Source organism: Panthera onca (genome assembly GCF_046562875.1).
Source record: "Panthera onca isolate mPanOnc1 chromosome E1 unlocalized genomic scaffold, mPanOnc1 haplotype 2 h2.Chr16_ul_11, whole genome shotgun sequence".
Classification (NCBI taxonomy): Eukaryota; Metazoa; Chordata; class Mammalia; order Carnivora; family Felidae; genus Panthera; species Panthera onca.
The window spans coordinates 93,408-165,496 of NW_027675810.1; positions in this window are offsets into that span (position 1 = coordinate 93,408).

The window sequence follows — 72,089 nt, forward strand, 5'->3', positions numbered from 1 at the left end:
GCAGCCACGTGACCGGTTCTCCACAAAGGGATGGCTAAGGAAATAACGTGTGCACTCTCTCTCCTTCATGCTCTCCTTTCCATTCCATTATTCGATAGAAACGATGACAAGGCCTTAAAAAGGAATCCAACAGGCAAGGAACCTGGATCCCTGTATCGCTGAATGGAGAAGAGCCACTGTCCGTTACCCAAAGATACTCTCGCCTTGGACTTTCACGGGGGAAAGAATTTAACTTCTGCTGCATTTAACCGGGACATAATTTCAGGTTTGTTTTTAAATAAAAATGTAGTTTACCCTAAATAATACGTGATCTGTTCTTAAATGAAGACTGTTCATCCCTATCTTTGCAAATGCTTCTAATTTCTTTTGGTATACCAAATATCACTAGTTAATATACATTCTCTTACACAAGCCCATAAATGTAAACTCCTAAGGCTCATTATTATCTACAATGCTTACCACTAAGTGGCAGATTTTCTGCCAGAGCTTCACGTTCCTTTTCAGTGAGTTCAATTCCCAGATTTTCCAGAACATTGTCTAGGTTATTGGCTTTAACCATTCCTAAGAAACAAACAGGAAGTAATCATAAAAAAAAATATTACGTGATTTCCAAAGATTATATATAATTTTTTTTCTCACATGCATTTTAGTATGATAAAAAAAACAAAGGAAAAGGTACAATTTATTTGTATTAGTGAACAGGCATATAAGGTTGACTCAGTAAATCACCTAAAATGATGTCAAGAACAACTTAGATAAAATGTTCTGAGGTTGGGGGTGCCTGGCTGGCTTAGTCAGTAGAATGTGTGACTCTTGATCTTGGCGTCGTGAGTTCAGGCCCCACATTGGGCATTTAGCCTACTTAAAAAATATTCTGAGGTTGAAGCATTACTGGGTGACAGGCTGTGATTATGTGTTTAAAGTTACTATTTGTAGTATTAAGTAATACTCATCTGTTAAAAGAGGGGCCAAAAGAATAGCAATGATAGGACTGTCCCCATGGGGAATACAGAGAGAATACTGTGCAGGTCTGTCCCCAAAACAAAGCCAAGGTATCAGCTGAGAGGGATAGTTCAAGATTCAGATCATCAATGTTCTGCTATTGCAATATACAAAAAGTATATTAAAGATGAAAAGACTATAAAAATGGACTCAATGCTCTCAAAGAGAAGTGTCACGAATAACACATTCACCACAAAATTCTCCAAGGAATGTTGCTGACTGGAATTATTCCAAGTATCTGGCATGTCAGGAGGCCAACTGCCACCTGCAAGAGGCTTCTCTCATTAAATAGCAGCAAACCTTCTACCCTTTTCCTCTTTCCCTTCCTACTTCCCCTTCTGGTCTCTTTTTCTAAGGACCTACAGGAAGAGGAAGTAAAAAAGCATTTTGGCCACAATACCATGCTTCTTTTCCACATTTGCTGTTGCTGCTATTGTTGTTAACTGGTCTTTAGGAAAGAATGTTTTATAGAAAATAACTTGAGGGGCGCCTGGGTGGCTCAGTTGGTTGGGCGTCCGACTTCGGCTCAGGTCATGATCTCACAGTTTGTGAGTTCGAGCCCCGCGTCGGGCTCTGTGCTCACAGCTCAGAGCCTGGAGCCTGCTTCCAGTTCTGTGTCTCCCTCTCTCTCTCTGCCCCATCCCCACTCATGCTCTGTCTCTCTTTGCCTTAAAAATAAATAAAATAAAAAAATAAATTAAAAAAATAAAAAATAAAATAACTTGATTTGTGCCATAAAATTATTAAAGATCACTCCAAAATCCTTTGTATTGTTGTTGGGCAAACACTCAGAAAAACTGCCTATGATATTCTGTATATTATGTGTTGTATAAATTAGATTTCAAATGATTCTTTGGGGGTGCTATTTAGAAATATTCTCCAAGAGTGAATGGATCCCTTGCAATACTATACCATGGGTGATTATGCAAAAGTACTTAACATAATGAAATAAAAAAAATCTAAATACAGGAATGTAGACATGACTCAAAACCTGGGGGTAAGATGTTTGTGTTGATATTTGTGTTGACATTTAGCAGACTTTTCTGCTAATCATGGTTCTTAAATACCTTTTACAGACTTCACACCATCCAACAATCTGTTCTTATACACCTTTCCAGTAGCTATTAAAAAAGAAAAACCATAATTTATATCCAAAGGAAAAGAACATGGACACACAGTTTTTGGGCAACTGGGTAATTCTAGGAGCAATCTTTTTTACTCTTTCCCTAGGAAATCTGTTCTATCTCCTCATCAAATAAAAATTATTTTAGGAAAAAAATTGTGACAAAAATGTACCCAGTGTTCAGCAACAAAGAAGACTGCTGGGAAGACTATACTGTGCAGGAAAAAAAAAAAAAATCACTACTTCTTTATGTCCCCTCCCCCTTTTTTTTTTAACCTGTGTCTCACTTCCCTCAGTTTCCTTCCTATCATGCAGGCCTCTCAGGGGCGTGACTGGGTAGTGTTATTACAACCTGCATCAACTCTGATGGCAATATGGTTATGGTTAAAGAGCTGGGTTGACAGGTTGAATCTGTACGTCAGCAAACTTAATTTGTTTTAAAAATTATTTTCAGTACTTTTTAGGAGAAACAAAGAGACAACAATTTAGAACTGCTGACAATGACCCCCAAAACCAATGTCCCCGGAAAGGCTGTTCTGAGACTTATATGGCTCACCGTCGATAGGCACCGTCTGTCTCAGCCTCACTAGTTCCTTTTCAGGGAGCTCGATCCCCAGGGCTCCCAGGACCTTTAGCAGATCGTTGGCATCAATCTTTTTTCCTTTCAAAAGACAGGAACATCAGTGCGTGACAATTTGGAATCTAATGATTCCAGATAATGAAAAAATGATCACCTTCAGCTCGGAAGTAGCGAGCGAGTAAAAGGAAACACATACAACTACACAGAATCACAGGGAGGCCACAAATAGAACACAGGTCCTTAATCTCCTAAAAGGCATACTCTCTTAGTGATGGATCTGTGTGCATCTAATGCAGCAGAGGGTAGATTTGCTTTTAAGATTGGCCAGCAAATTAGAATGATGGAAATCATGGAAATTTATAATTTTGGCAGGGGAACTTAGAATTCTGGGGAGATCCTAAATTATGTGATTTTTCTCTTCATATATGCCTATCAAGGTATGGGATTATTTGAATATTAGTGAGGTAAGTGATATTATTGCTTTATTAAGAACATTTGGGCCAGATTTCTTACCAAGACACAGAATTTTCATTGTATTTTTAAAATTTAAGTTGTACAAATAAATACAGCATAAGATTCTGAAAACAAGTATTCAATGAGACATAATATAAAGACATATAAACAGTTTGGGGAAGTCGAGGAGATATTTTAAAAATAGTACAATTTTATAGTAACTTGCCACTCACCAGAAAACATTTTCAATGCATCCATTAACTTTTTCACTTTAACCTTCCCATTATCTGTTAAGAGAGCCATGTAAATCAAATACAAATATAACACCGGCACTCATTAGCAATATGGAATTTAAAAAAGAAAGCAATATATGTATACTCTAATATTTTATCCTATATTCATCTTGAGCCAGAAGTTCTAAAATATTACTAGAGCTTTGATTCATTGAACTACAGAAAATTAAACCTCTGGTAGTTAAGGATGAGATATAAAATTAAGTCACCGTTTCCCACAGAGTCTGCTTCATGACTCCTATACGTTGGGAAACTCTCCACTGTTTACATCATGCACAAGGAACAGAATTTACAATTTTTGTGTGCTACATATTAATGTTTGTATCTGGCTCTTACAATTGATCTCCTTATGTAATAGGCTGGTACTTAGTAGTTCCTGACTTTTTTGTTTTTTTTTTTTTTGACACAGAGTTTCTTACTCCTTTATTCCCTATGAGTAAATTAATGATCACTTCAGTGATTGGCTTGAGATAATTTTAAAAGGAGAGATTCTGTATATTTTTAAATCAATATTTAAAGACATTAACATGAAAGCATATTACAAAGATAGAAATTTGGGATTCTATAGGATCTCAGATTCATTTTTCCTTACTAGACCAAAAACAACTAAGACATTGCATTTGCACAAATTATTATTTTTTGTCTAATTTGTAGATGACAAATATGTAAATAGAAGCTTCATGTCATTTTTGTTCTTTATTATCTTCTGGCTCTAAAAGTACAGAGCAGGCCAATACTCATTTTTAAACAATTTATTGAGATATAATTTGCATACCAAACAAATTCATCCATTTCAAGTATACAAGTGAACAGTTTTAGGATATAGACTGAATTCTGCAACTATCACTGTAATCTAATTTTGGAACATTTTCATATTCCACAAAAGAAACCTCATTATCAAAAAAGAAACCTCATACCATTAATTTGCAGTTCCCATCTATAGCCCCAACCGCAGTCCTAGACAATCACTAATCTATCTGTGTCAGGGAAAGTGTCAGGACTAAGTGTCAGTATATTATATGAGGAAAAGATTTCTAAAAATCCAAATGGAAACATTAATATGTAGTACATACAGATCTGCTTATTCTGGACATTTCCTATAAATGGAATCATACAATACGCGCTCTTTTGTGACTGGCTTCTTTCACTTAGCATAATATTTTCATTGAACCACTGCATTTCAGCCCTAATTCAGCTTCAATTGTATTTCAGTGTTTCTAGTTCTCCAAGGGAGCTGCCTGAGAATGTGGCCTTTATTTAGATCATGGAATTTGAAATAGGAGTGGGATATTATGTAGCTTCAGAAAAAGGCAAAATTCCGTATGTTATAGCCTGAGTGTTTGCAGACCGCTCTGAGAAAATGAATGAGTGCTATCATACGGCTTTGGAATGTGCCTCTCATGTTTAATCTCCCACATTTTCTCTTTTATTTTCCTATTTTTTTCTGTATCTCCTCTAGACCGTTTTTCATGTTATTTTCACCCCTAATTATTTATCTATTCCCTCACTTTTTGTAGTCCTAATCAAACAACTATGTTTTTAGCATTCCTTTGGATCCAGAATTAAAAAGATTGATGAAATATGTTAATAAAATGACAAGAAAGAATATTACTTTATTTTCTTTCTGAGCTCATTTTTAAGTTTTTACAAATATCTTCTTACTGGCAAACAAACTTCTTCAGAGATGATTTTATAGAAGCTCACAACTCAAGTTATATTCAGTGATGCAAAAATTTATATGCTTACTCACCATCAACAGGTAGGTTCTTTATCAAATCGCTATTTTCCATTCCTGTGAGATTCATTCCCATGTTTTGCAAAGCAGTGTCTAGGTTAGCAACATCAACAATCCCTCCTTGGAAGAAAGAGAAGAATGTAAGCAACATTGAATAACCTTAGAATGTGACAATAGCTATGAATTACTGTGTGTTATAGATATTGGTTTCACCTTAAAGAAAAAGGTCGAATGTATATTCGGTTGTATCTAAGAGTGTCAGTAATAAAGGTGGAATTAGAATTTCCTCCAATGAGTAATTGTGGGAATCCATTCATATAATTAGCTTTTAAAGACTGTGGCAGAACTTCAAGATGATTTACAGAAATACAGAAAACAAAATTCATATGCTTCTGCCAGTAGGAAAGTATTATTTTTGTTTGCTGAACAGTTTACATGGTTCTTTCCTCTGAATAAATTTTCCCAAAAATGTCTAATAATTTCTCTCATTTTGTGAGACTGAAATATATATATAGTAGAATATGCATGACATACATTTACCATTTTAACCATTTTTCAGGATAGAGTTCAGTGGCATGGAATATACTCACCTTGTTTTAGAACCATCACCCACTATCCATCCCAGAACCTTTTACCTTCCCAAATTAAAAGTCCGTACTCCTCAAACAATACTCCTCATTCCTCCCTACACCCAGCCTCTGTCTCTACGAATCTGACTGCTCCAGGTTATCTTACATTAATAGAATCATACAGTATCTGTCTTTTTGTGATTGGCTTATTTCACTTAGCAAAATGTCTTCAATGTTCACCATGTTGTAGCCTGTGTCACAATTTCTTTCCATTTTAAGGTTGATGAACACACAGACTGAGCCCATCTCTTGGCTCTTTGAATAGTGCTGGATATACAAATTTGGATACGCACTACAAAAGTCTGAATGTCTGTGTGCCCCCCTACCCCCTGCCATTCATATATTGAAAGCCTAATTCTCAAATTGATGGTATTAAGAGATGGGTCCTAGGGGCGCCTGGGTGGCTCAGTCGGTTAAGCGGCCGACTTCGGCTCAGGTCATGATCTCCCGGTCTGTGGGTTCGAGCCCCGCGTCGGGCTCTGTGCTGACAGCTCAGAGCCTGGAGCCTGCTTCCGATTCTGTGTCTCCCCCTCTCTCTGACCCTCCCCCGTTCATGCTCTGTCTCTCTCTGTCTCAAAAATAAATAAATGTTAAAAAAAAAAAAATTAAAAAAAAAAAAAAAGAGATGGGTCCTTTGGGAGGTTATTAGGTCATGAGGGCAGAGCCCTTATGAATGAGATTAGTGTCTTTATAAAGGATAACCTGCAGAGATCCCTTGCCCCTCCCACCTTGAAATGATACAATGCGAAGTCACTGTACAAATACAACCCAAAGGAGGGCCCATGCTGGCATCCTGATCTTGGACTCTAGTCCCCAGAACTGTGAGAAATGAACTTCTGTTGTTTATAAGCCATCCAGTCCCTGGAAATTTATTATAGCAGCCTGAATGAACTAAGACACATGCCCAGAAATGGAATTGCTGAATCATGTAGTAATTTTAAGTTTTTGAGGAACTGCCATACTGGTTTTCATAGTGGCTGCACCATTTCACGCTTCCACCACCAGCGCACAAGTGTTCCAACTTCTCCACATTCTCACCAACACTTGTTATTTTCTGTTCCTTTTTGAAAAATTTTATTTTTTTAAATGTTTATTTTTGAGTGGGGGGAGTGGAGAAAGCATGAGCGGGGTGTAGTGGGGGGGGGGGGGCAGAGCAAGGATAGAGGATCCAAAGCACAGCGTGATGTGGGTCTCAAACTCACGAACTGTGAGATCATGACCTGAGCTGAAGTTGGATGCTTAACTGACTGACTGAGCCATGCAGGCGCTTCTGTCCCTTTTTATAAAATCGCCATCCTATGGGGTGTAAGGTGGCATCTCATTGTAGTCCACTATAAGTCTAATTGTTCATTTGTAGGTAGTCAGAATGCACTGTGGTTGCCCGTAGGGTTTTTTGTTTTGTTCTGTTTTGGTGTTCTGTGACTTCCTTACGATATGATTAACCAGAGACCTCTTAAGCAACATTTTAGGACTCATTACGTGCCCTGTGTTTTAGGACCCATGTCTTTGAACAATCACAAAAAATTACCAACTGTTAGGTCTTCAAATTAGCATTTTCTTTCTTTGTCTCTGTTAGCTCTTTTGTATGCTGTTGGATAAATTGGCAGATTTTTCACTCTGACCCTCAGGCCTCTTACTCCTCCTTCCTGTTTGTAACGTTTTTGTCTCTATGCTGGAATCTTGGTAATTTTTTCAGAGTTCTATTCCAGTAATCCAATTAATTCTTCATTTACATCTGCTAATAAAACCATTATGTTTTTAAATTTTTCAGGCTAGACGTTTCATTTCTAGAAATTTTGACTCCTTTCAAATCCATTTTTTCCTGTGCTAGTTTTTAAGAGTATTTCCATTTTCCTTTTGTGAATTTAGTCATTTAAAGCATACTTATTTTATGGACTATCTAAAATATTTGTATCATATGAAGTCTTTGGGGGTTCCATTTTTTATCGTATATATTGGCAAATTTTTTTTAAATATACTTTATTGTCAAATTTGTTTCCATACAACACCCGGTGCTCATCCCAACAAGTGCCCTCCTCAATGCCCATCACCCACTTTCCCCTCTCCCCCAACGCCCATCAACCCTCAGTTTGTTCTCAGTTTTTAAGAGTCTCTTCTGGTTTGCCTCCTTCCCTCTCTAACTTTTTTTTTTTCCTCTTCCTCTCCCCCATGGTCTTCTGTTAAGTTTCTCAGGATCCACATAAGAGTGAAAGCATATGGTATCTGTCTTTCTCTGCCTGACTTATTTCACTTAGCATAATACCCTCCAGTTCCACCCACGTTGCTACAAAAGGCCAGATTTCATTCTTTCTCATTGCCAATGTAGTATTCCATTGCATATATAAACCACATCTTCTTTATCCATTCATCAGTTGATGGACAGTTAGGCTCTTTCCATAATTTGGCTATTGTTGAAAGCACTGCTATCAACATTGGGGTACATGTGCCCCAATGCATCAGCACTCCTGTATCCCTTGGGTAAATTCCTAACAGTGCTATTGCTGGGTCATAGGGTAGATCTATTTTTAATTTTTTGAGGAACCTCCACACTGTTTTCCAGAGCAGCTCTACCAGTTTGCATTCCCACCAACAGTGCAAGAGGGTTCCCATTTCTTCACATCCTGGCCAGCATCTATAATCACCTGATTTGTTCATTTTAGCCACTCTGACCACTCAGCGTGAGGTGGTATCTCAGTGTGGCTTTGATTTGTATTTCCCTGATGATGAGGGATGTTGAGCATCGTTTCATGTGTCTGTTGGCCATCTGGATGTCTTCTTTGGAAAAGTGCCTGTTCGTGTCTTCTGCCCATTTCTTCACGGGGTTATTTGTTTTTCAGGTGTGGAGTTTGCGAGTTCTTTATAGGTTTCGGATACTAGCCCTTTATCCAATATGTCGTTTGCAAATATCTTCTCCCATTCCGACGGTTGCCTTTTAGTTTTGTTGATTGTTTCCTTTGTAGTGCAGAAGCCTTTTATCTTGATGAGGTCCCAATAGTTCATTTTTGCTTTTAATTCCCTTTTGGCAAAATTTTTTCATCTTTTGTAATTTTCTGTTTCAAGTTCATTTTAAGAAAAGTTTTATAGGGAAAATTCTTCTGACCATGATGTGAGGATGAATTTCTTGAATACTAGAGTTACTACAATGCTGGTGCAAACTTTAAAAAAATTTTCTTTTAATATTTATTTCTGTTGAGAGAGAGAGAGAACGCACGTGCATGTGAGTGGGGGAGGTGCGGAGAGAGACTGAGACAGAGAACCCAAAGCAGGCTCTGCACTCTCAGCACAGAGCGTATCATGGGGCTCAAACCCACAAACCATGAGATCATGACCTGAGCCAAAGTCACACACTCAACTGACAGAGCCACCCAGGTGCCTCACTTTTTGTTAAATTTTTGTGAGTTCCTGGGCCATGCAGGGAGTGCAGATATGAATTGGAACCAACATGAACATAGGTCCATAGTCATGAATTTTCAAAGAAGACATTTCTTCATGATCTTAGAATCCATGACTATACACATAAACTTCCTTTTACCTACTTGTGCTGATTAGACATTTTTCTAGTTTACCATTTCCTTAAGGGTGAAGTTATTCAAGAGTTCTACTTTTATGTGGATTTTTGCTTCCATCTTAAGGTAAAAGAATGGTACAGGAGGCCATTTCGTAAAATAAATACAGAAAAGATCTTTGGAAAAAACATGAATGTAGTTTTACACACACATACACACACAGTGGTAAAGGCTTCTCATCTGCTTTTCAGATTCAGATTCATCTGCTTTTTTGCTATACCTGTCACTCACCTTTAAGGGTTTTTACACCATCCATCAACCTATTTTGGTACACCTTTCCAACAGCTGTAAGAAAGAAAGAAATCAGACCACACCCATGAGAGATTAAGTTAGGCATTTAGGAAAGACAGACATCATAATTTACCCCCAGAAAAGGCCTAATTTAATTGTAAATAACCAAGAAAACAATTAACAAGTAGAAAAAATTTTCAATATGGCTCCCTGGCTTCTGAGGGAGTTATTATGGGCACTCTACTATGCTGAAACACACACATCTTAATTCCCTAGGCCTCCCTTTAATTTCCCCATTTTCCCTTTCTGGTATTTTCTCACTCTTTTTACTTTCCTGTATGTCCCTGTTTATTCTTGAGGATGCCTTCTGACTAGAATCAAAAGTTAGAATAGACACTTCCTTGACTTAATACCAGGTTAGTGACCGAAGGGGCCAATGATTCTATAAATAAAGTGGCACTGCTGGGGTTACTTCTTAAACTGGAACTGCATAATTCCTTCTAAATCCTGTTCTTATCAAATGGAAATAATTCTAGAACTTCTCAAAAAATAAACACAAGTCTAAGTTCCTTAAAGGCTACATTGTTTTTTTTAAATACTCACCATTGACTGGCAGATATTTCTTTAGTTTTGAGCACTCCTTATCTGTGAGCTCTATCCCCATTTTTTCCAGAATACTTTGAATATCACTGACATTAACTTCTCCTCCTTCAAAGAAAGAAATGTAAGTAGATGAAAAGTTTGGATATGACCTAAAATCTCCAAAATATGAAAAAAAGAAGTCATTTATCTATTTAGCAGATCATGCAACAGCTATGAACAAAGTAGCATGAGACCTTTGCGCCATCAGACATCATGGAAACAGAATTGTTCCCTTTACTCAAAAAATTCAATATCTATAATTATGGAGTAAAGCAATTTTTTTTGAGTAAAGCAATTTAAGCAAGATATAAGTGGCTTGGGGGATTCCAAGTTATTTAAAATATCACAGATATTTAAAATTCAGTGTCTCTGTTATTACCTTAATTATGAGTGTTGTGTCTGGTTTTACTTCACTACTTAATATGTTAATTCAGCATAATGTGCATTTGCCTTTGAGAACATTTAATTCTATTACACAAGTGAAGTAAGTACATTAGTTCAAGTTTGTAGTTTACAAAACACGGGCTACATCTTTTAAGATGTTTTGCAGTACAGACAAGTAGTTAAGTAAAGGGTATGTAAGTGAGATAGAAGGGAATGAAAGAACTGAGCAATATTTAATACTCACGAGGCATTACATGCACATGGAGAACCTGTTCACTAAATATATGCTAGGCTAAATGTATAAGAAGCATTAAATATTTGCGATACTCTAAAATTGCTTGAGGCACCAAATATTCAAGATGTGGAAAATATTTATGACACTTGTTCAAATGACTCTAATTTGGCAATCCATTGGTGACACCATTTTTAGGTCTTCTGTGTCCTCTGCTCAAGGAACACAAAACCTATGGCTCTTTGATGGCCTTAATGGCAAGCTACAACTATTAGCTACAGGTACTTGTCCTTGTGTCTTTCTTTTTTTGTTTTTGTTTTTTTTTTTAAGTTTATTTACTTTGAGATAGAGTGGGGAGAGGGGCAGAGAGATTGAGAGAGAGAGAGAGAGAGAGAGAGAGAGAGAGAGAATATCCCATAATGCAGGCTCTGTGCTGTCAGTGCAGAGCCTGACATGGGGCTTGATCTCACGAACTGTGAGATCATGACCTGATACAAAGTCAAGAGTCAGATGCTCAACTGACTGAGCCACCCAGGTGCCCCTAACCCTGAGTCTTTCTGAAAGAGTTTGTGTCACAGGCTAGAGCACTTTCCATCTGTGGTCCATCTGCTTGAATCTCAATTCTGGTCCTTATAACCACATCAGCAGCAGGGAAAACTAATGCTGCTGAACAGAGAGAGACACAAAACTTATTATGCACATCACACACCTTAGATTCAAGTAGTGTAGTCCTTCCATTCACTCTACCCTGAATTTGTTAATGTATTCCATATTTCTGCCCCATTTTTGCTGTGTGTTTTTATTTTATTTTGTTTTGTTTTGTTTTGCTGTGTGTTTTTAAATGATGTAATACTGTGTGACTCAAACATTTTAACTGGGTCCATGAGCCTTTCTGTCCTGCGCACTCTGGGCTAGTACTTTGAGGCTACGTTTGCAGAAAGTCAGTTTCCCTTCATGACACTCAGATTATGCATATCGAAGTACTGTTTGGAAGAAACCTCAGAGGATAAAGAATTTTTTATCAAGCATTGCACTTCAGTATATAGTGTAAATATCAAAAGTTAAAATTCCATACAATTTATCACATATACAAGGACTACTTGGAGTAAAAGAGGGTATTAAAAATAATTCGTTAAAATTAATCTCCCTCCGTGGTAAACCATAACAATCGAGGATGTAAGATCACTCTGAAGTTAAACTCTAGGCTAGGAGTCAGCCAACTTTTCTATAAAAGTTTATAAACAATAGGAAATATTCTAGGTTTTGTAGGACTTATGATCTCTGTCACAACTACTCAGCTCCACCTTTGTATGGTAAAAGCAGCCATAAATAATGCACAAACTAATGGGCTGGATGTGTTCCAATGAAATTGTTTACACAAACGGAAGCAGATTTGGCCCAAGGGTCAGAGTTTGCCAACCCGTAGTTTAGACAATTAAAGTAGAAACACTTCCCCAATAAAATGGTAAAATGGCAGAGTAAAAAGGTAGTGAGGGAGAGTTGGAATAGAGCATTAAAATATAACTTAATGTACGAATTAGGAGCTTAGAGTCACAGTAATTGTTCACTAACCTGTAACAGTGGCCACTGCATCCATCAATGTGCTGAGCTCAACCTTCCCATTAGCTACAAGGAAAGCCAAAATAAGGTAATAAGGCCTGAGAGCCATATATAAACAGACAAAAAATAGGGTAAATTGGGAAATAAGAGATCGAAGTTCATTAGCTCCACTGCTTTATCTGACTCAACTATAAGGATATAAACCCTGGATTTAAAGAATTAACTCCACATTAGTTGAGGGAGAGTCTTTATCTCTTGGACAAAATGGAGTCTTGAATGAACCTCTTGAATTTGAAGGCTGCTCTCCATCTTACTGGCAGGGTGAGAGGTCCCAGTGACTTATTTGGCTGTGTAGCAATTTATCAGCTTTGGTTCAGCCACATTTGTCAGAGGAGTCTTTGGGGACCACCTTTCTTGTCTTCTTACCTTTTCCCAATTTGTCTTTCTCTAGTTTCTTTGTCTATCACAACTGTCTTGGGATTTTTGATCACATAAATTGGTGACCTGTTTCTTCGATTAACACTATATACACTTGTGTGTAAAGATACGTATGTATTTCTCTTTAACCCTAAAAGATGGGTAGATATTTCAGAGAGTCTCCAAACTGAAAGGACTTGTGGTAACACAATAACTAGTTACAAAGGGGATTCAACAGTTCACTGAAAGCTAATGGGTTAATAAAAATTCTACGTGATGAGTCGAATGTGCAGACTTGCTCTCCTATGTCCTAAGGCTTCATGAAGTCCTTGTGTAACACTAGTAATTATTTTTTTTTTAAAAAAGGGTCATGAGTCATAAAAAAAGCAATAAACTTTAGAAGAATATTATGCCTTATTGGTAATAACTTGGAAGTAGGATGGTTCTGAGGGGGGGTTTCAAGAGAAGGCCAAGTTTGCACCCGTGTGCTAAGTATGAACAAGTATTCCCTTGTATACCAATGAAATTGGCCAGGATGTTGCTGGTTGTTTCAAAATGAGTATAATTTCTGCCAAACCTTCTTTGGAAAGCAGAAAACTGCATGACTGATGATTAGGCAATTGTCTTTTTGCTTTGATAACATTTATACCAATGATTTGGAGCCCTTTGGTTATGTACTGCTCAAATGAAGTGTTAGAAGGCCAGCCTATATTTGACGTTCCTCTTGAAGACTTTCTGTCACTTTGAATTATTTGTATTTTTCACTGTTTTTCATTTGTTTAGTCTAATTATTCCATCATTCCATTCATTCTTCAATATTTATTGCCTCTAAATATAAAATGATGTAGGTATGGTTTCTACTTACAAGAAAATCACAGTTCATAAACAAAGAAGAGTGACATAAAGACACTCACTTTTTATACAATATGCTGAGTATATAATAATATATGTGTGAATAGGATGAATTTTAAACTAAGAGGAAGAGTAAATAAAGTGAATTCCAGGGATCAGGGAGCTCTGGAAAAGGTAAACTTTGAGATTAATTTTATAGACAAGAATTGGCCTGGTGAAATATGCCTAAGTATTTTTGTTCTAGGAGTTGGAGAGTATGTGGAAAAGGACAATTGGATAATCAAATCAGATGCCATGGTACAAGCATTAAATAACAAAGAAGATCTGTATATTAACTGAAGAAAATTTCATGAATTATCTACTAAATTTCAGGCACCATATGAGGCACTAAAAATTAAAATATATTTAATAATAAATTTAATATAATTTCTGAACAAGTCAGTTTCTGGGGTGAGACGGACAAGTAAACATACTGTAATAGAGCAGTTGGGTTGACGTACAGCAAATGATAAAATCAGGAGATGCTCCCGCTAAAATTCATCCATTTATAGCTACTGCTTTGCAACAGGGTGGAGAGCCGACTATATAAGAATCTCGAACCCTGCCTATATCCAATACTATGGTTCAGACACTGAGGTGTTATAGGGCAATGTGGAAGCAGGAAATAATATAAGATAAAGCCAAAAGGAAAGCAAGGGTCAGATCACAGACGTATGAAATAGTCAGCACTCCTAATTGGTAGGACTTGGTATTCAATGAGATGTGGCACTAAGAAAAAGTTGCAGTGAAAAATACCAATTCGGGTTTTCTAAAAAATATTTATTTATTTTTTGAGAGAGAGAGAGAGAGAGAGAGAGAGAGAGAGAAAGAGAAAACGAACAATTGGGGGAGGGGCAGAGAGAGACACACACACAGAATCTGAAGCAGGCTGTAGGCTCTGAGCTGTCAGCACAGAGCCCAGCACGGGACTCGAACTCATGGACAGCGAGATCATGACCTAAACCAAAGTTGGAGGCTTAACCGACTGAGCCACCCAGGTGCCCTGAAAAATGTCAATTTTTAAATTTGTTTTACTGAGAACATGATGGTGCCACCAGCTGAGAAAGGGAATGTATAATTAGGAGATAGTTTTTGGTAGGTATTTTTAAATATAGTGAATTTAAGATCTGAGGCTTTGCTGAGCAAGAATGAATTTGGCAGATACAACCCAACAGGAATCTGGATGTGGTTTTACCCAACCCATATTTGGGGAGGAATTTGGGCTGCAGAAAAACATCTAGAAGTTTTCAGCATATAATGACAGTTGGAAATAGGAGTGTGGATAATACTGTCCACTGAAAATTGTAACACGGAATTGTAAAAGTTAGAGTGATTAATGGGGCTTAGGACACAACTATTTGAGGGATACTAATAATAGGGAAATTAGTCATATTTTTCTTCCTTCCTTTCTATTCTATAGCCTATGAGATTCATTTTGCTTCTTGTAAATTCATTACTGGGTCAGAAAGTAGTTATAATAGTTCTGTGTGTGATGCTTGGAATCCAAAAGAGAAGAGGTTAAAGATATGGGGCTTATAGAAATGAAGAGAAGGCTAGTTTCTTCTCTAAGCTTTGCAAAAATGTCATTTCGATACTAGGTAAAACTAATTATGGACACACTCATGTACAAGTGCAGAAAGTCTCCTGTAAGATACAGTAGTATGTGAAACACGCACCGGTAAGTGGTAGATTTTCTGTCACATCTTCGTGTTCCTTTTGTGTGAGCTTGATTCCCAAGTTTTCCAGGACAGTGTCCAGGTTATTCACCTTGACTTTGCCTCCTTAGGAAACATACAGGAATGAAACATGAAAAAAAATGAGTTTAAAATATTAGAAATATATTTTTGAATGTGAATTGTTATCTGAATATATAGACTTTGTCATTATTACAATAAAAAACAAAAGAGAAAATGTACTTATGTGATTATTACTTTTCTGTATGAACTCCCATTTAACATGTCTAAGAGCATTAAATAATCAACAGAAAAATCAGAATTAGTAATTCTTCCTTTAAACCTTGAATAGAAGCCTGTATTATAAACAGCTCATGAAGGGATAGGCTACATGATTTGATTATAACCAATATTAGAGAGAATAGGAATGAGCTTTGATGATAGGACCTCATTAATTTATTAACTAGCTAATATTAAAACAGAGTGAAGATCATAAGGTAACCTTAAAAACAAGCAGAATCTTAGCACTTTTTTAGATAAAATTAATCATTTTAAAGTGAACACTTTAGTGGAATTTGGTACATAGTCACAATGTTGTACAGATATCACTTCTAGTTCCAAAACATTTTCATCATCCCCAAAGGAGAGCCCATACATATTAAGTAGTCACTCCCTACTTCCCTCTCCACCCAGCCCCCCGCAACCCTAATCTACTTTTTGTTTCTATGGATTTGCCTTCGATCTTCCTTCATAACAAGTTTTCCTTACACAACTCCCTAAAAATTTGGTAATCCTTTTCTTCATAATTTGCTGTGTATGATTAGATTTTTTGGGTTGTGAGTATGGATTCCTAGAAAGATGTATTGAGACATTATAGCATAAAATATTATGATGATGAAAGTAACTAAGTAACTGGGGTGCCTAGGTGGCTCAGTCAGTTAAGCATCTGACTCTTGATTTCAGCTCAGGTCATGATCTCAGGGATGGTGAGTTCAAGCCCTGCGTCTGGCTCTGCACTGTCAGTGCAGGGCCTGCTTGGGATTCCCCTTCTCTCTCTTTCTCTCTGCACTCCCCCACTTACTATCTTTCTCTCTCAAAGTAAATAAATAAACTTAAAATAAAAGAAAGTAACTAAGTAATCTATACATAGGAAGCTAGACGGGACTCGCATCTAAATGATAAATGTGAACCTTGAAGATTTCAGATGTCTCTGCCTTTCTTATCAGGCTTTTAACCTACCCTTAGTGGATTTCACCCCATCCAACATTGCATTCTGAAATACGTTTCCAGCAGCTAGAGGAAAAGGAACAATTCATGTCAGAAGGGAAATGGTATGAACATTCACTTACTTACAACTTCAGTAAAACAACTGTAATTGAGTGGGAAATGTGTTCTGTCTCGGTATTAAATTTAAAAAGAAGTTATGGAAAAGAAAACTGTCTCAGTGTGACAAATATATGTATTTTCTGGCAAGTAGGCGACTGACAGCTGAGGGAAACACTATTATGTTGGAACAATCACACATCTTTCCTTTTTCGGTTGACTTCCCCTTTTATTTCTTTTCCTAGTCCCCTCCAGTTTCCTTCCTTTTCTTCCTTAGGATATAGGCTGATCAACTACCTGACACTCAGATGGCAAAGCTATGGCTGAAGGGTTTGGTAAACTGCAGACTAAATCCAAATGACAATGCCTTTTCCTAATCAATTTCAGGATTTTTCAGAAAGCCCTCGACAGGTAAAAATTTTAAATTGTTCACACGGGCCACAAAACCAAGTTCCCTGGAAAGTCTTTGTGGCTTCTGTATAGCTCACCATCCACTGGCAGAGTTTCCTGCAGCTTTTTAAGCTCCTCAGCTGTGAGCTCGATCCCCATGCTTCCCAGAACTTTCTCCAGATCACTGACATGAACTGACATTTTTCCTTTGAAAATACAAGAACATTAATGTCTGAGAATAATCATTCCATGAAATGGTGAAAAATTCATTCTCATTATAATGCATCCCCCCCATCTGAGGAAATGGAAGGGGAAAAGGAAACACGTTTACACAGAATTATGGGGAAGTCACATAATAGAACATAACCCCTTAGTGTTTACAAAAGGAAGGTCTTTTATTTCTGGGAACAAGTCTGCCCTGCTGAGAACAAATTTGTTTTACAATTGGCCAGCAAATTAAGATACTAGATGGAAAACATATAAATTCAGCTATCATTTATTGTATTTATTCTTGTCTCTGAATAATGTGGCTTTTTTCTACATAATGACAATAATTTGATCCTGTCAAAGCTTTACAGTGTAACTGGAATAAGTGTGCAATGCACAATATAATGATTCCACAACTCTAGACATTAATCGGTGCTCATGATAACAAATGAACTCTTAATCCCATCAACTTATTTCACTCATCCCCTCACCGCCTCCCTTCTGGCAACAATGTGGTCTCTATAGTTAAGAGTCTAGTTTTTTTTTTGGCTTGTGTTTCTGTTTTGTTTTGTTTTGTTTTTTTAAATTTTTTTTTAATGTTTATTCATTTGTGTAGAAAGAGAGAAATACAAAGCGTGAGTGGGGGAGGGGCAGAGAAAGAGAGGGAGACACAGAAGCTGAAGCAGCTCCAGGCTCAGAGCTGTCAGCACAGAGCCCAATGAGGGGCTCAAACTCATGAACCATGAGATCATGACCTGAGTCGAAGTCGGATGCTTAATTGACTGAGCCACCCAGGCGCCCCATTCGTTTGTTTCTTAAATTCCACATGAGTGAAATCAAACGGCATTTGTCTTTTTCTGACTGATTTATTTCACTTAGCATTGTACCCTCTAGATCTACTTAAAAGTAATTTCTTATTGAAAGATTGAGCGACATTGGCAAAAACAGCTGAGCAGTGAGTGGGTTGCTTCATGAAACTATCCTTCCACCGAAACACTAAATGAGTGAGAAAGAACTACCAGAATCAGTTGATTCTGGAACTGATTAGAACTGATTAGAACTCTGGAAAAGAGTCCAAGTTTGGTACATCAACCAAGTGAAAGCAGAATTGAGAAAAAGGTGACTTATAGTAAGAGAGCTTTGTGGCATTTTGACCCCCTTCCCCAAACTGTTTTTGATCATCCATCCCTGTGAGCAAAATATTTTCCAGGACAAAAGTGACAGTCTCTTATTTACCTGTAAAAGGTTTCATTCCATCCATATGCGTTCTCATTTCAACCTTCCCATGAACTGTAAGAAAATGGAAATCAAATACACAGTGGTATTCACGGAGAAATGCAAAACAGGAAGCACAATGGCATTCATTGGCTACTGAATTTTATCCCCCACCTATCCCAAGGAGCACAAAAGGACATGGAAAATAATCATTCTACTTGTTACAAAGGTGCCTGTTTTAACAACTGCTTTCATCCATTGTCATATGGCAAAACTCTAAAGGTGTGAGATTCAAAAGTCACCTTTTCTCATCAGACTTTATTTTTAGCTTTAGACTTTGGAAAACCAAAGATGATTTGGGCCACACCAGGGAAAACAAAATTTAAAACTGGGATCTTATTCACCACTGTTTCAACTGGACTTTTGAAATTATCTCTTTCTTTACTGAGATTCTAATTACTATTTCCTTTCATGTTCACTGACCCAGGCAGACCAGTTTACTCTTGATTTGCATGACGTATGATTTGCTTGAGGGCAATATTCATTTTGAGCTTAACTTCCCAACTCTAATGATGTGCATAGTTTTCATAGTAGACACCCAATTGAATTTCATACAAATTAATATTTAAAAAGACATTAATATGTTAAAGAACAGAAATATCTCACAAATAGATGATTTTTGAGATCTATATTTTGCCAAGAAAGAAAAACGACCTAAAAAACTGTCACTGTTGGTAAGTTACTTGAAAAATTCCTGATTTTAGATTGTAAGTAATAAATTATAGTATACAATATCTAAAAACCCCTATACGGTGGAAAATTTACAAATGAAGGTCCTGGATAACTCAAAAATATTTACTGAAGTATTAGAAGTACGCAGTGACTCTTAGCAGAAGCTGTGTGACACTTACATGTACACAATAACAAGTATTAGAACAGGGAGCAGGATAAATATACATGTATTCATTGGTTGCTAAATCTAGGCTAACGAGAATCTTCCTTGTTTTTCTTCTGGATCTTTTGAGGCAGAATACTCCAAAAGTTATTTCTGTAGTAAAACCATTTAGTGAGGTCAGGAAAGCATGAAGATACATGTCAGTTTTATGGGGCCACTGGAAATTCTCAGAAACAAAGATGATAACACCTATTGGGTGTAAAACTTGCTATTTAACTTGGGTCCTACTTCAACTGAATCTTGCCCTCTCCAGTAAATTCATATCTCCGTCCTGACAGACACAGTATGAGAAAAGCTTTGCCCTAAATGGGGTCTTTCTGTCCCAAATGATATAATTGGGGCTCTATGCTTGAGCCTTAATCTTTCACAAAACTTCTTTTTAAGCTCAATACTGATGGTAACTCTTCAGATGAGCAGATCACCAATAAGCAATAACTTAAAAATTTTAACTCTGGGGGTGCCTGGGTGGCTCGGTCGGTTACGCATCTGACTTCAGTTCAGGTCATAATCTCACGGTTCATGAGTTCAAGCCTGCATCAGGCTTGCTGCTGTCAGCACAGAGCCCACTTTGGATCCTCTGTCCACCCCCCTCTTTGTCCCAGCCCCCGCTTACGCTCTCTTCGTGTCTTTCAAAATAAATAAATTAACTTTAAAAAAATTCTAACTCTGACTTAAAGAAAAAAGGATTAATCATTCCACATGTCCATTTTATTTCATGTGTACTTTTTAATCTCACAATGATTTTCATTATGTTGGTTGATCTGAAATTATTATTTTAAAATAAGGAACAGAAATCAATGGCAATACCAGAGGATAGTTTCAAATAATAGCTATATTTCCACCCATAATTCTGCTTTTTTTAGCAATATTAAAAAAAATTCCACCATAATCTCAAATAGACAAAAAATAGTTTTCTATTATGAAAGCTGATTGTTCCATATCTAGTCTCATTCATGGATACACCATTGCAAGCAAAGAAAACAAGACAATGAAGACCACTTGCATGGTCCTTCTTGTATACTACTAGTGGTAAAAATTAGAGAATAAATTAAATGAATTAACAAAAATATTTTTAAGGGTACAGTGCTTATCTTACACAATGATGTGAATAAATGCGCCTTAATAAGATGAGCAAGTATTGATTCATCTAAGGTTATATGATAGTTAAGGAATGTTCCAGACAGATACTTCTTAGCCCTACTATAACGTTCTCAGGCTGATATTTAACATTTGCTTATTTAGCTTGAGAATTCTTTTAGCCCCAATTCAGAATGTACTAAACTTTAGACTTTGTCTCTAGCCCATCAAGGGAGATTAGAGCTTTGGGAACAGTCAGTCCTTGAACCATGGAATCCAGCTCAGAATGAGGGGATGTAAGCAGAGGCATAGGTGGGGGCCACTGAGCATTCAGGCATTCCACACATTCAGGCCTGAGTGGTTACTGTTCCTTTTCCCCTCAAGGGTATCTGGAAAACTTGGTCCTATTCCTTTGGTGCAGGAAATAGGTCCTACACTTCATATTCCTCCTTTATCACGCTTTTTTTTTTTATTTAAGAGAGAGAGAGTGAGCGCGCGTGTGCACGAGAGAGACAGAGAGAGAGAGAGAGAGAGAGAGAGAGAGAGAGACAGTCCAAAGCAGGCCACACTCTGCACAGAGTTGGATGCAGGGCTCGATCCCACATCCCTGGGACCATGACATGGGCCGAAATCAAGAGTTGGACGCTCAACAGACTGAACCGCCCAAACGCCCTTATTCTGGCTTTCTACATGTCCTTGAAAATGGTGAGGCGAAGACAGAAATGCTATTTTAATAACCTCCCACTTAGGGGTACCTGGCTGGCTCAGGTGGTAAAGCATGCAACTCTTGATCTCAGGTTGTGAACTGAGCTCCACACTGGGCCTAGAGCTTACTTAAAAGAAATTAAAAATAATTTCCCACTTTGGGCTCTGCTCTCTTTTCTCTATAATTTTTAAAAATTTTTTCTGTGTTAAAGCTTCTTCTATTTAATGCACCCCACTCCCTTCCCTCCACAGCAGGGTCTCTCTCTAATTTTGTTCAGTTCTAATAGTGGCCTTGGCCTTGGCCATACTCCAAGTGGAAATGAAGTTATTGAAAATGTCAAGGGGCAAAACATGTTTACTTTCAGTCTGAGTCATCTTTCATGTTTTCCGTCTTCTTAATGCCAAAGTAGAGTTTTCAGAGATTCTTTTATAGAAGCTCAGATTAACCAATTCTAACCAATTCAAACATATCTTAAATACTCACCGTCAGCTGGTAGATCACGTGTCAGATCATTAATTTCCTCTTCTGAAAGGTTCATCCCCATAGTTTGCAAAGGAGAATCCATTTTATCGACATCAATAATCTCTCCTTGTGAAAAAGTAAAGAATATGGGGAAAACTCACTGATTCCAAAATGTGACCACTCGCATTACTCACAGTGCATTAATGATTATCAGTCTCATGAGGAAAACAAGATGTAATATAGTCTATTCACATATATCAAGGGGGTCAATAAGGATGTTAGACTTTGAATAGAAATCTTCCAGGTGAATGAGCAATTTTCAAATCTTTCACAGCAAATGGTAAAATCAAACTGTGGCTGACAATGAGGGTTTTTTTTTTTTTTCCTGAACTCCCAGATTAGATGCCTCAACTCCCGACAAAAATCTATAATCAAGTTCTGTTTCCATTTATGTGGAGGACGATGTTATTCAGACCAACCTTCCTCTGGAAACTGAAATCTTGGATAAAATGTAAAAAGCATCTCCTCAAAAGTACTAAAGAGCTGATAAGAGAGTAAGTTACTAGTGCAAAGTCTCATCAAAAGTAGGAACCTAGGGAGGTAAGCAGAGCCCTGTTACTGTTTCTGTTCTAATGATACTTGCTCCATCTGGATTTGAACTGTCATGTTGATGACCTCATGGAGTGTGGGTGATTCTGTCCAAGTGCCCAGCAGCAGCAAAGGCAAGTATTCCTTAGGAACATGCTTCCATCCTTAGCCTCAAAGGTTTCTTTCTATAATTTTCCAAGGAAAATAGCTCACGCTCAAAAGAACCAAACACAGAACGAAACAAGTTACCTGAGAGACAATAAGCAGAAATAACGGGCAGCAGCAACATGCTCATAAAAACTTTAGATTTAGAAGTTATCAGGCACAAATTACAAAACTATTGTGCTTCCTATGTGTAAAGCAATGGAAAACAAGCTAAAAGTATCTGCATCTGCAGGAGATAGGAAACAATACAAAATGACCCAGGATAGCCGAAAAAGAGAAAAAAAAATGTTTAGAAATGAAAAGAAGGGGGAAAGAGGAGGAAGGAGGGAGGAAGGAAACAAGACAGCTGTATGGGAACATGAAGGGGACCTTGAACCACGTGGAACTCATCCTCTACCCACTAGTGAATCTAGGGCTGTGGGAAAGTCCTTTGGGACAATCCTCGGTTTAGTGCCAAGTAGAGGTGGTGTGTCTTTCCCGAGCTTCCTAGTGGGCAGCTCACGGTGTCTACGGGGCACTCTTACTGGTGCACACCGTGCATATGGCATTGTCTGCACCCATGGAGGCCGGAGCTACAGCCAAGTGGGTACATCACCACGTGGTTAAATCTTGACTCACAATAACGCGGATCTGTATTGAATGTGGAAGATTTCGATGTTAAAGTTGAAAGGCTAGTCAGTATTTCTATACCACAGAAAACAAGAAATAAGGGTGCATGATATGCTTTCATATTTCTTCATTATGTTGGGTTTTATTTTTTTATTTTTTTTAATTTTTTTTTTTTAACGTTTATTTATTTTTGAGACAGAGAGAGACAGAGCATGAATGGGGGAGGGTCAGAGAGAGGGAGACACAGAATTGAAACAGGCTCCGGGCTCTGAGCTGTCAGCACAGGGGCCCGATGCGGGGCTCGAACTCACAGACCGCGAGATCGTGACCTGAGCCGAAGTCGGCGCTCAACCGACTGAGCCACCCAGGCGCCCCTATGTTGGGATTTAAACTTGGCACAACAGTAAACACGTACATGTGATAAGTCCTCTCATAATATAAGTGGTTTTCAAACCCTAAGAAATCAATCTTCTCACCAGGAAATATGTCACACAGCAAGTGGAAAATGAAAGAAAAAAAACCAAGACAAATACACTCCTACTAAAAGTCACACAAAAAAGATGTTTCTATAAAGAACAGCCAGAACTGGGCGGGGTGGACAAGGGAGCGTGTGTGTGTGCGTGTGTGTGTGCGTACAAGGGCTGAGGAGTGAGGGGTTAGATCTACTCATAGCAAAAGATTATAAAGCTGTTATACTCAACACAATTTAGAGCATGAATAAGCAGACCAATAGAACAGAATGGAAATTCTCAAAATAGACAAGTGCACGTGGAAATCAAGTATATAGTTAGGATGGCATCTCAAATTCAAGGATGTGGTGACAGACTTTTAAATAAATGATTTGGGACAACTGTAGAGCCGTTTTCAAAAAGATAAACTAGATCTGTATTTCCCGATGGAATGCAATGTGAAATAAACGGTATTACTTATGAAGTATTCTTGTGAAAAAATGTTGAAGATGAAAATAACTAAGCCATCAGAGCTGACTCCTGGTTTATGAGGAATACGGACAACAGAGAAACAAGAGAGATGAGAAAACAGACAAAAACGGGTAAATTTAGTATATGGGAAATTTTTCTTTTTTTAGTATATAGAAATGCTACAAGACAATTGGCAACCCAGTTTCTTAAAAAAAAATCAGTGCCTAAAAAGAAAAGACGAAGAAGGTAGAGGAATAGCTGTAGAGTACATGAGATTTAAGTGTCATAATAGATGCAGTGTGTAAAGCTTGTTTGGTTCTTTATTTGAATAAGCTCACTGTAAAAAATATTTTAAAGAAGGGAAATTTAAAAATTAGCTGTATAATGGTATTGCAGTCATGTAAAAAAATCCATACTTTTAAGAAGATGTATACTGAAGTATATAAGGACTAAATGAAAATTTGCTTTGAAATATTTCAGTCAGAAATATAAAAAATAAATCAGAGGGGAGCCTGGGTGGCTCAGTCAGTTGAGCATTGGACTTCGGCTCAGGTCAGGATCTCGCGGTTTGTGAATTCAAGCCCCACGTCAGGCTCTGTGCTGACAGCTCAGAGCCTGAAGCCTGCTTTGGATTCTGTGTCTGCTTCTCTCTGCCCCTTCCCCGCTCATGCTCTGTCTCTGTCTGTCTCTCAAAAATGAATAAACGTTAAAATTTAAAAAATAAATAAATAAATAAGAAGCAAGTGAGATGAATCTTCATAACTGTTGAATCTAGGTTCATTCTATTATTCTTTATTCTTTATCATTCATTATATTATTCTTCCTACTTTGTATACATTTGGAAATGCTCATTATAGCCAAAAGGCAGAAAGAACACAGATGCCCATCAAAGGATGAGTGAATAAACAAAACATATACACATACAACAGAATGTGTTATTAGGCAACAAAAAGGAATGAAATTGTATACCCATGTTCACAGAACATATTCACAATCACTAAAATGTGGAACCAACTCAAGTATCCACTGATGGATGAATGAACATATATACATATAGTAGAATATTATTCAGTCTTAAGAAGGAAGGAAATTTTGACATATGTTACAACCTGGATGAAACATGAGGACATTAGGGTAAGTAAAATAAACTAGTCACGAAAATAGACACTGCATGATTCCACTTATATAAAGTATTTAGATTAGTCAAAACCATACAGACAGAAAGTAGAATGGTGGTTGTCAGGGGCTCGTGGTAGGGGAGAATGGGAAGTGTTTGTTTAATGGATATAGAGGTTTTTTTTTTTTAATTTTTTTTAACGTTTATTGATTTTTGAGACAGAGAGAGACAAAGCATGAACAGGGGAGGGGCAGAGAGAGAGGGAGACACAGAATCTGAAACAGGCTCCAGGCTCTGAGCTGTCAGCACAAAGCCCGACGCGGGGCTCGAACTCACAGACCGTGAGATCATGACCTGAGCCGAAGTCGGACGCCTAACTGACCAAGCCACCCAGGCATCCCTAATGGATACAGAGTTTTAATTTTACAAAATGAAAAGAATTCTGGAGACGGATGGTGGTAGTCATTGCACAAAAAATGTGAAGGTGCTTAATAACACTGAACTGGACACTTAAAAATGGTTAAGGTAATAAACTTTATGTTATGTGCCTTTTACCACCATAAATAAATTGGAAAAAAGGAAGAATCGAATATTGATACATGCTACAATATAGATGAACCTGAAACCATCATACTAAGTGAAAGAAGCTAATCATAAAGACTACATACTATCCCACTTATATGAAATGTCCAGAATAGGTAAATCTATAGGGACAGAAAATAGATTAGTAAGTTGCCTAGGGCTTGTAGGGTGGTGGGGAGAGAATAAAAGGGTGATAGCTAAAGGATATAGGGTTTCCTTTTGGGGTGTTCTGGGTATTCACAAAGTCCTTTGATAAAGCTACTAACTATAATGAAATTGTAATTAGTCCCAATAAAGTAAATGATAACCCAAAAAGGGACATTCAGTGACTCAGACTAGAAGGACATGGGGTAGAATGGGGAGATGACAAAGAAGAAATTGGAAGAAAATAAGAAGAGAAGTTTCGGTCTCTATCTCTGTATTGTCTATGAAACCACCTTTTTACCATGTCATTGAGAATTGAAGAGACTGCAATAGGTTACAAGGTTCCTTGAGCGGAGCACGTGGGTAGCTCAGTCACTTAAGCATCTGACTCGATTTTGGCTCAGGTCATGATCTCAGGGTTGTGGGATCGAGCTCCACGTTAGGCTGTGGGCTGACAGTGTGGAACCTGCTTGGGGTTCTCTCCCTCCCTCTTTCTCTGCCCCTCCCCTGCATGCTCGGTCTCTCTCTATCCAAATAAATAAATACAAAATAAATAAACAAGCTTCCCTCAGAATACAAGTTCCCAAATACAAACAAAATAGCAGTACTTCTTATAATGTCAGAAGACAATTGATTCTGTGTGGGATAACCAGGAGAGCGTCTCGGTACCAAAGAACAGTTGGTATAAGATTACTACAAAGGGTTTATTCAAGTACAAAAGTCAGCAAATATTTGAGGCATCTGTTAATATTGTACTATCACTCGCTAGGATTGCCATTCTTTTTATTTGTTGCTCTCATTTGGGGAAGAAACTCCTTTCATTTATTCTATTCATTAATCAAATATTTATTACATAGCGAATATGTAAAAGATACTTTGCTGGGTCGGGGGAGAAAGATTTACAATGAAGGATCAGGCAGGGTCTCTGACAAAAGAAGCTCACGTTTTATAAAAGGCAAGAGTGGTACTCATTTGTAATACAACTAGTTAAGTGAGAGTGAGGTGAGGAAAGGTCTCTCGGTGTTTTAGCTTATATTACTAGGGTAATAACGATAGTACCACAATTGTAAAAGAGTATAAAAACAGAGTTTTCTCAGCTACTGGAAGAGCCACTGGCATCTTCCTGAGGAATAATTCTTCATTGTGTTGAAAAGCCCGATGAATTGCACAGCACTGAGTATCCTTGACGCTCAGGGAATATGATGCTAAGAGCATCCACTTTTACAATCACTTGGTGACAACAGTTTGTAACAACCAGATATTCCCCCAACATATTTCTAAAAGCCCCATGTAGCTGCTTTGGTCAAATACCACAATGAAAACTATGAATTCAGTTTCTGACAAAATCTATGATGTCTGAAGGACAGTCATAGAAATGTCCTACGCAGCACCTGGGTGGCTCGGTTGGTTAAGTGTCTGACTCTTGATCTCAGCTCAGGTCATGATCTCATGGTTCGTGGAATTCAGTCCTGCGTTGGGCTCTGTGCTGACAGTGCAGAGCCTGCTTGGGATTCTCTCTCTCTCCTCGCTCTCTGACCCTCCCCCACTCTCTCTGTCTCTGTCTCTCAAAATAAACTTTAAAAAGAAAGAAGTGTCCTATAAAACTTATAACACACAATATTTGAGTGAGAAAATTGATCTGAAGATATAAATCTAAATATTTTGAGGATATAGGGATGATGGGAGAAAGGAAGTTTTTTCAGAGAGTGTTAAATGAAACAATGAACTACAAACAGAACTTCATTCTGCTCCCTGGAGTTTATAAAAATGAAGAAATAGGACTTTTACATTAGGAATTAATCCCTCCTTAAGATCTGCAAATATCTTCTGAGTGCTTTAGAAATTCTGGTATGCATGTTCACAAGCGCTAACTCCCTTCAAAGACACAGTTATTTCTAAAATCCTCACCATTAAGTAGCAGGTTTTCTGTCAGTTTTTTCTGTTCCTTTCCTGGGGGCTTAATCCTCATTTCCCCCAGAATGCTGTCCAAGTTACTCACATTAACCTTCCCACCTTAGGAAAGCAATAGGGATGGGAAATAAGAAAAATGGAATGTTTCCACAATATTAAAAATGCATTCGTTTCTGTGTATTATTAACTTAATCAGCCCGTGCTAATGATATGAAAAAAGAGAGAAAGTGTAATTTATGTCTTCATATTATCATTTAACATTTTAAATAGTAGTACCAAGACTCATTTGACTTTTCTAATTATCTGGAAAAATTTAATAGGATGGGTAAAACCAGAACCTGTCTCCTTTCACCTTATCTTGGGACAACTTGAGACAGCAAAAGGTGCTAAGGTATATTTTAGCACCTTAGGGCTATTAGACCACAGATCTCATTGCTGCAGACAAGAACAGGAGCCATTCTCATTTTCCTGAACTCCCAGGTCACTTCCACTGAACAATTGCCAGTCCTTCACTTCAGTGTCTGCGGTATAGACCTAGATTTGATTTTCCAATTTAAGATTTTTTTTTCATCTTATTTCCATGCTCCCTGTCCCCCTGACTCTTCTCTGGCCTTTTGTGGCCTGTGGAAACCTCAGCATTACTTATGATTCACAGTGAAAGAAGTTGTTGATATAATAAACTTAATATAAGTTTTTAGGATAGCATTCATTTCTATTTAGAGATGTGTTCTGTGAGTTTTTAAAATGTCTTCTTAGTGCCAAATTAGTGGCTTTCGAGAGTCTTTCCATCACTTCATACGCCCAAGACTTCCCAAGTGGTTCAATGCTATATTAAATGCTCAGCATTAATTTGTAGATTCTGTCTCATATTTTTAGGTTCCTTTTCTGTAAGATTCAACCTCATGTTTTCCAGAACAGTGATTGTTGTTATATCAACATGATTGTTGATATCAATCATCCTCACCCCTAGGAAACTGAAAGAAATAACACCAAAATGTAGTCACTCTTAAATGTGACCAAAACTATTAATTCGTGTATAATATACAGTTACAAGTTCTAGCACAAAAAACATAGCTAAATACATTGTTCAAATATTTAAAATATGTTCAATAATAGAGTTAGAGTAAAATATCTTCCTTTGGTCAGTCCATAGAGCAGAAAGCTTTAAAGGTAATCGGTGAGCTTCTCAGTGAAATACACTAGTGGGGATAACAAATTTCATCCTTCCATCCAATAAGCATGATTTTTTTGTTGATGATACCCAGAGAAAAATTTATTTTTCTGAGTAAATTTCCTTAACCATTACTAATTTTTTTGTTTATTAATCACTTTTCAGACTAGACTTATGTTCTTCTTTGCCACAAATTGTAAACTTTTCAATAAATTATGGAACTCTATCCCCCAGGATAGAACATACATTGTCTGCAAAAGCATGGGCGGATTAAAAGAAGCATAAATATCTTATCAAAATATCTGAAAAGTGGCAAGTATCAAAATTTAACATCTTATGTATATTTTCATCTTTAAAGGCCTTCATTGCACAGCAAAGGAAACCATCAACAAAACAAAAAGGCAACTACTGAATGGGAGAAGATATTTGCAAATGATATATCCAGTAAGGGGTTAAAATCCAAAATATGCAAAGAACTCATACGACTGAACACCGAAAAATGACAAATAATCCAATTTAAAAATGGGCAGAGCACATGAATAGACTTTTCCAAAGAAGACATGTAGATGGCCCACAGACACATGAAAAGATGCTCAGTATCACTAATCATCAGGAAAATGCAAATCAAAACCCAATGAGATATCACTTCACACCAATCAGAATGGGTAGTATCAAAAAGATAAATAATAAGTCTTGGTGAAGGTGAGGAGAAAAGGGAGCCCTTGTGCACTATTGGTGGGAATGTAAATTGGTGCAGCCACTCTGGAAAATAGTAGGGAGGTTCCTCCAAAAACTAAAAATAGAAGTACCATGTGGTCTAGTAATTCCACTTCTGGGTATTTACAAGAAACAAATGGAAACGCTAATTTGGCAAGATACTATGCCATTTTGTTTGCTGCAGCATTACTTACAATAGCCAAGATGGGGAAGCAACCTAGGTGTCCATTAACAGATGAATGGATATAAAGAAGATGTGGTGCACATACACATAATGGAATACTACTCGGCCGTAAAAAAGAATGAAATCTTGCCATTAATGACAACATGGATGGACCTGGAGGCTATTATGATAAATGAAGTAAGTGAGACAGAGAAATACAAATATCGTATGATTTTGCTTACTTGTGGAATCTAAAAAGTAAAACAAACAAACAACAGACTCATAAATAGAGAGAACAGGTGGTTGCCAAAGTAGAGGTGGGTGGGGGATTAGGTGAAATAGAAGATTAAGAGGTGCAAACTTCTAGTTATAAAGAAAATAAGTCAGAGGGATGAAAAGTATAGCATAGGGAACAGAGTCAATAATGTAATAACTATGACCACAGAAGGCAACTACACTTCCCATGGTGTTTCATAATGTGTGTAATTGTTGAATCACTATGTTGTACACACGAAACTAATGTTATATGTCAGTTATCCTTTGGTTTAGAATAAATTAATGAAAAAGGCCTCCGTGCCAACCATCAGCCTATCCTGACAGATGTATCAGCTTTAAGAAGCATACAAATCAAAATCTCACCAAAATTCGTTATTAAGCAACAGAGAAGCCATCATTTCACAAAGTCAGATTTTACATTTCCATACAGTACAAATATACTCTCAATAATTTTTAAAAATATATGAAATGGAGAAAATAAGGCCACTCTTCATTCATTGGCACCTAAGGCAGTTATTGCTGGCCCTCTAACAGGCAGAACCCCTCCCATCCATTTATTCTTTGTAATTTCTCATTTATTTCCATTTCATACTTTTCAATGCCTTCCTTTTCCTCTTCTCATTTTAAAATTTCAGAATCACAGTGTATTCAAGAATAATAGCCAGGATTTCTCAACCATGGTCGCAGGATTTCTGACTAAAGCCACCTCATTCCCAACTAAGAATGAGATGACACCGTTGGTATTTCTTCGTAAGAGAAAACAGTCATTACCTTGTAAAAGATTTTTTTGGACAATCTTTTTCACTTAGATATGAAATAGAATTATTAGAGAAATTCTCACCATCGACTGGCAGATTGTTCACCAACTCTCCCTGTTTCTTATCTTTGAGTTCTATCCCCATGTTTCCTGGAACTTTTTTCATGTCATTGACCTCAACCTCTCCTTCAAAGCAAAAGAAGGGAGACTTCTGGTATTATTGTGAATGATGTCGTGATTCCACACAATTAAAAAAAAAAAAATTGCCTTTGTAGCATTACAGCTAACTGCTGAATGAAAAGAGACCCAGCCTAAAAAAATAGGCCTTTGGGCCTACAGAGAAGGTTTCTCGTTATTTCTAGCATAATCTCTGAATGATAGGCAGGGCAACAGGGCATGCGATTTGAGTATAAACTTTGCAGTACATTAGAATGATACAGATTGCTGATCTAAATAGTTTTATCAGCACCTTTATTGCTTTGAGATCGCCTCTAACTTTACCAAAACTTTCCTTCACTTTTTACTGTGTTAAACTGGAATTTAGCTTTCCGCCATAAAAGAAGGTATGCTAATTATTGGCAGAGATTTCAGATAATGACTTGGGAAACAACAAAGAGCACTGAAGTTTTATTGCTAAAAGTTCTGATAATCTATTATCTAACTGTAGGCATTTATACATAAACATTTTTATAAGATGTGTAAGACAGATTTTAAAAGTCCATGCAATCATGATGTGGAAAGAGCATTATATTGTAATTTAGTGGAAATAATTTGGTTCTTAGATTTCTAGTAGCATCTTACTCTTAGTTGTTATTCTATTACCTGTTTTGGCTTTTATTCCACCCATTCCATCCATTAAGATACCAACATCAAAGTTCCCATTAGTTGTTAAAAAAAAAAAAAAAAAAAAAAAGACTTAGTTGGGATCCAGAAAATGATAGAGCTTTAGAATGAAAACATAAAGTACCCATACTGTAAAAAAACTTAAGGCAGAGTCCAGTATTTCCACTATTTTATTTGAGTCCATTTTTAATTTTTAATTTCAGGCTTTCTGGGGTTCAATTTGTATTTGCAAAATGGACTCGGAGTCTAGGAAAAACATTTTATGATGCCACACTAGTTCATAAACTCTACAGGACAGTTCATGCTCTCTGTGTTCATCTTTGTTCTGGCAGGGACAAGACTCATGCAGGTACCAAGAGTAAAAGAAGTAAAGGCCATAATTCTCATCTCATGTCTTTTACTAACATACTTTCTCCTCTTCTTTCTAATCACTGCGTCCATTTCAGTATGGCTGCTGACTAATTATTACTCTACCACTGCAGTAATTGCTATTAGTTCTTTATGACTCCAAACAATTATTATTTTTTCTTATTCTTTTCTGCTCTTTTCAGTTGATTCATCTTTCCATACTCATGGATTATTCATTTATCAATTCATACATAAAGGGAGACAGATATAAAGCCTCACTCCAAGGAACCACCAAACAGACCAAATAATGACAGTTCTTTGGCAATAAGGCTTTGAAAGAGCTCCAGTTCCCCTCTGCTCCCTCCAGTGGTTTCCAGGCTACTAGTTTTCACTGCAAATAGAAAATGTTATTTTTCAAGGCTATTATGGAGCTGTGAGACAGAGGATGGGAATAGGGCAAATTAAAATATCACAAAGCTCACTATTCTTACTGAGATTCAGTCTTTTTTCTCTTAAATCCTCCCCAGATTGCAGCAAACCTTTGGTTAATTTCCAGTTCTGAAAATGTTAATTTTGACAATTTTTGCCAGTTTGCTCATTGCTCTTATGGAGGAGAGAGTTTTTCGGTGGCTCCTATTCTGCCTTTTATCTGACATCGACAAGTGAGTTTCTGAAGCTAAAAATAACCTCTGGCAATTGTTGATAGTCCCACTTCATTATTTTTTCCAGATGTCCCAGGGAAACTTAAAAGCATAAAGAAAATAAGCAAATAAAAAACTAACTACATGTTTTTCATTGGTACACAGTAGTACTTGAAAATTAAGGAATGATTTAATAAAAATATCTTTTGGGGAAAAAAAAACTCACCCTATCAGAAGGGTATAAAACCCATGGCAAAGACATAACTAAATAGTATATGAATCAAGTGAAAAAAAATATTTTTCCAGGTAAGAGGCAGTATTCAGTAAAATGTTTCTAGGTGATATTGCTTGACCTCAGTGGATTGTGCTCAGCTAAATATATTCTTTTTTGGTTTATTTAAAGTGGGGATTACTTTGTGATACATCACACTTCAATCCTTATATTTTATTTAATACATACAATACTGACCTTGAATCGTGAAGTCTGGTCCAAGGATATGATGATCCATACCTACATAGAAGTAGCAAAAATGTCATTCATATTGGCTGAAACCAAAGCCCTTGTTCCTGTGAAAACTACTAACCTGACTGAGGCCCCAGCAACATTCTCAGCCTCTACTAGAATACTAAGAAATGTGATACACTAGACATTACGTTCCTTGGGTCAAGGACTATGTCTGTATTTCGTGGTCACTGTATTTCTGGCACTGAGCAGAATACATGATATATAGTGCTCAGTAAATGTTTGTTAAATAAACGAATAAGTATCAACTTTAGATTAATATATTGAGAGAAAAAATAATTCTTATTTCAGCTACATAAGTCCTATAAAAAATGTCAGCTGCAAAACCCAAATTTTCATGAAGGCATAATGATATCTAAATCATTCACCATCAACTGGTACATCTGAAGCATCTGAAGCAACTGGTACATCATTAAGTTCCTCAGCTGTAAGTCTGATTGCCATGTTTTCAAGAATAGAGTCAAGGTCATGGTCATCATCTTGCAACCCAACAAAAGAGAAAGATATGAGGACATTAAAATAAAAATCAAAATATAATATAAATTCCTAATGTATGGTGGTATCAATTTCATCATAAAAAAAGAGGCTAAGGACATTTAAATTTTTAAAGAGAAATACTAATGGACTAAAATTATCTATTCATTTATACCCAAAATATCCTACACTGAAGATAAGCTTACATAACACAATACATCAGAATAAGGCTGAGACACCACTCAGGTTAATTTTAGCAGCAAAACTGCAAACATAATAGTTTTTTTTATATAAACATTTATACAAGGAGATTCAGTTTGGTCACTGTATTTCAAGATATACTATCTTAAATTTTTATAGCTGGGCCTAAATTTTATTATTTCCACATCAAAAATCTAGGTAAACCTAAATATTTAGAACACCTTTTAAAAACAAGACAAAATTATTTAATCAGTATGAACATATGTGTGTATTAAAACTAATCGTGGAAATATATATGAGAATGGCAGGGGGCAATATTTAATAAGAAAAAAAGCAAAACACAAGAGTCTCAATCTGACATCTTTATTTGAATCTCACTCACCTTTTACATCTGCACAATTCAGCAAACTAGTCTTATATATTCTTCTACTAGCTGTAGCTGCAAGAAACACATAATTTAGGTCATAGAGAAAACATCTAGACATGCTAAAACAATATCAAATATCCAAGTTCAGAAATATACAGCATAAAATAATTTGCTCCTAAAATTTACCTAGTATCTTCTAGAAATAATAAAACAAAAAATGTAAACGAAATTCTTAATATGGTAAATCAATTCTTTAGCACCTGAGACAATTATTAATATTTACCAGGCCAAAGAAAAAACACTTCCTTATGTTGTATTTTTTCTGAGTCCACATTTTACCCCCTCTACTAGTAAGTATAGTTCTACATCTCTCCTCGTCCTCCTCTCCAACCCAAGGCATCTCAATGGAAGGAAAAATAACTATCAATATTCCTTAGTCCAAATGGCAAGACTGATGATTGATGAGCCTCTTGATTTAGACATATTTTTAAATGGTAATTTATGTGTTCCTAAATATTAAAAATAATTACCTTTAGAATTATGGATATTTTTAACTCTAACTTCTAAGTGATCTAGAATAAACATGGAGATTTGGATTATAAAAAAATTGTAGGCTATAATTCTAATTCCCTCAAGATTCTACCTGATACTTGCAATGGCTGAACAACTCCCTGGATGACTATATTAACTCTCTTGAAGACTATTCTGATATTTGAAATGCCCACCATTAATTGGAAGTAATTTCTTTAGCTCCGAATGCTCTGGTGAGGACTCTATCCCCGTATTTTGCAAGACATTTTCCAGGTCACTGAGGTCAACTTCTCCTCCTGCAGAACAAAAGAAGTAGAGAAAGATGACATTTTAAAAAATAGCATAATTTCCAATTATTAAAGAGAAATAAAGCATAATGATACCTGCTAAAAAATAAGCAGTCAGTTACAGACACAAAATGAACAGTGTTTCTTTAACACTGGTAAAAGAGATGCTCCCATAATAATGGTTATAAAGTAATATTTCACAATTGAATAAGGTTCATATAATTTAAAAATTATTAGAATAATAAAGATGATCGGTACAAATAACTTAACATAGGGTATGGAAATTAAGCTAGAAATCAATAGCAAAAGCTACTAGGAAACTCCCCTAACTTTGGAAACTAAAGAATGCCTCTCTAAATAAATCATGTGTCAAAAAAATAAACCATACTGGAAGTTAGAATATTTTGAATTGAGTAAAAATAATAATATTACATATTAAAACTTGTAGGATATGGTAAGGTCGTGCTGAGGGAAATTCACAGCCTTAAATGCATGTAATAGAAAAGATGAAAAGATCAATAACCCAAGGTTCTATCTTAAAAAGTTAGGAAAGAACAGCAAATTAAACCCCTCAAAAGGAGAAGAAAAGTTCTAAGGACAAAAGCAGAAACTACTGAAATGAAAAGCAAACTTTAAATAAAATCAATACAACCAAATGTTGGGTTTTGGAAAGACCAACAAAAGTGATACATACCTGCACTAAGACTGACAAAGGAAAAAAAGAGAGAAAGCACAAAGAATAAATATTTCTAATGACAAAAAGGACATTACTAAGAATAGCCAAGAAGAGTTTAAAGAAGTAAATAAAATTGGGAGGATTTATGCTTCAGATATCAAGACATATTAAATCTACATTAAAATAGTAGGTATACTGGTGCAAGGACCAGCAAATAGAACAAAGAACAAAAAGAATAAAAAGTCCAGATATAGCAACACATTTATTATCTTTCATTTATGAAAAAGCTAGCCTTACATTAAAGTAGGGAAAGGATCACCTTGTCAATAAATGGTGAATATCCATTTAGAAGAAAAAGGGACCCTTATCCCACATCATATAGAAAAATCAATTAAGTGGATTATAGATCTAAATGTGAAAGGAAAATAATAAAGCTCCCAGAAGTTAAATAGGAGACGTTTTCATGACCGCGGCGTATGGAAGGATTTCTTCAACAGGCTCCCAAACATTCTAACTATAAAAGAAAAAAGGTTGACTAATTCAACTACGTGTCAAAGAGAAACTTTTGTTCATCAGAAGATAAAATACAAGAGGAGACACCACACGGCACTGCCAATGCCCCTGCGGAGAAGCTGAGATCGCCACCGAATTTGAAATATTTAAAGTGGATACAAAATTGTTTCAGTAATGCAGACAATTAAGTGCGTTGCTGTGGGTGACGGTGCTGTTGGTAAAACGTGTCTCCTGATATCCTACACAACAAACACATTTCTGAATATGTACCGACTCTTGGTGACAACTATGCAGTCACCATTATGATCGATAGGGGGCCATACACTCTTGGACTTTCTGATACTGCGGGGCAAGAGGACTATGACAGATTACAACTGCCAAGTTATTCTACAAACGTATTTCAACGTATTTACGAATACATTTCTACAAATGTATTCCAGTCTGTTATTCAGTGATCTCTGCCTCCTCACTCGAAAATGTGAAGGAAATGTGGGTGCCTGAGATAACTTACCACTGTCCCAAGACTTTCTTGCTTGTTGGGACCCAAATTGATCTTAAAGATGACTCCTCTACGATTGAGAAACCAAGAACAAAGAGAAGTCTATCCCTCCGGAGACTGCTGAAATGATGTGAAAAGCTGGCCCATGACCTGAAGGTGGTCAAATATGTGGCGGGTTCTGCACTCACAGAAAGGCCTAAAGAATGTATGTGACGAGGCAATATTGGCTGGCCTGGAGCCTCCAGAACCAAAGGAGAGCTGCTGCTATGAACAACTCTCCAGAGTCCTTTCTGCACTGCTGGTGTCAGCATTGTACTAAAAGCAATGTTAAACTAAAGATGAAAAATTAAAATTCATTTCTGCAATAATGACAAGTGCCTTGCACCTACAAACATGCACTTGTGTGAGACAAGGCCCATAGGTATGATTCCCTTCCCCTTCTCAATATTAGTTAATTCAGTAATTGTGTATTGTCAGAAAGTGATTAGTACTAGGTTTTTATCTTGTTGTTTCAAAAATATTTTTTTTGTTGTTTAAAAGCAAGGCATGCTTGTGATGACTCTGTAATCGACGAATTTGGGTTGTTAAAGCTACTCCCAGGCTCCATCCACTCTCGAGTTGCAAATATTTATGTACCCAACATGAAAGCAGCCAAATACATAAAGCAACTATTAATAGATATGTAAAGGAAGAAATTGATAGCAATGAACTAACAGTAAAGGACTTTAACATCCCACTTATACCAAATATATAAAGCAACTATTATTCTGGAGAATAATCTGGGAAATCCAGGTTTTTTCTTTTACCTTTATTGGGGGGGGGGGGAGGAGAGAGTATGTGGGGCATTTGTTTTTATTTAGTCATGTTTTTTAAATTCATTAGCCACTGGACAGCTCTTAGAGGGAAGAGGATGGACTGACTCCACATTCCATTTCCTAGATCAAGTTTAGAACACTTGTCCCCCACCTGGTACTCTTAGGAAGGAGTATAGTAAACGCCTCATTTAATAACATACTCATAGTTAAAAGTTGCCTTTTCTCTCCACCCATGAGTAGGTCCAGTACTTGATGAAATTCCTGAAAGTAGGGAGAACCTGTCTGGCCCCTCCTCTTTTCTAGGATGTACTCTATACGTGACTGTGACTTTCAGGGAAATTTGATTGCCATATGCTATTTTTTTGACATTACTTTCTAACTTCTTTCACTGATAAATGAAGAAAAGTGTTTTGGGGGGTATTTTGAAATACATCCAATGGATTGAGTGTGTAATTAAAAAACATTTTTCCCTATCAAAAAAAAAGAAGATAAAATATAAGTGAAAAGTTAAACTATACAGTAAGATATTTATAATTTATATAACCTGCAAGGGACTTGTATCTAGAGTACATTAAAAAAAAACAAACAGGTAAAAGATAAATGAAAAATGCAATATGAATTTCTGGGAAAGATGGCAAAGTAGGAGGATCCTAAGCTCATTTGTCTCATGGATACCCCTCGATACACCCGTATCAGTGTAACCAACCCAGAAAACAACCTGAAGACGGTCAGAACAGACCCTCCACAGTTAATTGAAGAGAAGAGGCCACAATGAAAAGAATGGGAGGAATAATGGAGATGTGGTTAGAACCAGACCCCCAGGAAAACCAACCACAAATGTGAGGGATGCCACAAGCACGGAAAAGGGAGAGGAAGAGATCTCCTGCCAGGCACCCCAGACATGGGTGACCTGCACTGTAAAGACAAACCCCCGTAATATTTGTCTTTGAAAGACAGAGGGGCTTAACTTTTTTTTTTTTTTTTTTTTAACTTTTACAATCACTGGAGCTTAACACCTAGAATTTTAAAAATCACTTGGCTTGGCTCTGGGAGAGCTGGAGGGCAAGAGGAAACAGTCTCCATCCTTAAAGAGACAGCATAACAAACAGCCCTGCAGGGATACAGCATAGAAGTGGCAGTTTGAAAAGTGGCTGGGATATTGAGAAAGGAGATTTATTTACTAATCTCAGAACTTCTCCTGGAAGGGCAGGGATTTTTAGGAGACTTCTCCAAGAATAAAAGACCTGGCAGGCACCATTTCTCTCCCCTACCCCCACCCTAATCCAGATACCCAGACAGCTGCAGGAACCAGCTGGAACACTTGCCATGTAGCTTGCTAACACTGCTTCACCCACTCCTGCATTCTCCTGCAGGCTGCCCCCTCCAACCATCCCCACTGGGCAGGAGTCCATCCAAAGCAGCACTAGATGCCTCTCATCTTGTAAGCAGCAGGCAGCTCCAACACTGTCCAGGACCACTCCCAAGTGACTCTTGCCCTGGGAGAGGGAATATAATCACACACATCAGTTTGACTATATTCCCAGCTCTGGGATGGGTACAGACCTCTGACTGCCAGCTCTACCCACCAACGATGATCTCACAGCGGGCAGCAGAAAGTGAGCACCCTGAAGTTTGGTACAACCACAGTTCTGGCAAATGGGGTGAGGCCAGGCATCTGGTCTGACCCAACTCAAGCCCAAGGTGGCCCCAGACTGGCCCTTTAACATCACAGGGACCAAACCTTGTCCACAACAGGCAAAGAAGGCCATTGCAGATGACAACTGATGGCAAACATGACTCAACAATCACAGCCCTAGGGCATGCAACACCCAGAGAAGACACCTGAAATGCTAGTTTTTGGTGAACAGGGGACATTACACAACAGGACACTACAGGGCCTCTTCTTCATAAGACCACTTTTTTCAAGATCAGGGACATAGCTGACTTTCCCAATACATAGAAACAGACACAGGGAGTTACACAAAATGAAACTGCGGCTTATGTCCCAAATGAAAGAACAGGTCAAAAGCACAGCAAAAGAGCTAAATGAAACAGAGATAAGCAATATACCCAATAGAGAATTCAAAGTAATGGTCATGAACATACTTACTGGATGTGAGAAAAGAGTAGAGGATCATAGTGAGAAATTCAACAAAGATATTAGAAAATATAAAAAAAGAACCAGAGATGAAGAACTCATTAACTAAAATTAAAAACACACTAGAGTGAATAAATAGTGGACTAGAGGAAGCAAAAGAACAGATCATTACTGAAAGAACAGTAATGGAAAGCAACTAAGCTGAAAAGGAAAGAGTAAAAGAACAATATAAAATGAGAAGAGAGAACTCAGTGACACCATCAAATGTAATAACATTAGCATTATAGGGATCCCAGAAGGAGAAGAGAGAGAAAAGCAGCCAGAAAAATTTGTTAGAAGAAATAATAGCTGAAAAATTCCCTAATGTGGAGAAGGAGACAAATCAAGATTCAGAAGACTCTGAGTCCCCAACAAAATAAACCCAAGGAAGTCTACACCAAGACACATAATAATTAAAATGGCAAAAAATAGTGGTAAAGAGAGAACTTTAAAAGCAGCAAGAGAAAAAAGTTATATGCAAGGGAAACTCCTTAAGTCTATCCGCTGATTTTTCAGAAGAAACTCTGCAGTCCAGAAGGGAGTGGTATGATATATTCAAAGTGCTGAAAGAAAAAAACCTGCAACCAAGAATACTCTATCCAGCAAGGCTATCATTCAGAATAGAAGGAGAGATAGACAAACAAAAGTAAAAGGCATTCCTCACCATTAAACCAGTCTTACAAGAAATGTTAAGAGGAATTCTTTGGAAAGGAAAGGCCATAATCAGGAGCAAGCAAATTAGGAAAGGAAAAAAATTCACGGGGGCATACAAACATAACCAAAGTGGTAGATCAATCACTTATAAAACCAGTATGGAAGCTAAAGCATAAAAGCAGTAAAATCAATTATAGCTATAGAAATCAGTCAAGGAATTCACAAAATAAAAGGAAGTAAAATATGAAATCATACATATAAAATGTGTGTGTGTGGGGGGGGGGGGTGAAATTTAGTGCTTTTAAAATGGGTTCAAACTTAAGCAACCAGTACCTAATATAGGCTGCTATACGCATAGGATATTATATATAAACCTGATGGCAACCACAAATAAAAAAACGTGTAATAGATATGCAAAAAACAAAAGAAAAAGATATTGAAGCATATCACTAAAGGCCATCAAACCACAACGGAAGAAAGCAAGAGAAGAAAGGAACAAAGAAGAACTACAAAAGCCACCAAAAGCTACTAGAACCGATAAATGAAATCAGCCAAGTTACAGGGTACAAAATCAATATACAGAAATCTGTTGCATTTCTACACGTTAATAATGAAGTAGCAGAAAGAGAAATTAAGAAAACAATCCCATTTTCAATTGCACTAAAAATAATAAAATATTTAGGAGTAAATTCAACCACAGAGGTGAAAGACCCACTCATTGAAAACTATAAAATATTGATGAAAACATTTGAAGATGACATAAACAAATGGAAAGATATTCCATGCTCATGAAGTAGAAGAACAAATATTGTTAAAATGTCCATAGTATGCAAAGCAATCTACAGATTTAATGAATTCTCTATCAAAATACCAGTAACAACTATAACAAAGAGTCCTAAAATTTATACGGAACCTCAGAAACCCCAAACAGCCAAAACAATCTTGAAAAAGAAGAACAAAGCAGGTGGTATCACAATTCCAGATTTCAAGTTATACTACAAAGCGGTACAAATCAAAACAATATAGTACTGGTATAAAAGTAGACATATAGATCAATAGAAAAGGGTAGAAAGCATGTAAAGCATATTTAGGCATATAATCCACAATTATATGGTCAATTAATCTTTGACAAAAGATTATACAATGGGAAAAAAAGACAATCTCTTCAACAAATGGTGCCGGGAAAACTGGACAGCTACATATAACAGAATGAAACTGGACCACTTTACACCCCACACCAAGGTATACTAAAACGGATTAAAGACCTAAATAGGAGACTTAATACTATAAAAATCTAGAAAAGAGCACAGGCAGTAATTTCTCTGACATCGGCTGTAGCAACATTTTTTCTAGATATGTCTCCTGAGGCAAGGGGAATAAAAGCAAAAATAAACTATTGGGATGCCATCAAAATAAAAACTTCTGCATAGCAAAGGAAATAATCAACAAAATTAGAAGACAACCTATTGAATGGGAGAAGGTATTTGCAAATGATGTATCTGATAAAGAGTTAGTATCAAAATGTATAAAGAACTTACACCAAGTCAACATCAACAAAACCCCAAATAAACCAATTAAAAAATGGGCAGAAGACACAAGCAGACATTTCTCCAAAGAAGACATACAGATGACCAACAGACATGTGAAAACAAGCTCAATATCACCTATCATCAGGGATACACAAATCAAAACTACAATGAGATATCACCTCACACCGGTCAGGATAGCTAAAATCAAAAACACAAGAAACAACAAGTGTTGGTGCGGATGTGGAAAAAAAGGAACTCTCGTGCACTGTTGGTGGGAATGCAAAGTGGTGCAGCCACTGTGGAAGACATTATGGAGAGTCCTCAAAAAAACTAAAAATAGACTATCCTATGATCCAGTAATCACATTACTGGGTATTTATCCAAAGAATACAAAAACACTAATTCAGAAGGATATGTGCACCTCTATGTTTATTGCAGCATTATTTACAATAACCATACTATAGAAGCAGCCCAAGTGTCCATCAGCTGATGAATGGATAAAGAAGATGTAGTGTGTGTGTGTGTGTGTGTGTGTGTGTGTGTGTGTGTATGTATGTGTGTGTGTGTGTGTGTGTGTGTGTGTATATATATGTACACATACACACACACATACATATATATATATACACATACATACACATACATATGTGTATATATATATATAATGGATATATGGTATATATATATACATATACATATATATATAATGGACTATATATATAATGGAATATATATATAATGGAATATATATGTAATGGAATATATATAATGGAATATATATATAATGGAATATATATGTAATGGAATATATATAATGGAATATATATATAATGGAATATATATGTAATGGAATATTATTCAGCCATAAAAAGAATGAAATCTTGCCATTTGCAACAACATGGATGGAGCTAGAGACTATAATGCTAAGTGAAATAAGTCAATCAGAGAAAGCCAAATATCAAAGGATTTCACTCATATGTGGAATTTAAGAAAAAAACAAACAAAGAGAAAAAAAAAGAGTGAGAGAAACTAAGGAACAGACTCTGAAGTACAGAGAACACACCGATGGTTACCAGGAGGCAGATGGGTGGGTGGGTTGGGGGATGAGTGAAGTAGGTAATGAGGATTGAAGAGTACACTTAGCTGATGAGGACTGAGTAATGTATAGAGCTGTTGAATAATGTATAGCTGTCACTAGAATGTACACCTGAAACTAATATAACACCTTATGATAAATATACTTGAATTTAAAAAACAAATAAAAAATGTTTTAAAAATTCAGTATGTAGAACACAGACATCCAAGCAAATAGGCAACAGACATGAAAGGAGCTTTATCGTAGAGGTATCCAAATAACCAGTAAACATGAATGCTCAACATCATTAATCATTAGGGAAATCCAAAAATAACAGTGGTATACCACAGCATGCTCACCAGAATGGCTACAACGGAGAAGAGAGATAATACCAAGTATTAGCAAGGATGTAAAGCAATGGTTGATGTGTCAAATGGTACAACTGCTTTAGAAAATGGATTGACAACATCTAATCAAGTACACACAATCCCATCTAACAACAAAGAAATTTCATTTCTAGGTGGATGGCCTAGAATTGTGCACATATGTTCACCAAAAGGCATATACAAGAATATTCATAGCAATATGTTCTTCATAACTGCTCCAAACTAGAAATGTCCTGTGACGGTAGACTGGATACATATCTTGTGGTATACTGATGCAGTGGAATATCGCACGGCAATTCAGGTACAACGAGCTAGTCAGAAATCATTTTACCTACTACCGCACATTCTCTAAAGATCTCCTTGACTGTAATTTGGTAGACTGTACAATATGCAGCAATGAAAACTAACAAACTGCCGCTACATGCAACAATGTGGACAAATCTCAGAGAATAAGATGTAATACAATGTTACGTGAAAGAAGTCAGACATCATGGAACACAGATCAGATGACTGCATTTATACAAATTCCAAAAGCGGGTGAAACTAATCTGTGGTCCTAGAATACAGGATGCAGTTACCTCCAGAGAGTCCAGAGGACATGACTGTGAAGTGGTACAGTGGATCTTCTGTATTACTGATAATGTATTTCTTCATCCAGGTGATAGATAAATATGTATGTCCACTTTGTAATAATTCTTAAGCTGGACACACTATACAATGTAGTAATTACGTGTTTCATACTTCAGTAAAATATTTATCACAGGAAAAAATATAATTTAGTGTAGACTTGGGATCTCATATTTATAGTAATTTCTCACTGACCTGTAATAACTTGTACTGAATCTATCAATGTTTTTAGATCAGTCTTCCCTTCAGCTAAAAAATAAGACATAATGGAGATACAAAGCAGGTTCTTTAAAAAATTATAAAATAAGAAACCAGAAATAAGCTGAATTTCATTATTCCACATCACCATTTGGGCTCACTTGAATTGCTTAATTCTTAGTTTTATGACATTGATTCTATGTTACTTTTTAAAATTTTTTTAATGTTTTAATTTATTTTTCTTTGAGACAGAGAGAGACAGAGTGTGAGCAGGGGAGGGGTAGAGAGAGAGAGGGAGACACAGAATCCGAAGCAGGCTCCAGGTTCTGAGCTGTCAGCACAGAGCCTGACGCAGGGCTTGAACTCACGGACTGTGAGATCATGACCTGAGCTGAAGTCGGACGCTTAACCGACTGAGCCACCCAGGTGCCCCAAGACATTGATTCTATTTTAGTAAGCTGGCCTTTGACCCTTGAACCATAAAGTCTGGCCCATGGAAAAATATGCTTTTACTCAGCTATTTTAGTCCTTATAAACAGGATAGAAAATACCATCCATGCAAGTTAATTCTCTAAAGGCCCTCGATTCTGGTAATGCTATGACTCTTAAGTATGAGTCTCTAGTGAAGAAAAGTCTATTTTCATCTCTGGTTTACTGCTAATATACTCTGATTCTCCCTGTTGCTCAGAATTGCTGCAAATGATTACAATGTATTAGAAGTAAGTATTAGTGGCCCGACCAAAGGCAGTTTTTGTTTTCCTTAGGAATCATTCACTTTTTCGCTCATTTACTCTATCATCTCTCACTCAACATTTATAGGGTGCTTACTTATAGGCCAGACACTCTGCTAGGTACTAGATACAGAATACCCTTTTCTATTCTAAGGTCACATTAAAGTGACAAGACAGGCAAAGAAGCATACATTTACACAATGTGGCAATTATAATGAAAAATGTATGCAGTTATTGTGGAAACACAGAGAAGAGACATCTAATGGAGCCTGGGTATTTAAAGAACTTACTAGAAAAAGTGCCCTCAACTCTAATAAGCAATGGTGAGGAGTAGGTCAAACAAAGGGGAAGGGGAAACTCTCTGAATAGCGGGGAAAGTATAAGCAAAACAAAGATGCGACAAAAAGCATGATATATGTATGCTTGGAATAAAAGTTCAATGTTAGTGAGGGTAAAATACTAGATTGGACAGATAAGGCCAACCCAGATAATGAAAGAACTTGTTTGCCATAAAAAGGACTTGAGACATTCCCAAGTACCAAACTGAAAGCCATTAAAGGATTTTAAATTGGTGCAGAATGTCATCAGATTTGCATCTTATATGGATCACTCTAATGTCTAATATTTTGTGGAAGCCCTTGTAGTAGCTGAAGTCAGGAATGAAAGGACCTAAAATAGGGCAGTGGTAGCAGGGAGTGAGAGAAACTGATGGATTTACATATGGGATTTTTTCCAATGGTTTATTATGAAAATTTGTCAACATATAGCAAAGTTGAAGGAACTGTGCAATAAACACCCATATGCCCACCATCTGATTCTACTATTTAACATTTTACTATACTTGGCTTGTCACATATCCATCCATCTACCCATCTGTGTGCAGCAATTTTTAAATTTAGGTTTATATAAAGGTAAAACTTACAAAATTAGGTGGCAGATAATCCAGATCGTGGTTGACAGGAATTGGGGGAATCAAAAATGAATTCCATATATCTAGCTTAGGTGAATAGATGGATAGGGAGAGCACAAATGAGATTGAGAATACAGGACTAGGAGACTGGACAGGAAAATACTGAATTCAGTTCTAAATTCTAAATTCAGTTCAGTTGAGAAAAAGAAGCGTCCCACGGAATATCCAAGTAGAAATGTGTAGCAGGCATTTGGATACACCAGTTTGAAGCTGTATAGAAACACAGATTTACAGTCATAAGCATGTAGATGATAGGTTGAACAAAAGACAGTGATGAGATTACCCAGGTAGAGTATGCAAAATGAAAATCAAAAAATGAGAAGATCCAGGTTAGGAGGAAAAAAACACAGAAGCCAAAGGAGAATAATTTCAAGAAGGTGAGAATTATCACTGATACAAAAGACAGTAGAAAGCTCCAATAAAAAGTCAATAATGTCTAATGCAACTAGCAAATGGCAGGTTACTGGTGCCCAGAGAGAACTTTCAGTAGTATTATGGGGCTGTGTCAGAAGAGAGGAATGATGGGGAATGTGAGAAGGGTACACAGTGGGCTTGCATTTATTTCCTTTTCCGTCATTTAACTGTGCTTCCTCAACATTCCCAGATGTGAAAGATGGTCTTGGAATCAGTCTAGTCAAGTGCTTTGTATTCTATATACATTCAGAAAATGGAAGACAGGATTAGTTCTTGTTCTAGAACTACATTTTTCCCTAAGATTTTACATCACAAAATTAATCTGGTTTCAGAATAACTCTTACATAGACCCTCGAGACCAAATTTTCCTGAAAGACTTTTTATATCTAAAATGAGTCACCATAAAGTGGAAGTTTTCTTTTCATCTCTCCAGAATCTTCTTTGGTGAGTTCAAAGCCCATGTTCCCTAGTATCTTGTCCAGGTCTCTGACAGCTACTGTCTCTCCTTAGGGAAAGAGAAAAAAATATGAAAATGCCTACTAATGCTGAAATGTTCCATATATTTTACCCATTCATTATAGACTTGGCAGAAATATGCAAGATCCATGGAACATGTTTCAGTTTAAGGCAGAGCTTCAATATGGTTAGAATTAAGCTCACTTCTCTTAAACCTTTTTGGAAAAATAACCATATACCCCATAAACTTCTAAAGGAACGGAATTACTTTCCAGTGTATAATTTTTATGATAGAAACAGGCAGGGGGCGCCTGGGTGGCTCCGTCAGTTGTGTCCGACTTCAGCTCAGGTCATGATCCCACAGTTCCTGGGTTCAAGCCCCACATCTAGTTCTGTGCTGACGGCTCAGAGCCTGGAGCCTGCTTCAGATTCTGTCTGTCTGTATGTCTCTCTCTCTCTCTCTCTCTCTCTCTCTCTCTCTCTGTCCCTCCCCCACTCATGCTCTGTCTCTGTCTCTCAAAAGAAACTAAATGTTAAAAATTTTTAAGAAAAATAAATAGGCAGTTCCAGTGAAATGAGAAAATCACCATGGTTGGAGTAAGAACACAAGGGTTGAATATTGTTCTCTACTATATATTATCTACTGGAACTTAGGTAAATAACCTAACTTTGAGTCCTAGTTTTCTGTTGTATGAAACAAAGATGAGACTATCTCTCAGAGCTTCTGTGAAGATAAAATAACACTTATGAAAAGATCTAGAACTCTGTCAGGTATGTAGCAGACGTTTGATACGTTTTGTTTTAATTTTTTTTTTTTACATTTATTTATTTTTTAGAGACAGAGCGAGACAGAGCAAAGTGGGGGAGGGGCAGAGAGCGAAGGAGACACAGAATCTGAAGCAGGCAAGCATTCAGCACAGAGCCCAACGTGGGGCTCGAACCCACGAACAGGGAGATCATGACCTGAGCTGAAGTCGGTCACCTAACCAACTGAGCCACCCAGGCGCCCCACGTGATACATTTTAATAACTACATCTAAGCCAAAGTAGCATTGGCTTCCTTTTTTTTTTTTTTTTTTTTTTTTAGCTCTAACTAGATCATTGCCTGTGCTAACCAAAATCACAGAATAATTACATTCTTATTCTGCGTTTCACAATTAACCTGCAATAATAAATTCTGTCTCTTGGAAAATTTGTTAAAATTCATATCAATAAGATCAATATAAAAGCCCCAAAGAAAACAACCTACCAAGATAAAATAATTTCAATTATATTGAATCCATATGTTGGAGAGTATCAGGATTCTTTATCACATGATTAGGAAATAAGACAATAAGTGATACATTGCGAGTGGTTTGTTGATTCATCATCAGTCTCACCTTGGAAAGGTAAGATTTCATAATGATACAGCTTCTTGTTAGCTAAAGACAAGGCAAAATTCAAATCACAGAGAAAGAGAAATGGAATTCATGAAACTGCTTAAGTTTCATAAAGAAGCACTTTTCTGATTTGGCTTATACATCTCGAATACCTATCTCCATAATAATATAAAAGCTAGGTCAAAATCTTTTCCCCTTGAAGCAGCTGTGAGTGACATCCTGCCATGTTGAAACATGTGGTACAGGTATGACATCGTAAATTGTACTCATGTATTTTTCTTTTTCATATTCCTTTTCTTCCATAAAACTTTTCTATTCAGCCATAGAATTTATATAACTCAGAGGAAAGAGGGTTTTTTTTTTTTTTAATTTTCAAAAGCTACTTTTTATAAAGCAAACCTGAAAATCTAACATTTCATTTTACTGTGAACCAGAGGGTTGAAAGGGAAAAAAAAAATGACACAAGGAAGCTCCCTTTCCTCCTTCTTCCCATAGCCTGTTTGGTAAGAAGAGGAGGGGAAAAGTCCGTTAACTACCTGAAGGGAGTGGGTGAGGGGAGGAGAAACAGGTGATGGAGGAGAAACAGTTTCACATCTGAAACTGGTATCACACTGTATGTTAACTAACTGGAATTTAAACAAAAACTTAAAAAATAGAGTTAACCTAGTTTCTTCCGGTTTAAAATAAAAAGTTCCTTTTTGGTTGACCTAGTTTATTTTGGGAAATTCTCAGTTTTTCAAACCTTTCCGCACTTCCGCTCTGAGAGGCCTCCTCGTAGTATCAGGGAAAGCTTGGGGGTCCTGCTGCCCGTGAAGGAGGGCGGCCAGACCTTGGGTTGCCCTCTGGATTCTCGATAGCCTCTTCAACAAAATCCACATTTCATGAGTCCTGACATCTGCTGAAGCTGATGGCCTGAGAAACTTGTGGTCTGTGTCGTTGTGGTCTGTGTCATTGTTGTTTTGTTTTTTAGCAAAGTCAAGGTTCTTTGGTCCTTCCTTCACTAACTTGGTTGGCTAAGCCCTAGCATTCACTGGTGATGAGGTCCTCTGTGTCTCAGTCAAGTATTCTGTTAGTCCCCAGACCATACTGTCTACTCCATAGCCTCTGGAGGGATCACCTCTCCCTTTGACTTGGTGTCCCATGGCAGACCCACTGACCCCCATCTCTGAGAAACCTTCTACATTGCTTACTGGGAGTACGTGGGAAAACTGGATATCCTTCATACCACACAAAGCCAAAGGGGGCAAAGCGGTGGCCTGTTTCCAGCCCTCCCTCTGCCTAAGAACACCATACCGCAATATCTATTCTGGTGAAAATGGCATCCTGTCTGGACACTCAGTGAGGTGGTGACATCCCAGAGTTCCAAATAGGAAGCACGACAAAAGGTCTCCTTGGTTTTTTCTATACCCTCACTCCCATCCCATCAACACATCTAGAGTTTTTCTTCTATCTTACCTCCTATCAGGGTTTGATTAGAAAGAAGGGTTGAGGGTAGAGATGATGGGGGTGTGCAGCAGGCAGCAAGAACACTTGAACCTTCTTTTGAGAGAGAGAGAGAGAGAGAGAGAGAGAGAGATCTTTATCTCTATTTCTCCCCCCAGTTGCACTTTCTTAAACCATAGATTCATAAATACAGAGAACAAACTGTTGGTTGTCAGAGGAAAGGGGAGTGGGGGGGATACATGAAATAGGTGAACAGAGTCACAAAGATGAAAAGTACAGCATAGGGAATATAGTCAGTAATATCATAATAACGTTGCATGATGACAGATGGTAACGACATTTACCATGGTGAGCAGTTAGTTAAGTAGATAATTATTGAACCACTACATTGCACACCTGAAACTAGTATAACGTTGTATGTCAACTATACTTCAATACTTTAAAAAATATTGCTGAGAATACTCTTGCAAAAATATGTTTTAAAAGCATTACTATCTCAGGTGCGCCTGGGTGGCTCAGTTGGTTAAGTGTCTGACTTCAGCTAAGGTCATGATCTCATGGTTCGTGGGTGTGAGCCCTGCATCTGGCTCTGTGCTAACAGCTCAGAGCTTGGAGCCTGCTTCTGATTCTGTGTCTCCCCATCTCTCTGCCCCTCCCCCCCTCGCAAATCAATAAAACATTAAAAAAAGTTTAAAGCATTGCTCTCTCAGTTTTATATCAACTTCTTACCTGTAACAGCTTCAGCTTTATTCATTAGTTTATTAGGTTCAAGTCTTCCATCAGCTGTAAAATGAGGTACAAATTACAGAGATCATAATGAGGTTCAAACACATGAAATTCTTAACTGTGAAACAGCATAAGAAATCAACAATTTCCCATGATTTTTACTACAACTGTATTTCTCTCCCCCCCACCCCCGCCCATGCCTTCATATTCTTTTCTGTGCTCCACCCCACCAGGTACATAACCCCACACACCAGTATTTCCATTCAGAATGCTTTTATTACCTGCCCTGGTCTATAAAGTCCATGTTAGGACTACTTCACCTCTATTCCCACTTCTCTGCAAACTAGGGGGTCTAGGACATGAGCAGTCATCTTCCCTGTAAAATTCTATTTTTACAGACTGATTCATTTAGTCCTGTTTCCTTCACATCCAGTTCCCTGTCGATATCAGTTAGGCCCTTCCTCTTTCATGCTCCCCTTGCCTGTGGAGCCCTGTCTGGTCCTAGCTGTGGTTCCCATTGCTCGCTCATCACCCTCCTTGGCCAATCTTATGACTGTCCCAGGTATGATCATATCACCAAAAGGGGGGAGGCAAGATAAGGGCTTTTTATCACATTTTGATTTTTTTTAACATTTATTCATTTTTGAGAGACAGAGAGACAGAGCGTGAGAGGGGGAGGGGCAGAGAGAGAGGGAGACACAGAATCTGAAGCAGGCTCCAGGCTCTGAGCTGTCAGCACAGAGCCCGAAGCGGGGCTCAAACTCACCGACCGCCAGGTCATGAACTGAGCTGAAGTCAGACACTAAACCGGCTGAGCCACGCAGGTGCCCCTCACATTTTGTAATCATATAAAAATAGTAGATAAATTGCTTAATGGGTAGGTTGTTCCACAACTTTCAACATTTTGATATTTTTTAATCAGATTTGCAAGTTAAAGGATTTGTCAGTGTTTCCTTAAATAACAGTAATGCACGTTACCCTATGCATAAAATGTTCTTAGATTTATAAAGTTGAAACTCCTGCCTTTTAATATTGTAAAAAACACAAACAAACTTGTATCTTGTAAATTTTTTCCTGCATTGAGCTATTTAATAGCAGTGTAATACAGCTGTATTTATTCTATAGTAATCCTTTTCTTCAGAAGCTGATTCTTCATCATGTCTTGATTCTGTTTTCAAAGTGCAGAATAGCATTTTAAAAGGAGAAAGGAGGAAAAATTGAAAAAAAAAAGTTTAAAGAACAGAATGTTGTGTGCCAGGCCTTTCTTGGTGGATTGGACTGGGTATACATGGTAACGGTGGCAGTTTAGGGTGCTACCCCGCTCCCAAAGTTCGAGCCCTTCGTCGGGCTCGGTGCTGACAGCTCAGAGCCTGGAGCCTGCTTTGGATTCTGTGTCTCCCTCTCTTTCTGCTCCTTCCCTGTTCATGCTCTGTCTCTCTGTCTCTCAAAAATAGAAAACATTAACATTTTTTTTAAATAATAAAAAGAATATTGTGGGATCTTAATGATGCTTTTTGAATCAGTGATACAGAGGAAAGGTTGCCAAAGTATTCCTAGAAACGTAAGTTTGGATCTAAAGTACTAACAAAACAAATACATTTCCATCTTTCTTCCACACCTCCCAAATGGAACTTTTGGAAACCATAAAATTTATTCTCAAGGAAGAGAGCCTAAAGCATAACACTTAAGGTAATTTTTTATTATTTTTTATCATTTTCTATGGTTCTTTCTATAAGAATTTTATATCTAAGAAGTTTACATTAATAAAAAGACTTCTCACAACATAGAACCATGTGAACGATGTCTATGTAAATGTCACCTTCAACTGACAGGTGCTTCAGAATCTTACAAAATTCTTTACCTGACATCTCCATCTTCATGTTTCCTAGAAAAGTGTCTAAGTTGCTGTCATCAACCTTACTTCCTAGGAGAAAAATAGAAGCGGTAAAAGCTACGAGAATGGGAAATGCTAATAATTTTCAATTTCAGAAAAATACTTCCTATTATCTTCACATCGCTATATTCCATTTCAGTGTGAAAAGAAGAGTCTTTTGACATGTATTCAGATGCACACTTTCAGTTCTTCTATCAGAAATAGAAACATGGGGGCGCCTGGGTGGCGCAGTCGGTTAAGCGTCCGACTTCAGCCAGGTCACGATCTCGCGGTCTGTGAGTTCGAGCCCCGCGTCAGGCTCTGGGCTGATGGCTCGGAGCCTGGAGCCTGTTTCCGATTCTGTGTCTCCCTCTCTCTCTGCCCCTCCCCCATTCATGCTCTGTCTCTCTCTGTCCCAAAAATAAAATAAAAAACGTTGAAAAAAAAAAATTTAAAAAAAAAAAAAAAAAAAAAAAAGAAATAGAAACATGTTCTTTTGATCATTTTAAAGAGAATATGGCTATAAGCACAGGAACATTTAACCCAGTACAGCCCATATGATATTAGACAAGAAGTGTTACTGGCTGATGTTGAGGGAACAGTTAGGAGCCACTATGTAAACTGTGGTAGGGGCACCTGGGTGGCTCAGTCGGTTGAGGGTCCGACTTCGGCTCAGGCCATGATCTCACAGTCTGTAAGTTCGAGCCCTGTGTCGGGCTCTGTGCTGACAGCTCAGAGCCTGGAGCACGCTTCGGATTCTGTGTCTCCCTGTCTCTCTGACCCTCCCCCGTTCATGCTCTGTCTCTCTCTGTCTCAAAAAAATAAATAAACATTAAAAAAATGTGGTAAATAAGGAGTCATGTAGCCATAGAATGGGGAATCAATTTTCAGCTTGTACTCAGAGGAAAAAGTGATTTCTCTTCCAAAATGATACATTCGGTATTCTCTGCCAGCCAATTCATCAGGAAGATATAACAATCATAAATGCAGATGAGCAAAATTAGAGAGTCTAAAAAGTATATAACAGAACTGACAAAATTTCATGGAGAAATAGAAAATATAACAATCATAATTAGAAATGTGAGCATCAAAAACACATGAGAAAAAGGTAGTAAATAACAAACAAGGCCAACATGGTTAATAGTGCTTAAATATTAAGTTTAGATCTGAAACTTTTTGGAAGCTAAGGCATAAAGGGGAACTCGGGTTATTACCTACACAAAGAAGCACACTGGTCTTTGGAAGAGAGATTTTTTTTTTTTCTGATATTAAATTTCAAGGAGTGCCTGGGTGTCTCAGTCAGTTAAGCATCCAGCTCTTGATTTCAGCTCAGCTCAGGATCTCATGGTAAATTGTGGGATGGAGAGCCACATCAGGCTTCACGATGGAGCCTACTTAAGATTCTTTCTCCCTCTCCCTCAGCCCCTCCCCTGCTGGTGAGCACACCTGCCCTGTCTCTCTCTAAAAAATCAATCAATCATCTAAATTTCAAGACACTTTTCATCACTAAATAATCTAATGGGCAACATCTTCTGAAGATATAGTGACACTCTTGATATGGCCATTTTTTTTTTAATTTTTTTTTTTCAACGTTTTTTATTTATTTTTGGGACAGAGTGAGACAGAGCATGAACGGGGGAGGGGCAGAGAGAGAGGGAGACACAGAATCGGAAACAGGCTCCAGGCTCCGAGCCATCAGCCCAGAGCCTGACGTGGGGCTCGAACTCACGGACCGCGAGATCGTGACCTGGCTGAAGTCGGACGCTCAACCGACTGCGCCACCCAGGCGCCCCTTGATATGGCCATTTTTAACACCAGTTCCCAAAAGCAGTTGATATATACTATTAGGAAGTTGTCTCAAAAAAGGCATTTCTAGGGACGCCAGAGTGGCTCAATCAATTAAGCATCCGACTCTTGATCTCAGCTCAGGTCTGGATCCCAGGCATCTCTACAAAACATCTCTTCATAAATATTTTTTTGCTTATCAAAGCTACATATATGTGCTTATCCAAAAGTAGGTGGACATGGTCAAAGAAGTAAACCTTGAATTTCTGCAACCATAGAGGGCACTTAAAAATGGACGATATGAAGTGGTTTGAATGTGTGTATAATTTTGGCTTGGTGTCAGAGATATTCTTCTCACTTACACGTGCAAAATGTAAATCATTCCTTCCTTTTCAGCACCATCGTGGCAAGAAAGGGCAGCTTATCAGAGAATTCAGAGGCCTAAGGTTACAGAAATACTATGCAAACCCAAAGAAGAAAAGGGTCCTTAACATTATAATTGACAAACATTGTGCTAAAATTAAACTTTGAATTAGTGTATAAAGAGAAACTAGGGGCAAAAACATGGAGCCCATACAAAGAAATAACCAAAGAAAACAACGTTGAAATAACAAAAGATGGGGCGCCTGGGTGGCTCAGTCGGTTAAGCGGCTGACTTCAGCTCAGGTCATGATCTCGCGGTCTGTGAGCTCGAGCCCCGCATCGGGCTCTGTGCTGACCGCTCAGAGCCTGGAGCCTGTTTCAGATTCTGTGTCTCCCTCTCTCTCTGATCCTCCCCCGTTCATGCTCTGTCTCTCTCTGTCTCAAAAATAAATAAACGTTAAAAAAAAAAAAAAAAGAGAAAAAAAAGAAATAACAAAAGAAAAAAAACAAACCTGAAGAAAAATTTTCCTAACAGTAACAAAGATTTTCACTCATTTCTTAAAGAAGAATTATTGTAAATCAATATCAGGAACCCACTATTTATCATTTTAATATGTCTCACACAATTACACTTGAGTTAAAGTAGAGTAACTTGCAAACAGTGTAATTCTAAGTGCTGGTTTAGTCATTCTAATTAATGTGATTTTTTTCTTCACAAGGTCCTCAGTGGAAAGATAACTGCAGTTAAGACTCTGGTCTCAGACTAGGCAGAAGAGGTAACTAGAGCTCTCTAAAGGGCATGTTCTCATGTGCTACATACACATTTGACATGTGTGGAGTAAAGATACTACACAATTATGCCAGTGGTAAATCAGTTTAAGACCATCTCAAAATCTAGCTAGGGTTTTCCCAAGAGATCTATAACCTACATATCATTAGCTATCTCCATTCAACTGAAAATTCTTACTTTCAGGTAGAAATGAAAATCCTGAATTGACTAAATTGCCAATGAACCCTTCTAAATTCACTTTCCCATCTTCTGAAAGAAAAAATGCATGTCAGAGAACAAGGAATATGAACAGAGATTGGCAACTGTAATTGCTATACTGAAAAACGTTTGATATTTTGTAGATTCCATCAAAAAGACAGACTCATGCGTATCATTCAGACACATACCCTCCTACCGTATAGATCCTCCTCTGTATGATGCTACTTAAAATAAGTAGAACCCAAGTGGGTAGTTGGTAGAAAAGAGCTCGGATAATCCATGAAGTGGATAAACCCTTTAAGGATTCTTGAAAAGTTCAAACACATGCATGTCAGCTAAGATAAAGGATACCTAGAAATGTTAAATGCTCACCCGTGATAGCCACATTCTTCAGGGATCTTTGAATCGCATCTTGGGATAATGGAACTCCTATATTTTTCATCATGGAGTCTAGATCATCAGGAGTGACCTCATTTTTCCTAATGGCGGCCAAAGTTTTCAAGGGGCCTTCTTTTTCTATATTCAAAAAAATATGCAATATACGAAGTTAAAAAATATGTAATATTCAGTGGGTCCTGAGTGACAATAATTACTACTAGTAGTACTACTACTGCTACTTCTACCACTTATTAAGTATTCAGCTTAGTGCTTGCTAAGCACTATGCTAAAGTGCTTTATACACACCATCCCATTTTATCATTTAAAAAAAATTTTAGAATGTTTATTTACTTTTGAGAGAGACAGAGACAGAGTGAGAGTGGGGGAGGGGCTGAGAAAGAAGGAGACGCAGAATCTAAAGCAGGCCCCAGGCCCTGAGCTGTCAGCACAGAGCCCTAGGCGGGGCTTGAACCCACAGACCGCGAGATCATGACCTGAGCTGAAGTCGGATGCTTAACTGACTGAGCCACCCAGGCACCCCTCCACCATCCCATTTTAATACAAAGATTCTGTGAGGTTGTTACCAATATTTCCCTTATTTAACAGATAAGGAAACCTAGCCTTAGAGAGGCTAGTCTGTCTAAGCATACACAGTTATTAAATGTAAAGCCAAGTGTGAAGTGCAGGCTATCTGATTTCATAGAACGTTTAGGCGCTAGGCTAAACAGGGCATTGTAAATATTTAATTTGAGATTGAGGAATGATTACATATAAAGGAATCTCAGGACATCCGCTTATACTCATCTCTGGCATATCAGAGGCTGGGAATTCCATTAAAGCTAGGATAACTAAGCATAAAAGTAATTCTAGCAATTCTCTTGCCAAAAATTAGATAACCAGCCATAGTTTGATGTGACTATTCTTAATTTTTTTCATTCAATGGATACTTGGATATATCCAACACATACATACAAAAAGTCCCCCAAATAATGGAAGGATCAGCACTGCTATCAATACCAAAAAAAAGGTAACATTCATTTCTGAAAGTATCATGGTTCAATTGTTCAAGTAAGAAAACAAATTTTAAATGTATTATGATAAACACTATCATATCATAAACATTAATCCTGTAAGAGATTTGCTTATAAACAACATACCTAGGAGAGTTTTATAGATCCCATTCAGAAAACCAGAGATTAAGGACAAAATATTTTGTCAGTTGAAAAAACATACCATTTTGGTTACATCCTAAACACCTACAATCTAGGGAATAATTTCATTTTTGTAGCTACCTAAATTAGGCCTTCTGAATTTTGTTCAGTTTCAATCTCGGGAATTAAAATTTAGAGGAAATTAAGCCATTTCAATTAATCTCAAGAACAAAGGCTCCAAGGAGACCCAGAAGTTCCACAGATATCACAGATATCTCACAGTTGGAGATGTCAATTAAATGAACACATTAAAACCAGATTACATTCAATGCCTCATGGCTAAGGCAGTGGAATAATGAGAAGAATACCTCTTACAAAATATGGAGGAAGCTTGTATGTTTCAACATATTCCTACATGTTTCAATAGTTAATCTTCTCATGATAAAATCCCATTTTTATGAACATATAATAGGATAAAAAAAGAAAAGGTAACATTGATTTTTTTTTTTTTTTTTTTAGTATAGCTGACACACAATGTTACATTAGTTCCAGGTATACAACTTAGTAATTTGACAAGTTTATACGTTACGCTCTGTTCACCACAAGGGTAACCACCATCTGTCCCATTACATCACTATTACAATATCATTGACTGTATTCTTTATGCTGTGCCTTTTATTCCTGTGACTTATTCATTTCATAACTGGAGGCCTGTATCTCCCTCTCACCTTCACCCTTTTTGTCCAACCCTCAAGACCCTCCCTTCTGGCAACCACGAAGTTGTTTCTGTATTTATAGGTCTGATTCTGCTATTTGCTTATTTATTTATTTGTTGTTTGTTTGGCTTTATTTATTTATTTATTTATTTATTTATTTATAATTCTTCTTTGTATTTTTAAGTGAACTCTACACCCAATTTGGGTCTTTTTTTTTTTTTTAACATTTATTTATTTTTGAGACAGAGAGAGAGCATGAACAGGGGAGGGTCAGAGAAAGAGGGAGACACAGAATCTGAAACAGGCTCCAGGCTCTGAGCTGTCAGCACAGAGCCCGACGCGGGGCTCGAACCCACGGACCGTGAGATCATGACCTGAGCCGAAGTCGGACGCTTAACCGACTGAGCCACCCAGGCGCCCCCCCAATTTGGGTCTTGAACTTAAAAGCTTGAGATCAAGAGTCACATGCTCCACCAACTAAGCCAGCTAGGTGCCCCTGTTTGGCTTTTTTTAGATTCCACTTATAATTTGAATCATATGGCATTCATCTTTCTCTGTCTGATTTATTCCACTTAGCATAATACCCTCTAGGTCCATCTATGTTGTCTCCAATGGCATGATCTCATCCTTTTTATGGTTTCCTTATTCATTCAGCTATTAACACTTAGTTAATCCCTTTTGAGTGATGGAAAAATACTATAAGTTCATAAAATTTAAGTCAAGAAAAGGTCAGGACTAGGATCCCTTACTGATTCATCATCCAGAGTACATTTGTTATATACATGATGTGCTTCAGCATTAGAAAACTGCACAAATGCATATAATCAAAACTAAAGGTTTCCACTCAAAATTTTTATTGTTAAAAAATTCTCACTTACTTTGAACTTTTGTAAAATATGGCATTTTCATTAACTGAGTCAGGAAATCTTTTAAGTTCACTTTCCCCTCATCTGAAAATGAAACATCAAGAAATGAATGGTCTTTAACCCAAAGATACAAAGGGATGAGCTCAAAAGATATGCATGCTTACCAAATCTTCAGAACCAAGTTAGTCCTGTTTTCTAACTCTGATTCTGCTAAACACACCTCAGACTATAAAAAGGAACATGATTATGATAACTCTTGCAGTCTTTTTTGTTGTAGAGCCAATGAGTGTTTTATGAATTTTACATATATTTTAACCACTTGGGACCAGTGTTTTTTGGTATGTGACATTCTCTGAATTTTTCAGCATTACAAGTCCTACTACCACTATCTATGTTACGAAGGAAGAAGATATTCCCTACAAGTACCATAAACCAAACCCCAACCGAAATACCTAATGGAGACTATATATATACTTATAAGCAAAGATATATTAGTAAAGGAAGTGTGCATCTTTTGTTTTTTATTGGCCATGTATTTGGAACTGAAGAAGAAGAAAAGTACCCCTTTGCTTTGCATGTAAGTTAAACCTCCCACTGGCAGGATTCCAAAAACACCACTGTAGCCCTTTGAGGACTGTGGGGAAACCAAACTGGTAAGTGTGTGTCACCACACTAAGGCTTGGCCCTGCATTTCAGGGGCTTGAGAGAGCTGCACAGCTCCTGTCCAATAAAAACGTATGATTCAAACCTCAGGAGGCAAAGCAATGGGATGAAGACAGGATCCCTAGGATAATTCAACATCCCTAGGATATCCAACATCCCTAGGATAATTCAATATGAGAATAATCCAAAGCAAATTCTCACCCAAGCCTAATAGGGAAAATCTAATGTTGTTGAACTCACTGCATTTGATTCCTAATCAATCAGCTCTGTGGGTTTATGAGTGAAAGTAAACACAAGTGTGATATGTAATAAATGACTCAGAAAAGAAATACTTACTATCAAGAGAAATGGATGTAAGCATCTCCTGCAATTCTTCCTCTGGCAAATAAATCCCCAAGCCTTTCAGTATAGGTTTTATATCATCAACAACAACTTTTTCATTGGTGACTTTGTTTAAGGCCTTTGCAAGTTCATTAACCTCTATCAAGAGAAAATACTTTCAGTTTAGATGCAAATTCTAAACAATTAGCTTAAACTATGATTCAAAAAACTAATATAGATACCTAGCATTTTTTTAAGCATTCACCTTAAATATTCTCTTGAGGTACATACACATCTAACTCTCATTTTATACCTACAAAATAGATCACTTATAGGGCAAACTCGTAGTAGAAATTAAGCCTTGCTATCTGTCTCCTTCTGTCCATCTATCTTTGCCTCTCAAGTTTCTTACATCCTTTCGGTATGTGTCCAGGGATCTCTCTGCTGCCCCTAGTCACTGCCACCTCAAATCTACCTCTTTCCCGTTCCTTTATTAAACTTAATTTGTCTTATACTGATTCTCTTGTACTTAGATCTGAGAACCTTGGTATACACAAGTAACAGCTAATTAATCTGCTGATAGAATTGTTATTGTTTTTAATATATGAAATTTATTGTCAAATTGGTTTCCATACAACACCCAGTGCTCATCCCAAAAGATGCCCTCTTCAATACCCATCACCCACCCTCCCCTCCCTCCCACCCCCCATCAACCTAGAATTGTTATTTTTAAAATAATTTTTTAAATAATTTATTTAAAAAATTTTAATATTTTTTAATAATTTTTTAATAATTTAACAATAATAATTGTTAACAGAAGAGAGAGCTTTGCTTCCCCCTCCATGTCAGTTTCCTTCTTATTTAATAACAATACTTTAATAGTGGCCTAAGATAGGTAATACAAGAGAATGTCTTAATGATAGTAATTTCTGATGCTGTGAAAGATCCTACAGAGCTTTTTTTTTAGAGGTTAACTATCCTTCCTATCACTTTAAGTAGTTATGTATTCTGTCTAGGAAAAACCCGTATTTATTCTCTAATAGTATATAATCAATCTGAATTTAGCACTTTGGAATATGGATTTATAACTTCTGACTGTGATGACTGTACTTCCTAGGTACAAAATTTGCTGACACTGCCTTTGTATTCAGGTAAAACTTTTCTGCCTAGAAATAGACACCTAAAAATATGATAGCTATAAGGTAGTTAGTAATTCCATTATGTATTTGGGGAAAGACAAACTCAGCCATATTATAATTTGCAATGTTATAAAGTAGGTATTTTATCATTCAGATTTTGTGCATTCCCAAATCTATCCCACATCTTTCTACTTTATTCCTCATAGACATCTAAGTCATTCTCACATGTTTTGTTTGGGCAGGCTAGTCTCCTCATCTAGAATATACATCTAAATTCTCTCCCCAGTCCAGCAACCAGTTCAAGCTCTATCTGCTCCTTTAGGCTTCCCCAGATTATCATAGTTCGTTCTGATATACCATTATATATAATAATGGCATAATATCAGTATATATAAGATGTATTCTTCTCATTATACTTAAATTCTTGTAGCTCTTATGGCTGGTGCCACATGATCTAGTATACAATCTTCTAAATGTCTTTTTTTCTCTAATCTCACCATAATCTCCCTTGTGAGCACAAGACCCTTGTGCTATAATACTTCTACGATCTCTACTATGCATACCAAATAGACTCACTAATTGTTACTTGATTATTGACTATTTAATGTATTTTCTCCTCTGCTCCCTTAATGTTTCCATTCCTCTATCCTATTGTCATGCCTACCTACTATTCTACTTCCCTCCATTCTGTATTACTGAGCTTCTCAAATGAGTAATTTAGTATTTCTTGCCCCTATTTCATCACCCAATCCCTATTTTAAGCTCCCATAGCTCTCTTGGAACAATACTACTTTACATTTGACACTTTTTATAACTTATGGGGTACTTCTATATTAGTTCTTTTGACAGCCACAAAAAAATCTTATGAAATATATAGGACATGTACTATTATCTATAGTTCAGCACATATACCTGTATTTTATATTTAGATGAAGTGATTTGTCCAAGATCATGAGGAAGAAAACATTAGACTACAGGTCAAACATTCTGATGCAGAGCACAATGCTTCTGCTATTACAAAGAACAGCAAATAACCTCTCAATCCCCTTCTTTGTCAGATCTAATAATCTTAGCCTTCACTGTCCTCTGTACAATTTGGGTAGCTGACTACCTGCTCTCACGTCTTAATTAGCTTCCTTCCTTCCAATTACAGAATTAGTACACGCCGTGCCACGTGCTTAATGATTTACATTTTAACGGTGTTTGGTCTTAATACTCTTTAATATCAAGTTTCGTTTCATTTAGCAATGTATTTTCAACATTTTCCCTTGTCAGCATATTATTCTAGGAGTATTATTTTTAAATGACCACATAGTATTCCACTGCATCCTATCTTCCTAAACCAAAATTCAGTGGAATCTTAATAATGAACCCTCTTAGAATTTTCTTTCAGAAGAATTGGCCCAATTTACACAAATACGTAGGTAGTGAAAAAAAAAAAAAAAAAAGCCATTCATTTCACCACATCCTTTCCAACTCCTATTTCTCCTTATTCTCTTCTTATTCTTCTGGAAGAACTTTAAGATCATGCTGTCAATCATTTCCTCCAACACCTTCCCACAAAAACATCTCTTCAGGAATTATATTACATTTATCAATTAAAGAGAAGTGACTTATGTATGATATGCGACATCTATCCATAAAATGGTAAAATCTTTCACATTTTACCTACCACAATCTTTCTCATTTTACCTTAAGGGGATTAGCATTAACTCAAAGATTGATAAAACAATCAAAGTAATGAAATTGACTAAACAGATTAAGAATCTAGGCTAGAAGGTCTTGGTCATTGCTTTTTCTTCTCTATATCATCTCTGAGATTTATTTCTCCTGATTGTTATCCAGCTGTTACCTCCATGAGGCAATTACATGGCCAAATTGCATCTCCAGCTTTTCTCATGTGCCTATTTCTCTGGATAGTCTCTGAGGTACCATCATTGCTACTAACTTGAAATAAATATACTTTCAACTAGATTCATTCCTTCATTAACCTAAGTTGGAACCCATGGTTCTGTTTTCATTTGTTTCTCTCTAAACCCAGACACCACAGTTTTTTCCCCTTTTAGCATATCTCTTTCATTCATTTTTCCTTACTAGTCCATACTGAGGACCCTATTCAGGTCCTCACCTCCCCAGGCCTGTATTATTTCCAAATTTTTCTAAATACCATTAAATACTTTCCCTCTCTCAATCCAATCTCCACACTGCAATGGGAGTGACTAAATTGATCATATCACTCTGTTGTTTAAAATCATTTCATTGGGGGCATCTGGGGGGCTCAGTCAGTTAAGCCTCTGACTTCGGTTCAGGTTATAATCTCGTGGTCCGCGAGTTCGAGCCCCACATTGGCCTCTGTACTGACAGCTCAGAGCCTGGAGCCTGTTCAGATTGTGCCTTCCTCTCTCTCTGCCCCTCCCCTTCTCACTCTCTCTCTCTCAAAAATAAACATTAAAAAAAAAATAAAATAAAAACACTTCATTGGTTTCCATTATATTTTGAATTTGATTCAAATTCCTTACATTTTTTTTTTCAATATATGAAATTTATTGTCAAATTGGTTTGCATACAACACCCAGTGCTCATCCCAAAAGGTGCCCTCCTCAATACCCATCACCCACCCTCCCCTCCCTCCCACCCCCCATCAACCCTCAGTTTGTTCTCAGTTTTTAACAGTCTCTTATGCTTTCACTAGACTTCAGCCAGAAAGGCCTTTCAGTTTCTTAAACATATGTGTTATTTCCTACCCTAGAACCATTCACAGCTTCTTCCTCTTGTCTGAAAGACGCTTCTGCCAACTCTTCCAGCAGCTGATTCCTTCTAATCCTGTAGGTTTCAGCCTAAATGTCACATGTCAGAACATGCTTCCCTGGCCATCCTATTTAAATTAAGTCCCTGCACCTTAACGCTCTACCTCCTCCTTGTACATTTTCTCCTTAACATTTAGCACAATTTGTAGTTATTTATTTGCTCATCTGTCTTTCTTCAGTGAATTCTCTGGGGTCAGAGACCAGTATTTACCTATCTTGGTTACCGGCATAGTGTCACTCATTTGCTGACTGAATGGATTAAATAAACGATCTTCCTGCTTCTAGTGGCTCCTTAGTCCAATCCACTGTTAAATCAATTTTTAGAGACAGCTTAGTACCTGACACTCTCTTGCCCAAAGACTATAGTGAGACCTGTTTTGAGCAAAACATTTAATATCTCCTCCAATGTAGACCTACCAACTATCTCTCATTCCTTATCTTTCAAATCCTACTTACGCCTCTGATCTTTTCTTCCCTTTTAAATCTCTAGGTGTCAATGTTTTCTGGTTTTCCCTCTACCTATCAAGCAAGATGCTACCCTTCCTTCACAGTTCCTCCATTTTTTTCATAGGAATCTAATCTTCACCTAAACTCTTAAAATAATATGCATCACTAATTTGCCCTTACAGAATACTAGTTATATTTTTATGTAAATGACCTATCTTTTCATCTAGATTTTAAGATTTCTCACGGCCTACTTTATGCATATTTTTGTGTTCAATATATGTGTGCTGATCATGATAATATTAATCTGTAAGTTATAGCATTAAATGAATTTTGAAACCGAACCATTAACCTATAATACAGTAAAAAAAAATAGCTGCACATGGAGTCCAACACTTGCTGTGGGGTCTTAGGTAAGGTACAATTTCCTCGAACTTTACTTTTCTCTTTCTTTATTGTAAGATTTCTACTTAACAGGATAGTCATAAAGAATAGTTAAAAAATAAATTATGTGAGGGGCGTCTGGGTGGCTCAGTCGGTTAAGCGTCCAACCTCGGCTGAGGTTATGATCTCACGACGATTTGTGAATTTGTGATTTCAAGCTCTGCATCAGGCTCTGTGCTGATAGCTCAGAGCCTGGAGACTGCTTCGGATTCTGTGTCCCTCTCTCTGTCCCTCCTCTGCTCATAGTCTCTGTCCCTCTCAATATAAATATATATTTTTAAAAAAAGAATAATTATTAAAAAATAAATTATGTGAAAGTGCTTGGTAAAACATCAAACACTATGCAAAAATATTATTTGCCAACCATTAATGATATTATTTGAAACCAAAGAAAATAAAGTATACCTTTAGAGACTATGAAATAAAACTATGTACTTTTGACCCTAAGATACTTTTAATACTGAAAATAAGAGTTAAAGAAGAGTTTTGGTAAGTTCATAAAACATTAGGCAATTAACTCTTTTTTTTTTCAATATATGATTTTTTGTCAAATTGGTTTCCATACAACACCCAGTGCTCATCCCAAAAGGTGCCCTCCTCAATACCCATCACCCACCCTCCTCTCCCTCCCACCCCGCATCAACCCTCAGTTTGTTCTCAGTTTTTAAGAGTCTCTTATGCTTTGGCTCTCTCCCACTCTAACCTCTTTTTTTTTTTTTTTTTCCTTCCCCTCCCCCATGGGTTTCTGTTACGTTTCTCAGGATCCACATAAGAATGAAAACATATGGTATCTGTCTTTCTCTGTATGGCTTATTTCACTTAGCATCACACTCTCCAGTTCCATCCACGTTGCTACAAAGGGCCATATTTCGTTCTTTCTCATTGTCACGTAGTATTCCATTGTGTATATAAACCACAATTTCTTTCTCCATTCATCAGTTGATGGACATTTAGGCTCTTTCCATAATTTGGCTATTGTTGAGAGTGCTGCTACAAACATTGGGGTACAAGTGCCCCTATGCATCAGTACTCCCGTATCCCTTGGGTAAATTCCTAGCAGTGCTAATGCTGGGTCATAGGGTAGGTCTATTTTTAATTTTCTGAGGAACCTCCACACTGCTTTCCAGAGTGGCTGCACCAATTTGCATTCCCACCAACAGTGCAAGAGGGTTCCCGTTTCTCCACATCCTCTCCAGCATCTATAGTCTCCTGATTTGTTCATTTTGGCCACTCTGACTGGCATGAAGTTATATCTGAGTGTGGTTTTGATTTGTATTCCCTGATAAGGAGCGACGTTGAGCATCTTTTCATGTGCTTGTTGGCCATCTGGATGTCTTCTTTAGAGAAGTGTCTATTCATGTTTTCTGCCCATTTCTTCACTGGGTTACTTGTTTTTCGGATGTGGAGTTTGGTGAGCTCTTTATAGATTTTGGATACTAGCCCTTTGTCCAATATGTCATTTGCAAATATCTTTTCCCATTCCGTTGGTTGCCTTTTAGTTTTGTTGGTTGTTTCCTGTGCTGTGCAGAAGCTTTTTATCTTCATAAGGTCCCAGTAGTTCATTTTTGCTTTTAATTCCCTTGCCGTTGGGGATGTGTCGAGTAAGAGATTGCTACGGCTGAGGTCAGAGAGGTCTTTTTCTGCTTTCTCCTCTAGGGTTTTGATGGTTTCCTGTCTCACATTCAGGTCCTTTATCCATTTTGAGTTTATTTTTGTGAATGGTGTGAGAAAGTGGTCTTGTTTCATTCTTCTACATGTTTCCGTCCAGTTCTCCCAGCACCATTTGTTAAAGAGACTGTCTTTTTTCCATTGGATGTTCTTTCCTGCTTTGTCAAAGATCAGTTGGCCATACGTTTGTGGGTCTAGCTTCTGGGGTTTCTATTCTATTCCATTGGTCTATGTGTCTGTCTTTGCGCCAATACCATGCTGTCTTGATGATTACAGCTTTGTAGTAGAGGTTAAAGTCTGGGATTGTGATGCCTCCTGCTTTGGTCTTCTTCAAAATTACTTTGGCTATTCAGGGCCTTTTGTGGTTCCATATGAATGTTAGAACTGCTTGTTCTAGTTTCGAGAAGAATGCTGGTGCAATTTTGATTGGGATTGCATTGGATGTGTAGATAGCTTTGGGTAGTATTGACATTTTGACAATATTTATTCTTCCAATCCATGAGCAGGGAATGTCTTTCCATTTCTTTATATCTTCTTCAATTACCTTCATAAGCTTTCTATAGTTTTCAGCATACAGATCTTTTACATCTTTGGTTAGATTTATTCCTAGGTATGATGCATAGGGGCACTTGTACCCCAATGTTGATAGCAGCACTCTCAACAATAGCCAAATTATGGAAAGAGCCTAAATGTCCATCAACTGATGAATGGAGAAAGAAATTGTGGTTTATATACACAATGGAATACTACGTGACAATGAGGAAAAATGAAATATGGCCTTTTGTAGCAACGTGGATGGAACTGGAGAGTGTGATGCTAAGTGAAATAAGCCATACAGAGAAAGACAGATACCATATGGTTTCACTCTTATGTGGATCCTGAGAAACGTAACAGAAACCCATGGGGGAGGGGAAGGAAAAAAAAAAGAGTGGGAGAGAGCCAAAGCATAAGAGACTGTTAAAAACTGAGAACAAACTGAGGGTTGATGGGGGGTGGGAGGGAGGGCAGGGTGGGTGATGGGTATTGAGGAGGGCACCTTTTGGGATGAGCACTGGGTGTTGTATGGAAACCAATTTGACAGTAAATTTCATATATTAAAAAAATAAATTAAAAAAAAAAAAAAGATTTATTCCTAGGTATTTTATGCTTCTTGGTGCAATTCAATTAACTCATTTTTAAAGTGAGTTAGATATTTTCAAAATTATACTCAAAAGTTAGATAATTCACACAGGGCATCCATCATGTGACGCTGCAAAATGTTTCTTGGTACCACAATCGAAAAGACAAAGATTCAAGTTGGAAGGATCACTGATCCCAATAAGTTAAATATATGAAGTTCCAAAGGGTGTCTGGGTGGCACAGTCAGTTGAGCGTCTGACTTTGGTTCAGGTCATGATCTCACGGTTCGTGAGTTCAAGCCCCATGTCGGGCTCTGTGCTGCCAGCTCAGAGCCTGGAGCCTGCTTCGGATTCTGGGTCTCCCTCTCTCTCTCTGCCCCTCCCCTGCTCACACTCTGCCTCTCTCTCTTTCCAAAATAAATAAACAAAAAAATTTTTTAAAAATAAATTAAAAGAATAAATTTCCATCAGAATGAGAATTCACATGTTCTCTATGCAACTATAAAAGGGAATGAGAAAGGCCTTTATATTCTGATAGGAACAAATATCCAAAATATATTACTGTATTAAAAAATCAAGGATACAGAACAATGTACATATCATGCTCTCACGTAAAAAGTGAGGGAGGGATATATATATATCATATATATATATATTCATACATATATATACATACATATATTCATATTTTCTTGAATGATCTAAGTACTTCCTGCCTCAAAAATAAATAAAACATTAACAAAAAATTAAAAAAAAAAAAGAAACTAGTTACTTATTAGTTAGTTACTGGGGAAAAGGAATAGGAACTGAATAGACCAGGCAAGAAGATTTTCATTGTGTATCTTTTTTTTTTTTTTTTTTTAACGTTTATTTATTTTTGAGACAGAGAGAGACAGAGCATGAACGGGGGAGGGTCACAGAGAGAGGGAGACACAGAATCTGAAACAGGCTCCAGGCTCTGAGCTGTCAGCACAGAGCCCAACGCGGGGCTCGAACTCACGGACCGCGAGATCGTGACCTGAGCCAAAGTCGGACGCTTAACCGACCGGGCCACCCAGGCGCCCCGCATTGTGTATCTTTAAATACTTTTTTACTTATTTTTACTTAAAAAAATTTTTTTAATGTTTTATTTTTATTTTTGAGACGGAGAGAGACAGAGCATGAGCAGGGGAGGGGCAGAGAGAGAGGGAGACACAGAATCCAAAGCAGGCTCCAGGCTCTGAGCTGTCAGCACAGAGCCTGATGCTGGGCTTGAACCCATGAATTGTGAGATCATGACCTGAGCCAAAGTCGGACGCTTAACCGACTGAGCCACCCAGGCACCCCAATACTTTTTTATTTATGATCTGTGTGAATGTATTACCTAATCAAAACCCTTAAATTTATTAAAATATTTTTAGGGTCATGTATTTTTGGCAACCTTGTTAGAAGATATATTATTTGCTTCAATTACAAACTTGCAATGTTTCAAACTAGACTTACATGAACACAGGAAGCTCACCTTCATCTGAATACCCAAAATACTGAGCGTATACCATTCATTTAATCTTGTAGCATATTAGTTATATGTTGATGTAAGTAGTCCATCACTTTTCAACAACTAGCTAAAAGTTTCCTATATTCTAACTGTGTTCAAAACTTCCTAATTATTCTCACCTCTAAAATCTCGAAAACGCTTAATGCTCTTCAGTGCTAAAAGGGCAGTCTTTAGAGAAGTATCTCCCTTTTCTGTGAAGACAAAAACAGAAGAAAAATTAGTAGATTCAAGAAACATAAAGTACTTCCACAGTGAGCTAAATCGGTTCTCTTGCTGCCCCTTAAAGCATCTTATGGTTTTCTAGCTACGTAAACTTTTGTCCTGAATGCAATCTACAGTCTGCCTATTTAAATCCTATTCATATGTCAAAACCAGCTCCTAAGTCTAGATTTCTAAAAAGCCTTCTGTTGAACCTAGATGATACCCTCTAACCACTACTCTTTCCTTTTTCTTTCCTTCCCAAACTATTTTCTGGAAAGAAATGTTCTTATTCATCATAATCATATTGTCATTCACACATCAAACTGGTCTTATCTAGCTTCCACCCTCTCAAAACTGCTTTTACCAAGTTCACCCATTAACTATTTACTGCCAAATCAATGAATACTTTTTTTTTGGTCTTATTTAATACTTTCCTCTTTCATTCCCAAATTAATGAATGCTTCTTAATTTGTTGGTCTTATCTAATACTTTCCTCCTTCAAACTCTTTTTTCTCTTTGTTTTGTTGCTATAGCTTTCTTTTGGTTTCTCTCCTACCGTTCGTTCTAGTTACTTCCTGTTACGTCCTTTATAAACTATTCTTTCTCCACCGTTACTTAAATGTTAGCATTTCAATGTCCTTGGCCCTCTTCTTGTTGCACTCTATAAACCATTCCTGAATTCTCTTGTAACTACAAACTGTATGTTGCTGACTCTCAAGTTTCTATTTCTAGGCTAGACCATTGTCTACTGCACATCTTCAACTCCGTGTCCACTCCATGCCCTCAAACACAATATTTCCTTTTTGTGTGATATATTGAATGTGGTTCAATGAATCCAATGTGCGATATATTGAATGTGATTCAATGAATTCAGTGAATTCAAATGAACTGATGATTTTATTTCCATGCAAATAACAACTCTTTGGGACAGATCAGATACATTTTTTTACTTCCATATTGCCAAATTTTAATTTGATCAGTTCTATATTTATCCCCCTGTGGCAGCTGGAGCACTGACAGTAGACGGAAACTTTCCTCATTCCAGTCTATCAAGGAAAATCTGCAGTTAAAAACTTTGATCAGCAGGCATTCAGAGAATGGTAGGTGGCAAATAAAGATCCTAGTGGATTATTCTAATTACATTTTGTTTTACCTTCATAACTTAAGAAGCTGTAAGAAAAGAGAGAGGACAACTTTCTGTGTGTGTGTGTTTTTAATATAATTTATTGTCAAGTTAGCTAACATTCAATGTATACAGTGTACTCTTGGCTTCAGGAGTAGAATCCATGATTCATTGCTTACATACAACAATATACAGTGCTCATCCCAATAAGTGCCCTCCTCAATGCCCATCACCCACTTTCCCCTGATCCCCACCCCCCCATAAATCCTTAGTTTGTTCTGTGTATTTAAGAGTCTCTTATGGTTTGCCTCCCTCTCTGTTTGAAACTATTTTTTCCCTTTCCCTTCCCCTATGATCTCTTGTTAAGTTTCTCAAATTCCACATGAGTGTACACATAGATCTCTCTTTCCTTGACTGACTTATTTCACTTAGCATAATACCCTCCAGTTCCATCCATGTTGTTGCAAATGGCCAGATTTCATTCGTTTTCATTGCCGAGTAGTATTCCACTGTATATATAAACTACATCTTCTTTATCCATTCATCAGTTGATGGACATTTGGGCTATTTCCATAATTTGGTTATTGTTGATAGTGCTGCTATAAACATTGTGGTACATTTGCCCCTATGAATCAGCACTCCTGTATCCTTTGGATAAATTCCTAGTAGTGCTATTGCTGGGTCGTAGGGTATTCTGCTTTTAATTTTTTGAGGAACCTCCACACTGTTTTCCAGAGAGGCTGCACCAGTTTTCATTCCCACCAACAAGTGCAAGAGAGTTCCCATTTCTCCACATCCTCACCCACATCTGTTGTTTCCTGAGTTGTTAATTTTAGCCACTCTGACCTGTGTGAGGTGGTATCTCAGTGTGGTTTTGATTTATATTTCCCTGATAATGAGTGATGTTGAGCATCTTTTCATGTGTCTGTTGGCCATCTGGATGTCTTCTTTGGAAAAGTGTCTGTTTGTGTCTTCTGCCTGTTTCTTCACAGGATTATTTGTTTTTCATGTGTTGAGTTTGGTAACATCTTTATAGATTTTGGATACTAGCCCTTTATCCAGTATGTCATTTGCAAATATCTTCTCCCATTCCATCAGTTGCCTTTCAGTTTTGTTGGTTGTTTCCTTTGCTGTACAGAAGCTTTTTATTTTGATGAGGTCCCAATAGTTCATTTTTGCTTTTATTTCCCTCGCTTTTGGAACTCTCATCACTGTTATTTAACAGAGTGTTGGAAGTCCTAGCTTAAGCAATCAGACAACAAAATGAAATAAAAGGCACCCACATTGGCTAAGAAGAAGTCAAACTTTCACTTTTTGCAGATGACATGATACTCTACGTGGAAAACCCGAAAAACTCCACCAAAAAGCTGCTAGAACTGATACATGAATTCAGTAAAGTCACAGGATATAAAATCAATGTACAGAAATTGGTTGCATTTCTATACACCAATAATGAAACAATAGAAAGAGAAAACAAGAAATCAACCCCATTTACAATTGCACCAAGAACCATAAAATACCTAGTAATAAACCTAACCAAAGATGTAAAAGATCTATATGCTGAAAACTATAGAAAACTTGCGAAAGAACTTGAAGAAGACACAAAGAAGCGGAAAAACATTCCACGCTCATGGATTGGAAAAACAAATATTGTTAAAATGTCGATACTACCCAAAGCAATCTACACATTCAAGGCAATCCCAATCAAAATTGCACCAGCATTCTTCTCAGCGCTAGAGCAAACAATGTTTTAATTTGTAGGGAACCACACAAGACCCTGAATAGCCAAAGTAATGTTGAACAGGAAAACCAAAGCAGGAGGCATCACAATCCCAGACTTCAGGCTCTACTACAAAGCTGTAAACATCAAGACAGTATGGTACTGGCACAAAAACAGACACATAGACCAATGGAATAGAATACAGAACCTAGAATTCGGCCCCCAAGTGTATGGCCAACGAATCTTTGACGAAGCAGGAAAGAGTATCCAATGGAAAAAAGACAGTCTCTTTAGCAAATGGTGCTGGGAGAACTGGACAGTAACATGCGGAAGAATGAAACTGGACCACTCTCTCACACCATACACGAAAATAAACCCAAAGCGGGTGAAAGACCTAAATGTGAGCCAGGAAACCATCAAAACCATAGAGGAGAAAACAGGCAACAACCTGTTTAACCTCAGCCGCAGCAACTTCT